Raw genomic sequence first — 72089 nt, forward strand, 5'->3', positions numbered from 1 at the left:
AGGAAAAGGATGGGTCCTTGGGCGCCGCTGTTGGCTGGAAGCCCACCGCTCCTGGTCTGCGGCAGAGGAAAAATGGACCAAGATGGGTCAAATGTGAACTAATTTCACAAGAAGTGAGCATATGTAGTGTGTGCATGTAGTGTGTGATAAAGTACACTTTCTTTCTTTCTTTCTTTCTTTCTTTCTTTCTTTCTTTCTTTCTTTCTTTCTTTCTTTCTTTCTTTCTTTCTTTCTTTCATGAATGAAACTATGATTAAAGCACAAACAATTAATGATGGAATGAGGACTACGGCAGTGAATGCTAGTAAGATGCACTGTATTAATTTGTGGAGACCAGTGAAGTTACCTTAATGCACTACTTAGTAGCTCAGAGGTTCCTGGGAAACAAGGGTGAAGCACTTTGAGCATGCCATATTGTTACCAACTTGATGACAGATCCTGCTAATGACCTAACACTCCTTAATTACGATCTATAATCTAGAACATCAACCCCAATATGACAAGAAAAGTAAAGTTTCACCTGGTGGTTCAGATGGGCAAGGAAGAAGCTGCTTTGGAAGGGGGGGAAGATCAGTGCTTTTTGTCATGTGGGCTACCCCTGGCCATTTCTGGGTGGGTTTGGTCCCACGTAGCAACTCGGCTTGAGTTGGTAGGTCTCCTCCTCTCAGGTTGAGTTCCATGGCATTTTCTGGCATCATCGATCAAAGGGCTTGTGTTGGGTGTGCTGGAGACGTTTGCCAGGGTTTGTCACAGTTCTGAATGCCCTTTTCTCAGAAATGTCAAGTGTCAAGCAGACTGGGTAGGTTTCACAGCCCCTAAACAGGCACAGCTTATGCATCTGTGTGTGTGTGCTTCAGTTGAGTTGGCATTTCAATGTTACGTTTTCTTTTATCACAAGCTATGATCATTTTTCTTATGAGACGTGCACATTAACAATTTTCACATCATCATCCACTTAATGGTTACAAAGCAGTTTAGAATTTAGCCAGATTCAGCATGCATCTATTAGGCAACACTGTGCATGTTTGATTTAGGTTACTTACTGTGCTCACCAGGTGGTACATAAAGCCAGTCATACATGAAGGTAGATGAGACCTATTTTTATACATGTACAATAATGCTAACCTATTTTTGTGCTCACTGCTAACCAAGTAGGAAAAATGGAAATGGTGGAGACAAAATGGAGAAAGCTGTTATACAAGGAGGGAACAAGTGAGAGCTGTCTGCTTTTATTGTGAATGCTATAAACCTGAACAGTTTTATGTGGCTTCATAAGTTCCCAGTTAATGGTACATTATTTAACACAGATGATTTGTTCAACTGTTAGCACAGCCCTGGGTTTGGCCACAACCCCATAGCCACTGACACTTGGCCAGTGATTGTACATATTCAAAAATGTATGTTTTTGGTGTCAGCTTACTGCAGAGGGTTTCCTCTCTGGACATGCACCAGACACACCAGTAACTTCAGGCAGAACAAACCAGAAAGAAAGGAATTCTTTCTGGCTACTTTCTTCTGGTTCATTCTCACACAGTTTAACGGGACTTTTCTACGTGACTTTCATTTATACTCTTTAATGGATGCATCTTGAAATGTAGCAAGCTCTGATAGACTTGTTCATTTTAATTGGTTATGACCAAAATGTGTTGTATTCTTGTTTTCAGTCTGCTTCAGTAATATAGTTGAGATCTAGATGAAGTTCTGAACATGAGCAGAGACAGGAGTGTATAAACTAATTCAAATGAATTCTTTTATCACTGACCTGAATAGCACCACATGCACAGTTTAAGGTTACTTCTCGAAACAAATGACACAGAAACAGAACAGAAGAGTAAATTATGTCTATGTGTGTTGACTCAGTACAGATAACATAAAATAAGGAGTTGATCTACAGGAGAATAAATATTTTTAAGCAATACAGAGAGCCTTACTGCATTATACTATACTCCATTATATTTTGAATTGTAATGTGGCACCTGTGTTTTCCTTTACATAAACAAGGACATTTCCATCGCAAATTGATGCAAAATGGCACAAATTTGTGCATAAAACACTCAATATGGTTTGCATTATACTATACTCCATTATATTTTGAATTGTAATGTGGGAACATTACTAAGCTTGTGGCCAACATCTTAGCACCACTGGTTGGCAAAACGCCACACCACATCCAGAACTCAATGGACTTTGTAAATAAGGTCCGGGACTTAAAACTAGACCCATCAGAAACAATGGTTTCCTTCAATGTCACATCGTTGTTCACATGCATTCCATATCAGGATGCAGTGGAAACAGTGAGGCGGCAGTTGTCACAAGACAACACTTTGCAGAACAGAACTACCCTTAACCCGGAGCAAATATGCCATTTACTGGAACTCTGCTTAAAAAACACCTATTTTCAATTTAGGGGGAGGTTTTACAGGCAAAAACATGGGTGTGCGATGGGTTCACTGGTCTCCCCCATTGTGGCTAATCTGTACATGGAGAACATGGAAAGAACGGCCCTGAACTCTTTCAAAGGAACAACACCAAGTCATTGGTACAGATATGTGGATGACACATGGGTAAAAATCCAAAGCCAAGAAGTGCAAGCCTTCACCGAGCACATTAACTCAGTGGACAAGAACATCAAATTCACTCGAGAGGATGTCAAGGACATGAGTTTGCCTTTTTTGGACTGTGATGTCCACATTGGAGAGAACAGGAGCCTCCATATTGGGGTTTACAGAAAACCTACTCACACAGACCAGTACCTCCTTTTTGACTCACATCACCCACTGGAATACAAATTAGGTGTTATCAGAACTCTCCAGCACAGAGCTGATAATGTTCCAACCAGCCAACAGGCCAGAGACAAGGAACACAAACACCTGAGGGATGCTCTCAAAACTTGTGGTTATCCCAGCTGGTCTTTTGTGAAAAGTTCAGTCGCTTCCAGAAAGAACAGGGTGACAGAGGAAGAAAAGAGAGACAGACGGCATAACATTGTCATTCCACATGTGTCTGGTCTATCAGAGAAACTCAGGCGAATCTTTAACAAACACAACATCCCGGTACATTTCAAACCTGGGAACACTCTCAGACAAAGGCTGGTGCACCCCAAAGACTGGACACTTCATACTCAGAAGAACAATCTGGTGTATGCAGTCCAGTGCAGTGAGGAATGCACAGACTTATATATTGGGGAAACAGCCACTGAGCAGACGCATGGCACAACACAGAAGGGCTAACTCTTCAGGTCCAGACTCAGCTGTTTACCTGCACCTCAAGAAGGAAGCACACTCCTTTGAGGATAAAAATGTGCATATTCTGGACAGAGAAGACAGACAGTTTGAAAGAGGAGTGAGAGAGGCCATCCATGTCAAGGTTGAAAAACCATCTCTGAACAGAGGGGGAGGTCTGAGACACCACCTATCTCCCACATGCAATGCTGTCCTTTCATCTCTTCCAAAGAGATTCAAAAACTTAGCCTCTGAAAATAAACAACAAAGCCATTCACACATTGCTCAAGGAGCCTCCCAATGACAAGAATGGGACACTAACGAGGCAGACAACTGTCGTTGACACCCAAGGTTCGCACCCTACCCCGCCTTAATGGGGGATCGTTTGCCTCACAATAGAGTTTTACCATCCTTGGTTTTGGGGGTTGGCCTCACTCAGAGGATAAATACTTGAATCTAACACCATTTCATTGGACTAGAGCTGTCCTATCTAGTCTGGTGCGCATGAACTGATGAAGCCTGCTCGGATGAGAGGCGAAACGTCATTCACAATTTTGTCCACAGTGACTGCTGTTCTGTTATGTGAAGTTTTGAAAAAGCTTACTCTGTATTGAAAAATGTGTGTAGCCAATTCTAGGAAAGGTGACCTCACCTGACTATAAGTCACAGGACCAGCCAAACTATGAAAAAAGTGTGACTTACAGTCCAGAAAATAGAGTAAATATTCAGTTCAGTGATTCACAGGAAAGCTAAATCTTCAACCATTTTTCAATTTATACAGTAAATGTTTGAGTTTGTAAAGAAAAATGCAGACACCGCTATTATTTTGAAAAGCTTAATATTCCTTCTTCTTCACTTTCTGTAAAGTAATAACAAATTTGACAAATCTTTCTTCATGTTTTGATTTGGAATAGAATGTGCAGAGTTCCCAATGCATTTGTGTGTATGTAAATAAAAGCTATTATAAGGATTTTGAGCTTTACTCACTTTTTTGACCACACTGCGATTATTTTGACCACAACTGTATTTTGGTAAATTCACTGTTATCACAACTAACAACTGGTGGTTTATGGTTTACCTTACAGAATAAAATTGTTCCGTGAGCAGAATTACACATTCCAGCCAAAATTCAGGCCTGTACCTCCTTGAGAAGAACCACTCAGATAGCATGTAGAGGGAAAAACTGATCTGAATACACAGCCAAAAGAACAAAAGCGTTTAAGCAATATATTATGTATACTTTCAGGAGTCTCAGAAATACATTTCTAAATGTTTTGTTTGAAGAGTGGAGTTTTATTTTTTGAGATACTGTCATCTTTCATGCTCCATAATATTCTTACTAGAATATAATGCAGCAAGTTGTAATATTTACAGACATGGACTGGATTGATATTGGTAATCTAAGATAACTTACATTTTACAACATTTATATTACAACCATGACTGCCATCAGCACCAGGAGTTATGTAAGTCGCATGTAATGTTAGTGTGAAGACCAGGAGCCACAGCAGGGCCTGTGGCACTCCACACACTTTTCATCTGACGATGCCACAACCACAGTGAACAAAAAAATGATTTACAGACCCTAAAAACCACAGATTCATTTACTTTACCAGTCAGTGTGTGTCTTTTTTAATTTTCCCTGTTCTGAAATCATTGCCAGTGACATATTTTCATTTCTAAAACAGTGACAGCTAGTGTTAATGGAGCAAATAACAGAAGAAATTAATTAATTAAGCAAATTAAGGAATCTCATATCATTCCCTTACACCACCTCAGTCCTCTATCTTCTCCTTCATCTCTGTGTAAATAGGATGTTATAAAGCTATTTTACAAAAACAGGCTTAATCAGTCCAGGTGAGTATGTTTTCCACATTGACCATTCCTGCATAGATGTATTCCACTGACGCTGGTGAAGTGATCAGTCTCCTCTTGTGATTCCAAGCAGGTACTTGCATGTGGGAGCGGGCAGAGTAAAATATAGTTGTGACAAATCCGTTGTGCAGAGTCAAATCACTTGGCAGCTTGCCAGATGATGATGCCAAGTATGACAAGCACGATGGAACAAACCATTGCAAGGATACACATCTTCTTGCGGGACTTTTGCTATGATAGAGACAGCAGAGAGGGGAGGGTTATAGAAAGACATTTCATTGAAAGGAAGCACACAAAGAGGCTGTTGCAGACTCACCTGGTAGTAGGCAGCTCTTTGGAGCTGCTCTGTTCCTTGTTCTACATGAACTTCAGCATTCTCCACGTTTGCCTCGATACTATCTACAAGGAAGAGCAGCACTGTGAACTTATGAAGCCACATGAAACTGTTCAGGTTTATAGCATACACAATAAAAACAGACAGCTCATCTCTCAATTGTTCCCTCCTTGCATAACAGCAACATTTTGTCTCCACCTTTTCCATTTTTCCTACCTTGGTTATCAGTGAGCATAAAAAAGGAGACCATCGAGAAAAAAACAGGATTGGGCACTTTTTAAACACTAAGGGGGGCCCTTTTGGGACCTCACTATGTGGATGAACAAAGATAAGCCTGCATGCAAAACCAAAAACCGGAAGAAAAACACATACGTAAAATGCTGTGGTCGGATAAGGAACTCAGTAGGGATCGACTAATTATTGGCCTGGCCGATAATATTGGCCAATATTCTGCATTTTTTCGATAATCGGAATTGGCCGTTTTTTCCACACAGCCCTCACTGATTGGCTACATGGCACAAGTGAGTAAGTGACAGCCAATCAACACAGAAGCCCCAAATTTAGATGCTCATGTTTCGGATTGGTTGAACTCAGCTCAGTCACTTATCCTGGATGTCTTAATCCTAGTTATGTGCAACGGGCCCCAGGCGTGTAACTCTAAATTTTGACATCAAAATTTTCATTTTTGCTGCAAATGAATATCGGTTCTAAATATTGACTATTGGTTTCGCTTGATTATTAATAATCGGTACCTGCCTTGAAAAATCCATATCAGTCAATCTCTAGAACTCAGGACAAAGAACAAAGGAAAAATGTTAAAATCCCATCTGGCCTTGCAAATCACACCTGAGTATTAGATTTAGTTTGAATCCAAATCCTGTTTCCCATTAGACGAGACCCACCATAAATCAGAAGAATCCTGGTGATATTGCCACGACGTCATCAAGGATATAAGAATCAACACTCCCTGGTCTACCACCATTCCACTGTGAAGTGAAGTTGCTATACAAGGTGTAACATTCCAGGTCAGACATTTGTACTTCAATCAGCCTAGGCAAAGGTCCTGTAACTGGCTGGATGACCAAAAGACTGTTTGCGCTGACCAAAAACGTCTGAACGTTCAAAACGATCAGCTATTTGAATAGCCAGTAATCTCACTGTGCCTGTAGAGGCAAGTTTCAGATTTTTAGGACCAGCCTGTCGTCACCGTCTGAGCTTGAGAAATGCCAGACATACTGGATGGACTGAAACACACATTAATTGTTCCAGAAGTGATCTCAGAGGTTTTTGTCTGGGCAGAGACAGGTTAATGATAACAGCAAGTTACAGTAAGCTCCATTGTTGTAGGGTTAGCTATATTGTACTACTGTACAGTATAGCGTATTGTACTTGCTTGTTGCACTCAGCACGTTATATTGTGTGTCCCACATCACCAGGCCAGGGCTCGAGACTACGACCAAAATGGTCGCAAATGCGACCTTTTTTTCCAGAGATTGCGAGTAAGAATTTCATCTGGTCGTGTTCGTGCGAGCGCATCAGTTTTATTGCCTCCACCTGCACTCTCTCCTGTTGAGACAGTGCCGTCGCTTGCACATGAGCTGTCGCGTACACGCGCAGCGCACAGAACTTCAAGACACCAGGACTAGCGTTTCGCTATTCTCAAAAATGAAGCGGTCTATTGCTGATTTTTTCTAAAGACTAAATAAGAGAGGAGGAGACTGGTGGTGAGGTAGAGCCAGCAAAAAGTGCAGAATCAGACAGTAGGCCTACTGTTGATGAGGAGGACAGGGAGAGACTGGCTGAGCAGCAGGTGAAAAAAAAAAAGTACTGCTTTCAACCACAATGGTGGAAATGGTCATTAAGTTTAACACTGCCTATAACATAGCGAAAGAGGAACTCCCGTTCACACAATTCAAATCCCAGATTGCACTGATGAAAAAAACGGGCTGAATGTGAACCCAGCCTATGCCAATGACAAGGCATGTACCCAGTTCCTAGGAGTGATAGCTGACAACCTTCGCGGAAAGACCGGGAATAAAATTGCCTCCGCCCCCTACCTATCATGTCTGATAGATGGAGACACCAACGTCTCCACCAGAGAGTGTGAGATTGTCTATGCCCGAACTATTGACAATGGAAGACCGTCCAGTATCCTGATTGGCCACCTTGAGATTGAACACGCCCATGAAAAATTCTCTAAAAATAATAGTTGCCTTATATTTAGAATTTGATCTATACATTTTAATGAATAAATCAATAAGTAATATTAATCAATAAATACATATGTGCCTGTTTCATTTAAGGCATTTATGCTGCAATGAAGAAAGCCTTTGCTAACCTTGGTCAAAATGTGAGAACTGGCTGGAGAAAACCGTAGCCATGGGGGCAGATGGTGTTAATCTGGGCCACAAAGGTGTCATGATATCTCTCCTCCAAGCTGATGCTGGGTCCTTTGTTGTCCCATTCCACTGCATGCCACACAGGTATGTTGTAATGTAACCTACATACATTTTACATACATTTAAACTCTCCAAATTGAATCATTTTATATTATAATTTTATATCCCGTTCTGTCTAAAGATTGGAGCTGGGGTTGTTGAGTGTACAAAAGGACATATGTATGATTGGGCAAGTATATGACCTGCTCCACCTCATCTGGAAAACGTACCACTTCAGCCCCAAATCAATGAGGGAGCTAAAGGCTTTGGGAGCTGAAATCGGAGTCACAGTCAATGCACCCAGTGGGGTAAAAGGCACAAGGTGGCTGCCCCATGTGTCCAGGAGTTTGAGCACATTCCTAAAACCAGGGAAGGATGGCAACCTCCAGAGCTCTGGACAGTTTACAGCAGGGTATATGCACATGGACCACCTGGCAGGTGCCTCAGCCAATGCAGACATAGCTGGCAGAGCAAAGAAGATTGGTGTTATCTGTTTTGAGTTGGACAGTATTTCATTATTGAAATCATTTTTAATTTTGGTGTTGTATGGGAGTTGAGAATGAGAACTACACTGATATATTTGCAGATTAAAGCCACCATGGAGGATGGGACATTTGTGGCATTTTGCCACTTCCTGTCAGACCTTTTCTCTTCCATCAGCCGATTCAGCCTGCTGCTCCAGAGAAACGACATTAAAAAACATTAAACATTAAAATATTTTGCAAATAAAATAAATCGAGTCACTGTCAATCTTTACTTCATACGAAACTAGGGTATGCCAACTGTTCATCAGCATGCACGGTCATCATGCTGTACCCCCACCCAAAAAAGGGTGCGACCAGGCTTTATTTTGTTTTGTATTAGTGTTCTGCCACTGGGATAAGGCCATCAAGCTGCACTTTTTGTTTGCACGCAGGGTTTCTGTGTGATCGAGAGAGAGTCATTGTGTCTTTCAATGGCACTTAGGACCCCCTCTGATTCACTTTGAGTACCTTTCCCTCTCTCTCTTTTATTAACCCACAGGTGTATACATTCACACACATTACAGGCATTCACACACATACCTTAAAGGCACAAATAACAGTGGTATAACTCAGCTGTGCTTGCCACTCTCTTATTGTCAGAGACATGTTAACACGTCCTCCATTGTGCTTCTCCCTGACCCTACGTAACCTCAACTTAACTGGCTCCCTTTATGAGACAGCATCCTCAGTTTGTTATTGGTCCCTGATCTCAGGATGGTGCCCCATTACGATTAATTCATATTAATAATCTTATTGATATTAATGCAGTTATTGGTATCAATACGTAACCTTAATGTTGGCTGATAACCAACCCAGCTCCTACCAGATCCAAACAGACCTCTGTTTAGATTTTCTTCTTTCGTCGTCTTCTTTCTTCTTTCATTTTTACAAGTTCTTCTGTTTGTATGAATAATGATGGTATTCTGAAGCAAATAATCGATGTACAGAGTGTCTGACTTCACAACAGAGTCCACTCATTGCAATCAACTCTGACTAACAGTCACTGTTGGTTTCTTTGAACAATGTCCATAATCATTCTCTGAGCTTCAACAAGTAGTTTCAGTATCTTAAACTTACTAAACCTTAACCATAGTGGAAGCAGATCAGCTAAAGGAGCTGGAGTGGAAACTCCAGCAGAACAACTTGAGAGAGGTCTGGAGTGATATAAGGACCATCACTGGCTTCAGGACAAACAGCAGAGGAGTTGAAGGCAGCATTGACAGGGCCAATGAACTGAATCTGTTTTTTTAATAGATCTGACACTTCAGGTGTGACTCATCCCCCCTCTGACTCCTCTGCTGTCTGTCCTGGACGACCATCATCAACCACACCCCACTCCCCGCCTCCTTCTCCTTCTCCTCCTTCTCACACCCCCCCATCCTCCTGTGTGGGCCCTCTTCACACCTCCTCAGACAGCCAGACTTTACTCCCCAACCTGAGGACTACACCACCCCTCCCCCACCTGTCACCTCCACAGTGTGCTTCACTGCTGACCAAGTGAGAAGACAGCTGATGAGACTCCATTCAAACAAGGCTCCAGGCCCTGATGGTGTCAGCCCCAGGGTGCTCAAAGCCTGTACCCCCCAGCTGTGTGGAGTTGTTCAACACGTCTTCAACATGAGCCTAAGTCTCCAGAGGGTCCCCATGCTGTGGAAGACGTCGTGCCTCGTTCCTGTGCCAAAGACATCACGGCCCAGGGCCTCAAAAGACTGCAGACCTGTGGCACTGACCTCCCACATTATGAAGACCCTGGAGAGACTCGTCCTGGAGCAGCTCCGGCCCATGGTCAAGCCACTCTTGGACCCCCTCCAGTTCACTATCAGCCCCGACTTGGTGTTGAGGACGCCATCATCTACCTGCTCAACCGTGTCTACGCCCACCTGGACAAGCCGGCAAGCACTGTGAGGTTAATGTTTTTTGACTTCTCCAGTGCATTCAACACCATTCGTCCCGCTCTACTGGGTGACAAACTGACAAGTATGCAGGTGGACGCCCCCCTAGTGTCCTGGATTGTGGACTACCTGACTGGCAGACCACAGTATGTGCACCTGCAACAATGTGTGTCAGACAGAGTGGTCAGCAACACTGGGGCCCCACAGGGGACTGTTCTCTCTCCCTTCCTCTTCACCCTCTACACCACGGACTTCAACTATTGCACAGAGACCTGCCACCTTCAGAAGTTTTCTGATGACTCTGCGATAGTTGGACGTATCAGTAAGGGCGATGGGGACAAGTTTGTCACATGGTGTGAGCAGAACCATCTGCAACTAAATGTGGCAAAGACCAAGGAACTGGTAGTGGACCTGAGGAGAACCAAGGCACCGGTGACCCCTGTTTCCATCCAGGGGGTCAGTGTGGACATTGTGGAGGATTACAATTACCTGGGGGTACATACTGACAATAAACTGGACTGGGCAAAGAACACTGACGCTCTCTACAGGAAGGGCCAGAGTCGTCTCTATTTTCTGAGACGACTGAGGTCCTTCAACATCTGCCGGACTATGCTCAGGATTTTCTATGAGTCTGTGGTGGCAAGTGCTATTCAGTCCAGCAACCATCCCCCATGACACCTCCCAACAGCTCCAGCTCCAGTCCCCCTCATCAAGAAAGCACAGCAGAGGATGTACTTCCTACGGCAACTGAAGAAATTCAGTCTGCCAAAGACAATGATGGTGCACTTCTACACAGCCATCATTGAGTCCATCCTCAGCTCCTCCATCACCATCTGGTACGCTGCTGCCACTGCCAGGGACAAGGGCAGACTGCAGCGTGTCATTTGGTCTGCAGAGAAGGTGATTGGCTGCAATCTCCCGTCTCTCCAGGACCTGTACACCTCCAGAACCCTGAGGCGTGCAGGAGAGATTGTGGCTGATCCCTCCCACCCCGGACATAAACTCTTTGAGACACTCCCCTCTGGCAGGAGGCTGCGGTCCATCAGGACCATAACCTCACGCCACAAGAACAGTTTTTTCCCGTCTGCTGTCAGCCTTATTAACAAGGCCTAGAACCCCCCCTGACACTTCACACTTCACCTCTGACTCTACTTGGCAGTGACATTGCCACAACCATATGCGTTACATTAACGCTCTACTTGGACTCCCTTGAAAAAACAGTCTGTGCCTCTGTTAAAAAAAAAAAAAGACTTGTGTACATATATTTATATTGTGAGATTTTTTTATTTTACTACTGTTACAGTTCTTCTATTGACGTATTTTTTACTTATTTTCTTATTTTTATATTATTTACTTACTGTCATATTTTTTAACTTTTTAATTGCTTCTTCTTGATAGATGTGTCATGCACCAACCTCACCAAAGCAAATTCCTCGTATGTGTAAAATCGTACTTGGCAATAAAGCTTTTTCTGATTCTGATTCTGATTCTACACTCCTGATCAAAAGTTTAAGACCAGTTGAAAAATTGCAAGAATTGCATTTTGCACTGTTGGATCTTAAGAAGGATCTAAGTAGAGCTTCAAAATGCAAAAAGAAGAAATGGGAGTGAAAAAAAAAATTGAGGTAGCAATCTATTGCAATTTTGAGTAAGCAATTTATTGCAAACAGAAATAGGCCGTTCATCAGCTGATCAAAAGTTTAAGATTCAGTGTCATTTTCTGTCCCACTAGCCTCCTGGAAACACTAACATCAAGCATGCCGAAACGAATTTTTGAGGTCATTAACAACAATGGCGCAGCTACTCATTACTGTGCCCTTTTTTGAAAATGTATTTCTTTTTTAGTTTAGTTTTTTTTTTTTTTTTGAGATATGGTCTCAAAATTTTGATCAGCTGATCAACAGCCTATTTCAGTTTAATACTTGTTTGCAATAGATTGCTTCCTCAAATTTTTTTTGTCTCACTCCCATTTCTTCTTTTGGCATTTTGAAGCTCTGCTTAGAACCTTCTTAAGATCCAACAGTGCAAAATGTAAATTCTTGCAATTTTTCAACTGGTCTTAAAATTTTGATCAGGAGTGTATATTCCTTTCTCTTTTCTTTCTTTTCTAATTTCATTTCAATTCTATAATTCTATCTTGTATGGAGCACTGCTACAAAAACAATTTCCCCTCAGGGATCAATAAAGGAATCCTGAATCCTGAATCTGAATTTTGGAAACAAGTGAGAAAAACCTAATTTAAGCTTGAATTTCAAGGTCTAAATATGCTCAAAACTACTTTCATGTCGTTGTTGTCATTTAAGTTGGAGGATCCCTTCACTGCAGAGGCCTTTCTTTTTCTCTAACAAACATTCAATCTGTGTAATTCTTTATCATTACACATATAAGAGTCCTGACAATAACAACCCCAGTGCTACTCACCAATCATCTCTCCCTGGTCGTGGATCATTACTGCCAGGTCCTTGAAGATCTGGTTTACATCCATGATGTCAGACTGAAACAGGCAAAAAGCTAGTATCAGCAGTGTGTGTGGTACCAGGACATGACAGTAGATTTTAGCAGAGGCCCATAGCCATGGCTGGGCGAACTTCTTCCACTAGCCGTGTTCCCATTGATGAAATTTATTCTTATGCGCATTTTGAAGTATCACGTTGGAAAAGGTTGATGGAAACTGCAAGATGCAAAAAAAAGCCCTCAAATTGGCTCAATTTGCTCTTGCTTTCGGAGGTTTTGTCTTTTTTTTCCGAAAATAAGTACTGATGTAACAAACATTTAACTCCCATTACTAATCAGCTGATTGTGCTCCAAGAGGAGAAGCTGTTTCTACTGTCAAAAAACTCTATATTTATCTGATAGTTGGCAAAGGTGACTGGTTTGGTTTCTTCTTTGAGATTTAATGGCAGTTGGTAAACAACTGGTTTTGTTTCTGGTTCACCACCTGTACTTCTACACTGTTACACCCATAACGTAATGTAGCCTATACCGCCAATTTCTTACGAAACTACACTGTGCACAGCCTAGTTTATACACCATCAACCAGTTAAATTAATATTAGAAATAATAAGTAAAGGCTAACCTCCAGCTGTCTGATGTTGGTTTCTCTCTCCTTGATGAGCTCCAGGTCCTCCTCTGTAATGGCCACCTCCTCTGTCTGGGTGGTTATGTGACCCCAGTCCTCTTGGCTTGACAGAAACAGGACAACATTTAAAAAACATATTAAGAGTTGGAGCAATATGTGTCAACATTGACTTAAAGCTGTTATAATTACTGAAGGCAGCTCGAAAATATTACATTAACTAAATGTGATGTTCCTAATGTGTTATTCATGTTATTTTTAGTGCTGTCAGGCGATTAAAAAAATTAATCTAATTAATTGCATTTTAATCTCATATCTGCTAAAGGTCCCCAAATAAAGAATTTGAATTCTAGGACATTACAATTCACTGACATTCACATTACAGCTGGTGAATTCTTTTCATCACTGTAGTTCGCGACGGTAGCTGGAAATTAGAGTCAGATGACGCTATCTGAAACATCTCTTTTAGGCCCTCGTCTTCCTCGATTGAAATCGGCCTGCAATCAGCAGCAACCCACTTTGCAATTGAGTTTGTCAGTTTTTCTGTCATGGCTTTGCTCATTCGTTTTCCTAACTCAGCAAGTGTGGGTTGGCGGAGTGAGCTCACGGTAGCACTAGCGGCACTAGCAGCAACTACATGTTTAGCGTTTAAATGATAATTCAGGCTGGAGCTGCTACGGTGATAGGAAAATTCTTTTTTACACAAGGTACAAATCACTGCGTTCTTGTTAATAGTCCCGTCTTTGTTCTTTATATAAATAAACTTGCCGTTCAAAGGTCCAAGTAGGCTTGCCTCGCTCTCTGGTGTCGCATCCATGCCTGTTGTCACCCTGCTTTTGACTAGTGGTGCAGGTAGGATGCGACCTGCCACTGCAGCCTACGGGTCACTCAAAGGGCCAAATTTAAAATGCTTGCGCATTGACTTGCCACTCATGATTAATTGCGTTAATTTTTATAGCGCATTAATTTGCAGCGTAAATAATTAATCCAATTAATGCGTTAAACTGACAGCCCTAGTTATTTTCAGTATTTTCTCATTCTTCTGCAGTTTATAAGCTTTTAAATAAATTGAATTTATGAAGCAACTTCTACAAAATGTATAACTGCAAAGTTATATTTTGCAAATGTCACAAATTATTCTTCTAACACTTTCACACATACAATCTGTGACATTGCTGAGTTAATGTACTTGTAAAGTGAAGGCTGTATGGAAGATTTAAAATGACTAAATAACAGCAAATCAAACAAAGAAATACAGTGAAATCCAATATCAGTGTACTTAGTGCATTTACTGCCATTACTTAATGAAAAATATTGGTGTAATTGACAACAATTTTGCCTTGTGTCAATAACTGAATGAATTATTTTCCATTACATAAATTTTCCATGTCACATTAAAATCAAATCAAAACACAGAGGCAAAGTATAAAAGTGCATTGCATTTCAGTGTTGTCCAGCAGAGAGAAGCATAGATAAGACAATGCTAAATGCAAAACTCTATCATTAGTTTACATGAAGATGTGCAAGTGAACTTGTTTTGATGAAATAAATAACTAATAAATAAAGAAAAATTCCAATCACAGCTTGGGTTGATTTGTTTTCACATTTTAAATTTTCCATAGATTTGGCAGTTAAGCACATGCTGTTGAGAACTTCATGTTGACTGTGTACTTAAGTTTTAGATCTAAAAGGACTACCAATAATGGGATTTGTGAGGGAAATGTCCACTGAACTAGAAAATAACAGTGGGGTTATTTTCTGTTACCAAAAGCATTTGATGCTTTTTACCACACTACTGACAAAATCATAAAGATACAGCATTAGAGGTTGTTTATGGTTATACTACTGTCTGTAATTCTTCATAATTATATTATGATGCCACTTACTGATCAAAAGAAACAAGCTTTTCATCCCGAGAACTGTCTTCAGTCTGAAGGAGAGGGAAAAACTCACTATTGCCAAAGTCAAGTCAGCAAAGGAAAGATTATCAAGATATCAACATATAATTACATGAATCTGAAGTTTCTGTCATTGTTGTGCTCTTGCATTAATGTGGTCAGGTGAATTCTTTATCTGCCATCCAGTGGTGTAAAACTAGCACTGACACCTACTTACTGATAAGCGGGATCCAGCTCTTGCTCTGGCTACTGACTCCTTCTCCTTCTCTGCTGCACGCCGTTGGATTGCTTGGAAGTTTTTGAGAGCAGCTGAGAAATCATTCATCAGCCGGTCCCTCTGGATCTTCTGCTGCCTCTGGACACCACCAAGCATTGGGAGACAGATGGTATGAGTTAGAGACACGCAGAGGAATTAAATCTGCAAGTAAAATACGTTAGTAAGTAAAGCTTTATCTATATAGCACTTTTTAAAATATACACAAAGGGCTTTATACAGAGAGATAAAAATGAATAAACAAATAAGGTAGAAATACAATATACAACAGTACAATTAGAGACAGCCCAAAAATTCAGCAAATCAGATGAGGGAAGATGAAACCAGAGGGTTGGGGCTGAAACAACAAAGGCACAATCGCCTTTTGGTTTTCAGTTGGAGGGCTGGATGGATAAAAGGCTGATATTAAAGGAGTGGTTGAGAGGTGAAATGAAGGATCAAGAGATCAGAAATATAACTGGGGGCAAGGTCAAGATCTTGCAGTTTATTCAGAATTTTACAGGAAGCCAACTAAGGGAAGCAAGAACAGGGGTAATATGCGACTGTTGGCCCATTCTAGTTAGAGCTTGGCAGCTGCATTCTAAATTAACTAAATTGTTTAGAGCAGCTTGACGGAAACACAATAATGAAGGCCATTAGCAAATTATTCAAGTTGAAAATCTTAACTGATGTACATTGAATGATTTGTTGAAAACAAAACAATGGAACAATGGTCAGTGGAAATCAAAATCATCAGGGCAGGATTCAAAATCATACCAAAAATCAATTCATAATGTGACTCAGTAGTGTGTATGGCCCCCATGTGCCTGTATGCCCTCATCATCCAGGAACTGACTACACACGCTGGCCACATGAGGCCAGGTCACTGCATGAAAAGTAGCATTTCCGTCAATTATCGTCACTGTAAATTGCCGTGGAAGTTCTCTCAGCCCCTGTGACCGTGAGGTGTTAAAATGCAAATGTAAATGCTGCAAACTATACAAATGCAAACTGGGATTGTGTGCGTTGTGACAGTTTTCTTAGGGCATGTGAGGGAGAGAGGGTTTTTTTTCTTTTAGGGCGCCAGCCAGGTCTCTCTCCTGACATATAAGATGTTTGATTCAGTCAGTCAGTTAAGTTCTTACCTATCATTATTTTTCATATAACACGACACATTTCTTTTTCCCCAACATACACAAAGGCAATACATTTGACCATGCACACCTTCACTCATGAAAATAACCTGAGCAACACCAAATCACAACAGCACAAAATATTGTAGTTAACATAAACACTGTATTTGTGGATCCCAGAGTCACAGCGTGGCAGTTAAGACAGTTCATTCCAATCAAGAAGAAAAAAATATATAAAGTCTTTTCCCAAACACAAAAACGATGAAACCCTTCAGAACAAAGCAAAAAAATTCATAAAGAACAAAAAGCGCCTCAGTCCGAGTGATAGGAAAAAAAACAAAAAACAAAAAAAAAGTGTGTTTAAATAATATTATAGGTTACATGCAGGATAAGAGTCCTGACTCTCAAAAGCCTTTCATTTTCCACTTAAATTGCTAAATCAAATTGTGAAAATTAAAGCATCTACAGTTCTTGGACACGTCACAATTTTTCGCATTTTGCCACCACAACACCAGATGAACAATGGTTGCTTGATTAGCTTGCAAAATTCCAGCAGGGTAAGTCCACTGATGATTCTTTAAGTAGGAATAAAAAGGGAACACACCAAAGTAACTTCCATCCATCCATTCTCTATGCCGCTTATCCCTTTCGGGGTCACGGGGGGCCGGAGCCTATCTCGGCTGTCAACGGGCGGGAGGCGGGGTACACCCTGGACTGGTCGCCAGCCGATCACAGGGCACATACACACACCATTCACACTCACACTCACACCTAGGGGCAATTTAGAGTCACCAATCAGCCTAATGAGCATGTTTTTGGTCTGTGGGAGGAAGCCGGAGAGTGCCCGGAGAGAACCCACGCATGCACGGGAAGAACATGCAAACTTCACACAGAAAGGCCCGACCCGGGAATCAAACCTGTGACCTTCTTGTTGTGAGGCACGCGCACTACCTGCTGCGCCACCGTGCAGCCACCAAAGTAACTTATTTTTTATTTTCGATGATGTCAGTTTAAAGAAGTTTACATGTTTTATAAAATATTCAGGTACAAAAATAGAAAATCAAAGTACCTAGCAAAATCACAGCATGTTTTTCTTTCTACACAACAAAAATTGTCTCGTGAGAAATTCCGAGAGCGCGACCTTGCATATGATTGGACGCATCCTCTGACGCAATGACGTCGGCAGAAAACGACCTCGGCGCGTCTGTGAACACAAATCGAGTTTGAATCAGAACAGTTACATTTCGGGTCCTGCTAAACTTTAACTCTGTTTATACAATGGCCGGACGTAGTCTTCAGTTCATCCCAGAAGGCACTCCTCTGCGACGAGTGGATGGCCTGGCTGCGAGCGACCATATCCAGAAAGTCCAAACAATTTAGAGAAGAAACTGCTGAGCGCCTTCAGTGGATTGTCTCTGCTGCTAATGCAGCTGATCGCGCAATTGGCGAGGAGAATGGAGCGTGATAAAAGCCAGACTGCTTGCTCTGGAGGAGCAGCCCCGACCGAACTGCAGCTGTGGAGACGAAGAGACGGGTGCATAAGTTGCAGTAAGTAACGTTAGCATTTAATACTACATTGTGCAGTTTTTAGGCCGCCAAACCTTTATTACTCTTATTGCACTACGTTCCGAACGTTTGGTAACCGTTCATGTTACATTTAACATTACAATGTATTTTGTATTTTGAAGGAAAAGGTGCGACATCTGCACAATAGTGACGGAAAAGACAAGCGATATGAACCTGAGCAGGGGTAAGTTAAAATACAAAGAAATACACAGGAAATATTCTGCAGAATGTAAGTAAATATAAACGTTGCATGACGTGTTTGTACTTTTTGTGTTTTACAGACTTAACTCGTCCCATAATGAAGCGGTGACGTCATATTTGATGGACACTTTAACTGGGAGTCCAGACATGGATGGTGTGGACAGGAGTCTTTTTATGTAAGTGGGGTTTTGTTTTTTTTTTTTTTTACCCCTTTCTGTTGTTTCTTGTTGTTTTTACTGAAGCCTGTCTTAATTATTTCAAATAAAAATATATTTTCTTCCAGCAGCCTTTAAGACATATTGCAAGACGGTGCGGAGGAGCTTCACGTATGCCCAGGCAGCTCTTTCAGTTCAGGCAGCAGCTGTGAAGATTTCAGCTCACAGCAGACAGAGAAGGAAGCAGGTAAGAGTTACATGAATGCAGCTTTATTTTCACAACAATGTAAAAATGGGCTGAATTTTATTTATTACCTGCATTGTTTTTGACAAACATAGTCACATATGTTATGTGTTATTGTTTCCAAGCAGTACTAATATTAATACCTGTATTTACAGCTGCTGGAAGCAAGAAGAGTGTCCTAGCTCTCCCAACTCTGCCAGACACTGCAAGGAGAGTGACCCAAAGTATGTGGCGACACACCGCAAGAGGCTTTGCATCGAGTCCCCTTCAAAGTGACAGGCGCCAACTCAGTATGACCCAAAGGCAGCAAAGAAGCATTTCCAGAGGCCTTAGACCTTAGGCCTTTCATGCACCATGGACCAGTGGCATGGCCCAACCCAGAGACTCTTATCAGTGAACCCCTCTGCACATTTCCTTGCTTTTTTTCCCCAGTAGTCACTGATTTTATTTGGTTGATCCTTGTTGATGTGTGTTTGCCACAATTTCATTAAAGACTTTCTCAAAATGTTTCTGTCAACTGTGCTCTTTGTGTTCTACTGTGTGGTAATGGGTAGTGTAGTTTTCAGAAGGTGGATAGTCAAATAAATGAATCATTAAAATAAAATATTATATATATACACACACACACACACACACACACACACATACATATACATATGTAATGATTAGAATTTTTGTTATATATATATATATATTTGTTTTGTTTTTTTTTGTGGTGCACAGATAACAGCAGAGATGCCATCCAATCACATGAGGATTTCCTTTTAAAATGCCTGTGGAATCATCCAATGGTTGTTTGTGAAGCCAGCAGGCCAGCCTGAGTAGATCAACGTTGGTAGCATTCATGTGCTAATTAGAGCTATTCTCACCTTCGTGGAGGCACGAATAACCACGCCCCCCGCCAACGGAGGGTCCGTTTCCGACGATATTCAGAGCGAGCGAACTTCCCCGTAAACTGGCCGTGAATTGCCAATAATCAACAAACTTCGCAGGCGTTTACTGGTCGGAAATGTAGTTTTTCATGCAGTGGGTATTGTCCTGCACCAGGAGGAACCAGCATAAGCTCTGACAATCGCGGATGAATCCTGGTTCAGCAGTCAGGGTACCATTGACTATGACATGGAGGTCTGTGCGACCCTCAAAGGATATGCCTCCCAGACCATCACTGACCCACTGCCAAACTGGTCGTGCTGGATGATGTTACAGGCAGCATAATGTTCACCACAGCGTCTCCAGACTCTTTGACGCCTGTCACATGTGCTCAGTGTGAACCTTCTTTCATCTGTGAAGAGAACAGGGCGCCACCTCATGCTACCGGTAGTGACAAGGTAACTAACAGAACTCAAAATGAGAGAAGAATCAGTCAGGAAGAATTAGGAGAGAGCAATTGCCTGTGGCCACCACATGCAAAGCCATTCCCTTTGGTGGGGTTGTATTGCTTTTGCCTCTCCATTGCACCTGTTGTCACTTTCATTTGCACCAAAGCAGGTGTAACTGAGTCCCGATCACTGATCATTGTTTCCTAAATGGACAGATTAATATCCCTGAAGTTTAAATGACTTGGTGTTATACTGTAATGATCAAGTGTTCCCTTTGAGCAGTGTGGATACATGTATGATCAGCATAACAGTGATATGAAACTTCTTGAAAGCGGCTAAACAAATGACCGACAGGAAGCATGTTCAGTGAAAAAGGACTGGTCGAAAGGCGAAAGTGCTGAAACCTCTCATTAAGTGGCCAAGCAAGAGAGCTGTTTTAAGAAGAATGCCCAAAAGTTTCAGAAGAAACTTCAAAAGATGTAGGTGCATTATTGACTGTACAGAGATTTTTATTGAGAGACCAAGTAACTTGACTGGCCGGGCCCAGACATGGTCTACATTCAAACACTACAATACTATGAAGTATTTAGCTGGCATTACACCCACTGGAGCTATCTCCTTTCTATCTTGGTTGGGGTGGCCAGTTGTCAGACAAGGAGATTACCAAGAAATCAGGATTTTTAGATCTTTTAGAACCAAAAGATGAGATTTTGGCAGACAGGTGTTTTTAAATTCGAGAAGAGCTTGTGATGTACGGTGCTACCCTGAAAATTCCTCACTTCATCAAAAGGAAAAAAGCAACTACCTGCTAATGAGGTTAATGCATCAAGGCAGCTATCACATGTAAGAATTCAGATCGAAAGAGTTATCGGCCAGTGGAAAAAGAATCTTAGAATCTTACGAACAGTCATTTCATTCTCACAACTTGACCTACTTGATGAGGTAGTGATTTTGTTTGGTGCCCTAACTAACCTTTGCAAGTCCGAAGTTCTCGGACGATACAGTGTAGCTGCCACTTTTTAGGGCAACCACAAGGGCAGGGAGCCAAACACAACAGATTAGGGATAAAAGTTGAAGGTGAGCATATTTAATAAAAGTATATCTCTCTTATCGCTCTTATTTATTCACATAGAATGACATCATTTACATAGAATGACATAGAACATAGATATAGAACATAGAACATTCACAGAATATTAAACAGAAATTATTCACATACAATGCACGTGGAACAGGTGCTGTTCAAGGACAGGGCATCGGCATACTTATTGTTGTCCAGGGAATGGTAGGGCAAAGGCGTGGCATAATGGCTTCAGTCTGCGACCAGTCTGTGACCAAGTGGTACACTGTTTTAAATGTCATTCCTACTACAAGCATTATTGATCTATTTGTTATTGTATGAATTATTAATGTTAATTTGACAAAGGAACTTGAATGCATTGTTAAAATACCTGCATTTGAGTGTAATATTATTGAATTTAAATGTAATCCTTAAATGTGACCCGCCACGAGAAAACCAGCAACAAGCTGGCCTGGCGCAAGTTGAGTAAACAACGAAAAATCGATATATTTTTTTTAAATTTGTGATTTTCCTTTTTTTTTGCAGAATATGTAAGTTGAAATCATGAAGAAGCCACTCCATGTTTCAAATAACAGTATTGGGGGCCTTAAAACTGTGAACTTTATATTTGAATTTGGGTTGTTTTTGCAGAAACTCACGGTCCTAGTTGGGGGTGTGGTAATTCAACAGTAAATTAGCATACTGGCTTTCTTTGGCTATTCACATGCTTCTGTTCTTTTTTCGGCCAATCAGCTGCACGTGAAAAGGGAACCACGTGGCTACTTATGCAACTTCTGATTATGCCGACAACGATCTCACTTCTGCTTCTGAACCCGAACTAGAACATGAAACTGAAGAAATCAACGAGAGCGACTGCATTACACTGAAGAACATCCCTAATCTACAGTTGACCTTAGCTGAAGATGAAGACGATGAATTATGATTATGAAGAGTAGTAGTAGTGATGGCGGCGCGTGCGGACGCAGCGGCTCCTCTCTGTCCCAGTAATGTGGTGTCTACATGTTTGTCTTTGTCAGTGTGTTCGAGTGATTTTATGTTTTCGTCGGGCTTGTTTGTCCCAATGTGCACATACAGCCGTGGGACTCTTTTTGACATCGGCAACACAGCAATCTGCAAATTAAACCCAGCACACGCCGGCGGCCCGTTTCGACACTTACCCCCACTACTGCAGCGCACCCACAGAGGAAGCACCGCAGGCAGTGTGAGAGGAGGCGCAAGCGGGGAAAGCGTGGGGGTATCCGGGCTAGGCTAGCGGCAAATCCACACAAGCCAGCTATACCATCTATCGTACTCGCGAATGTAGGCTCCTTGGACAACAAACTGGACTATATACACCTTCTGAGATCGACCCAGCAGACTGTGAGAGAGTGCTGTGTTTTTGTTTTTATGGAAAAATGGCTCAGCACCCACTGCACCACAGAGTGACAGAATTTATTTTATTTAATATTAGAAATAAATATCTACATTTGCTCCTTCCAACTCTTAAGTATATTACCTTTCTTGTTTTTCATTTTTGATAACCGTTGTTCAAACTACTACAATAGTGAAGTTTATTGTGTTAGCCTGTATGTTTGTGTATTTGATATGGCCAGGTGTGGAGCTTTGTACAAGCCCAAACAGGCTTCACTCCCAGCCTGCACAGATTTGTATATGATTTGTGCTAAACAAATAAACTAAACTAAAATAAACTATACTGAAAAGTGGGACTGTGGTAAATTAAATTTATTTTGCATTTGTTCAAAGCTTCAAAGGAAATGCAGGTTCCACAGTGGCTGAATCTGGATTGTGGATTGCAGCTGCGTCTGATGCCTTGGCCCTGCCTGACATCCACTGCAACTGCTACTGCTATTATTACATCCACTGTCACTGTTACTGTGATTGCATGTCTGTCTCTCTGTCTCTGTCTCTGTCTCTCTCTGACTGCATTTCTGTCTGTCTGTCTGTCTGTCTGTCTGTCTGTCTGTCTGTCTGTCTGTCTGTCTCACTCTCCCTCTCTTGCTCTCCCTCTCTCACCCAACCGGTCGAGGCAGATGGCCGCCCACCCAGAGTCTGGTTCTGCCCGAGGTTTCTGCCTGTTAAAAGGAAGTTTTTCCTCACCACTGTCGCCAAGTGCTTGCTCATGGGGGAATTGTTGGTTTTCTGTAGATAAAAGAGCTTGGTCTGTACCAGCTCTATATGGAAAGTGTCCTGAGACAACTTCTGTTGTGATTTGGCACTATACAAATAAAATTGAAAATTGAATTGAAATATTTGTATTTATAAAAAGGGCCTTTCTGTTGCCAATGCTATCCTGATTTTGAAAAACCCCACCAGTTATCAATGATGGATGGGGAGAAGAGGTGGCTGGGGCAAACAGGGGCAAGCAGAAAGCTATTCTGCCATCCATAGTTTTTCCTAATAGTAGACCATATTTTCATTGAGTGTACTACAATGGGATTGTTCTTAACATAGTGCAATGAGCAAGAAGAAATAAAAGCAGGGTAAAGGGCCAGCAATGCCAGCAAGCAAGTACTATTTCCACTTCCTCTGAAAAATCCTTTCACCCCAGCACCCCTCATATGCTCTTTCTACTAAGGCACCATTGAAAGTATCCTGACCAGCTGCATCACTGTGTGGTATAGGAGCTGCAATTCCTCCAATCGCAAGACTCTGCAGCACATAAATGGTACATGGATTCTATTTATATAGGGATAGGATGCTGAACTCTCTCCCACCTATCCCCTCTGCCCCAAAAGAGTCTGGACTGTAATCACATCACAACCCCCCCCCCCCCCAATATCCAGCAACGACCACTTGATATAAAGAAACTATAAAACAAAATCTGCTGCGATCTGTACTTGCACTATGGACTCACAGTATTTGCATCACATTGCTATTGATCCTGAACTTGTTTTCTCTTTACTGTTGTCTTTTTGTCTTTATATTTTTGAACATATTGTAGAAACAATATTTCAATCCCTTCATGTCCTATTCATATGGAAAAGTTAAAGAAGTTGACTTTGACATGATCTAAACAGGTTGGTCAGTACAGAAGCAAGAGGGGGCTGATTCAGCAGCTTGACCGAAGCTATAACATTATTACCATGACCAAATTTTTCAAAAACAGCAAAAAGGAAGTCGGTAAAAGGCCAAGCTGTTGTTCCCAATGTCCTCACATGTGAACTTCATCTTACAGTCCACTTGATGTGTTGTGTGAAGGCCATGTGACAGTCATGTTTTTGGCTGTCACATCATAGGACACCATAGTTTCATCTGGGTCCAGTTTCAATCACAAAGTCCATCAAGTTTTGAATATGGTGAGATGTGTTGCCAGCCAAAGGGGCTGTGATGGTAGATATATATTTGGTAATAGTAGCAGTAGTAGATTACTGGTAGGCTGATACTGGATTCCACATAGAGACTTGTTTAAAAAGATTTAAATTCATTGATAATTTCCTTCCTGGTCAGTCAGAATTTCACCAGTGGCCACGTCACTTTCTGCTGTAAGTCTTGATGTGGCTGCTTGAGAAATCTGATGAGCCAGTAGGTGGTCAGCCTTCTCACCCTGCTCTCTGTCTGATCTGCTGTAGTAAGCTTAACTGATTCACCACTAGAAAGGAGATCAAAATCTAATTGGAGATCCTCTTTTTGTGTAGACTTGGCGAGGGAGAGAAATTTCAAATATTTATTCTAAATAAATATTACTAATATTTATCTAAAAATCTCTGAAAGGGGTTTAAGATGGGAGCAGTGGGCAGATTTAGTATAAGAAATTACTTGCCAGCTTTAAGAACTTCCTAAAGTTGTGATTCTTTCCCAGTATTATTAATAGAAACAAAGTGGTCTGTATAATAATTAAACAAATGCAACATATGCACCAAATATCTTCTGGCTCTCAACGAAGGCGGACGCTTTTTCTCTCGCTCTCTCCCTGCTCTTATCTGCCCTGCTGCTGCTCTTTGTCTTGTGCCGTCTGTGTCTGATCTATTGGAGTCTCTCTCTGCATTCTCTCCGAAAACCTAAAATTGTGGATTTAATCAGCTGGTCTCTCAATGCAATTGGTCAAATTTTCTCAACAAAGAGACTGCGTCAAGGTGAGCCCTCCTGCCTTGACAGAACATTTGCAGCCGGATACACGATGGACTCCTGGGAGAGGTGGAGGATCGTGTGCCTGTCGATCCTCTCTGTTGAGGATGTTGAATATGTCTACACATTTGGATTTATGTGACTTTCTGCTGTCTGAAGTTAGCAGCTTCCTGATTCATCGCAAAGTTCGGAAGATGATGGCAGGACACTTGGCTATCGAGAGGCTGCCCATCATGGTTGAGGGAATATGCAGGGCTGGCAACACTTAGACTCAAGCAACAAATGAGATCGGTCGCAAACTGGATGTGATTCTTGATCAGAATCGCAGGCTGGATGCGATTTCTGAACTCCTTCGCAGGGTGGATGCCAACTTGGAGAAGTTGTCAGCTTGGCTCGGATCAAATTGACCACCAAATTTGGATATATTTGAATTACAGCCACCGGGAGACTCAGAAAGACTCAAGGCAGACGAAAATTGCAGTGTCGGTCTAACCCAAACAATTGTTATCTTCATTGGCTCCCCGAGATAACCGGCCTTCCCAAGGTCGGTATCTCTCCACTCTCCTGGATGTTATGCAGACAAGACGCTCTGGTCCTATTTCCTCCCCCAAACACCCTCTACTCCCGTGAACTTTGTTTCTAGATCAGAACTCTCCAAGGTCGTCTCCATGTGTCTTCGTCATCAGTCAACAGACGGAAGAGACAATGCGTTGCGACTGAGCAGAGATGATGTACACGGGCTTACACATACGCACACACGAAGACACATATAACATGCACACCCCCCTCAAACTCAACGCCTTTGTGGCTCCCTCCCCCCTCCTTCCTTTGTCGCAACGTAGCATGGAGGGTTGCTGCGAGTCCCCCAAAATGTGGCTGCGTGCATGCCCCCCCAGTGTCTGTGCTGCGACACCCCCCCCCCCCCCAACACCCTCACCCGCTGAGGAGTCTAGTTTGGGATTTGCTTTTTTTGCCTCTTCCTCCCGCTTGTTCTCCTTTTCTCATCTAAGTAAACGGGGAGCTGATCGCTAGATTGTGCAGACCCACAGTTCTCCCGTTCCTTTGTATGTTTCTTGGACGGGATGTAACTGAAATGAAATTTCTCCTCTGGTGGACTAATAAAGGCATTCTGATTCTGATCTGTCAGCAACAAATTATTAAATCACCAGGGAGAGGACATTAATTTGTGCTGAAAGGCTAACCGTAATAAATGTGGGCAATGGTCAGAAATAACAATTGCTTCATCGTAACAGTGCTTGACACATAGCAGAAGTATTCTGTCTGAAATAAAAAAATCGATCTGTGAATATGATTGGTGGACAGGGGAGAAGTACATGATGCAAAAACTAGACAGATTTTTAAACCGTCAAGGATCAGTATCCCTTATTCTTAATTATATTATCCTTTCGGACTTGGAAAGTCGGAAAAATGGTTTTAGAGGATCTTTCCAGTTTTGAGTTTAAGACAGCTGACCAGATCACAATGAGTGGGACATTGTGTAGCTCCACAACTACAGACAAAAAAAACAGACAGAGAGATGAACTAAAATGACAGATGAACTAAAATATTCACCTTTGGTGAATAAACAACCATCAACCATCAGGTATGTGAGAGGATGGTTAGAGGCGGCCAGTATGGCCGTGAGGGACTGATTTGACCCCACTGACTGGGATGTGCTGTGCAGTGCACCTGGGGAGAACACTGACATTTTAACAAACTGCTTTACGGACTATTTAACTTCTGTGTGGAAAACACTGTGCCTACAAGGAAGGTACAGTGTTTCCCAAACAACAAACCCTGGGTGTTTGTTGTTTGGGACCCTTAGTCCCCTGACCCTTTAGATCAGGGGACACAGATGAGCTGAGGAGGGTGGAGAGGGAGGTGAAACAGGAGACAGCGAGAGGCAAGGACAGCTACAGGAGGAAGCTGGAGGAGCGCCTCCAGAAGAACAACACCAGAGAGGTTTGGAGGGGCATGAAAACCATCTCAGGTCACAGCAGCAACAGTGGAGGGAGCCCTGAATCTGGAAACCAGGAATGGGCAAATGAACTGAACCTGTTTTCAACAGCTTTCATTTCATTCCACCCCCGTTCCTTCCCTGACCCACTAGAGCTCAGACCAGACAATGTTACTTCTCCACACCCCCTCCATCCCCCTTGCAGCACCCCTTACACCAGCAGCACCCTCTTCCTTTAACCCCCCTCTGCTCCACTTCCACGAGGAAGGCTACAGGCCCGGATGGCATCAGCTCCAGACTACTCAGAGACTGTGCAGATCAGCTGTGCAGGGTCATACAGCACATCTTCAACGTGAGCCTCAGTCTGGAGAGAGTTTCAACCCTTCGGAAAACTTCCTGTGTGGTTCCAGTCCCAAAGACTGCACATCCCAGGGAGCCCAACCACTTCAGACCAGTCCCCTTAACCTCCCACCTGATGAAGACCTTGGAGAGGATTGTACTGAACCACCTCCGTCACCTGGTAGGCAGTGAGCTGGATGCCCTACAGTTTGCATATTGACCAGGCATTGGTGAGAAGGACACAGTCATCTACCTGCTTGATCGATTTCTTTCTCATGTAGAGCATACTGGAAGCATGGTGAGGGCCATGATTTTTGATTTCTCCTGTGCACTCATCACAATCCAACTATCACTGCACTGCACAGCCATCACTGGATGCATATAACAGGGGAACGAATTGGAATATAAAGAAAACTTTGTTGACTGGTGTGGGCTGAACCACCTGTACATAAAAGCCAGCAAGATGAAGGAGATGGTGACTGATTTCCAAAAGGAAGGTATCACAGACTACACCAGTGAACGTCCAGGGCTTGGACACTGAGATCATGGGGGATTGCAAAAACTTGGGTGTTCACCTCAAGAACAAACTAGACTGGACAAACAACACAGACACGCTGTACAGGAGGGGCAAAAGTCGTCTACACCTGCCAAAAAGACTGAGGTCCTTTGGAGTATGACGGACACTGCTCAAAAACTTTTATGACTCTGTAGTGGCATTTACAGCTTTCTATGCAAACTGGTAAGGAGAGCCGGCTCTGTCCTGGATTGCTCTCTGGACACCATTGAGGAGGTGGGTGAGAGGAGGAGCCAAGCTGACATTAATCATGGGCAATTCATCCCAACCCTTGCAAGAGACAGCAGAGGGTTTAAGCTGCTCCTTCAGTAGTAGTAGCTACATCCATTGTCGAAGAAAGATTGCTCTCTCTCTCTCTCTCTCTCTCTCTCTCTCTCTCTCTCTCTCTCTCTCTCTCTCTCTCTCCCCGTCGAGGCAGATGGCCAGGTTTCTGCCAGTTAAAAGGAAGTTTTTCCTTGCCACTGTCGCCAATTGTTGGGTCTTGGGGAGATGAAACAGTTTGGTCTGTACCAGCTCTATATGGAAAGTGTCCTGAGACAACTTATGTTGTGATTTGGCGCTATATACATAAAACTGAATTGAATTGAATATTGGCAATAGTACTTTTTATGGCAGGAGGATTTTTATGGCATTTAGTATTTTTAAAATTTGTATATCATGTACACATACATAGTTGTTTTTCTATTCTGTATCTTGTACACTTCTTTTATCTTTTAGGCCACTGTGTTTGCTTTTTGTAATACTTACTGGCTGTATCGATTGAATTTCCCCAGTGTGGGATCAATGAAGTCTAATCTTATACTCATCAGTGTATTCTAGTGAAGTATTAACAAATGTAGTCTGACACTTACTTGCTCTGAGGATGATGAGGGCAAAGGGACTGATCCCAGTTCTTTAAGGTGTTTGTTGGTTTCTTTTGCCAGTTGGTTGGTATAGTGTTGTATCTGCTGCCTGTGGAAAAATCAATAATTAACTGTAACAAAAGACTGCTTGTCCATCTGATGAGTGACGAGCTACAGAACCAAAGCTCCAGACTACCCAACAAAACTCAATATCCTGTATAATATAGTAACATATATAATAAATATATAATATGTGACACATTTCTGATGCATGTGACAGTACAGTGTTGTAGTTCATACCTTGTGTAATTTAAGTAACAACCTAAAACTGTGTAGAGATACTGTCTGGATGACAATGCTGTTTGCTTTAAAGATACCATTCCTGATGCTAGAGGCTAAGTCGTCATAGAAGCACATTTCAAATTGGACAGTTTAAGAGAGATTTTGATGTAGAGAGCTCGGGGACAGAGAACAAGATGACTAGCCAAATGTGACAAAATGTTTGGCAGAGAGAAGAAAAAACATGGGTGGTTACTGAAGGTAATGATACATACAGACGATCCTGGAGTTCACTGGTGTCCTGTCTGGTCCCCAGTTGGTTGACCATGCTCTTGATCTGAGCAGCTGTCATGAGAACAAGACACAGTCAGGGTAAATGGACTACATTTATACTGCATTTTCTACTCTACTTTTCTAGCTTACTTGGACAACTCAATGTGCTTGCCAATACATGCAAAATTCACCCATTCACATACGCGCACTCATACAGCATCAGGAGAAAGGTGAGGTTCAGTATCTTGGCCAAGGAGGCTTCAACATGCAGAGGAGCCAGGAATTGAACCACCACCCCAAAACAAGTGATAAGTCTCAGTCTTGCAAAAGAACTCATCTACGTATTCAATAAGGGTGCAAAAAAAAAAAAAAAAAATCATAGTGTGATGTGTACCTCAGTTTTAGGGTCATGGATCTGTATGTTTTCAGTACAGCAGGGATAACATGTGGCATGCAGTAAAATAACATTTTTGTCATTTATTTTGAAAACATGTTAACATTCAACAGTGGCTCTTTGTCCTTGTTCAGTATTAATCTCAATAAGTTTCAACACACATACAACTATGAGCATGTGAGTCTGAGATCAGATGAGCAGTCACATGATACTTTTTTATAATTTAAATATGAAACACACTGATACTTAGCTCGAGACTACCTGTCTCTTCTCATCACTTGATGCACTATAGACACAGAGCAGCTTACAGAAAGAGGAGATATTACACAGAGAAATATTAGCATTTTCTGAGGGAATAAATCCTCCATAAATTTTCATTGCTATGCAGATATTTAGGCAATAGTGTGACATTGCTTTTATAGAAAAGTTCTACAAGCGCATTTTATTAGTTAACAGTGATAAGCAACAGGGGACTATGATTTGTTTATTTAAACATTTATTTGGCTCTGCCAAAACACATAGTTCCGCAACTGGAAGGGAGACAAGGCTGTTGCCAAGCAACACATAAACATTTCCTACACACAAGCTTGCTACTCTGTGTCCGCATATTACCACTACTTTGTATCATTTACATTTATCTGAATGTTTCCATTTATTGTGCAACCACTGAAATAAGAATCTGTTGACAGATGCTTAGGTGGCATGATGTGTTTGTCTGATGAGTTAACAGCTCGATCAGAAAGCAGGTTGCTCCTTCGTTTCCGGCTCTCCATAGATGGTCTCGAGTAACTTTTTAGCAAGCTTTCAGACCCGTGAAACAAGTTTTTGTTTAGATATGTATTTTGTGTTCTGCGACACATTATCTATGAATCAAAATTGACATCATAGTTTGTGTCAGTTTATATAAAGCATTTCACCTATGCCCACTCAATGCCATGATCTCCCTCACCTTGAGTCCCACATCAGACAGTTTCTGTATGGCAGTGGCTCTCAGGCTGTGGTTGGTGTAAGGCATGTGTGTCCCTGCCTCCTTGCACATCCTGGGTAACATCTGTGACAGCTGGTTTACTCCCAGAGGAACGGCAGTATACCAGAAGCTGTCTGTTGTCACTGTTACCCTCCTCGGCTGCAGTAGGGCCTTTGCATCGGGTGGAATTTTCTTTAGGTATTTTTCAAGCGACGCTGCCGGGCAGAGCGCATTTCCTTGCTCCTCATACATAGCACCCCTCCGGTTTTCTCTCTCCAGTGAGTCTTAATGATTTTTTGTTTCTTCATTGAATGTCATGGTGAAATATTTTTGGTCCATTATCGTCACATTTAAGGATGAATGAGTCAGGTTTGAGATCCCGATTCCCCTCTTTGCCCCTGCGTCCAAAGTGCAACTGAATATCATACCAGACCTTGTTCAGCAAGCCTTTAGGATTGTCTGGACTCAGTGCTGCTGAATATTTAAGATGCGCTGGTCTTCACGTGAGATCGAGGAGTGGTGTGTTGTTTGGTCCTTCCCTGCCCTTCTTATCTCTTTGACGACTCCTTTGAAAACATTGTTAACTGGTATAAACTCTGGGTCCTGCATTAAGTTCCATGAACAGCTTACTGGAGGTTGAAGTCCAAGGTAGCTGCTGATGCTACAGAGCTCCCCTTTAGTTGTCCGCATAGATCCATAAAACTGCCTCAACACTGTGTTCAGCTCGGTCTTCTTGACTAACTGAAAGTTGACCTGGATATTTTTTAGATTCAGCCAAGTCTGAAGGCAGTTCAGGGCCCAGGTTGTCTGCCTTACGGTGTTAGCTTCATTTTTGCTCTTCTCTAATTTGTCGAGGTCGGCATTTCAGCACACCTGGTTTGTGCTGATGTATCCAAGCCTCTTTCCTTCCCTTCGTCCTCCTCTGAGTCCGATGACCATTCATAATTTAGATCAAATGTTATTTGTGGAAATATGTCCATCTTTTAAACAATTTCCCCTCTGGGATCAATAAAGTATTTCTGATTCTGATGTTTGCAGTGCAAAGTTTGCCACAATCTAAGATAGTTAACAACTGATATAACGTTAATTAATGAAGAACAGAGAACAGAACGCCTGTACAGTGGAGTGATAATGTCAGTAAAAAGTCCCAGTGCTGTTGTACTCTATATCAGCACTCACGGAATGTCTCTTGTCCAATCAAATTACTTGGTCAGAGCTAACTGTTGTATAATTATCACTGAAGCCAGAAGAAACCAATCAGTTGACAAGACTACAAGCGTGTCTTCTGGACATTCATTTTTGTTACTAAATTCTTAGTTACAGTACAGTACTTGGCCCTGAACACCTTAGAAGCTCACTGATATCTGATGATATTGCAATTAAGGATGGCTTTGTGCTGGCCTCCAGCACAACTATAAAGAATCTGGGAGTTATCTTTAGGTCTGTTAAATCCCACGTAAAACAAATTTCAAGGAATGCCTTTTTTCACCAACTTAACATTGGAAAAATCAGGCACGTCTCAAAACTACGCTAAACTAAAAAAAAAAATAACATGAAAAACTAGTCCATGCATTTGTTACTTCCAGGCTGGCTTATTGCAATTCCTTTCTATCAGGCTGCCAAATTCATTGCCAAATATTCTCCAGCTCATCCAGAAATGTGCAGCATGTGTCCTGACAAAAACAAGGAAAACAGATCATGTTTCTCTGATATTAGCCACTCTGAACTGGCTCTCTAGCCATAAGTGGTCAGACACCATGTTATCTTATAGAGCTTATTGTACCTGATTACCCAACAAGAACACTGCACTCCCAGAATGCAGGTTTATTTATGATTCCTTAAGTCTCCAAAAGTAGAATGGTAGGCAGACTCTGAAACTATCAAGCTCCTCTCCTGTGGAAACATCTTCCAATCTTTGTCCAGGAGGCAGACAATGTCCTTACATTTAAGAGTAGGCTTATACGTTTGCTTATTTTAAAACAATCCAATCCAGTTAGGGCTGGATGAGGCTTGTCTTGGACCAGCCCCTAGTTATGCTCCTATAGGATTAGACTGGAAGGGGACTTCCAATGATACACCAAGTTCCAATGTTCTTCTCTCCGTCTCCATCTGTATGCTTTCATGTCCTACCAAGGCACATTTCTAACTTAGCTTCTTTCCTGGTGTCTGAATTCTTTCTCATCTCGTAGGGTCCCATGATACTGGAGGCCATTGCTCATGAGGAATGGACTAAGATTCCTCAGGAACGCTGTCAGAAGCTGGTGTCTGGTTATACATCAGATTTGCAGCAGTTCATAACAGCAAAAGGGTGTTCTATTAAGTACTGAAGATCAAATCAAATCAAACTTTATTTATATGGCACTTTTCATACTTAAAAGCAACACAAAGTGCCTCACATAGGCTAAAAACAGCAAAAAAGAAAACACAGCCCTCCCGCCCCCGTAAACACACAGAGACATATAGAGACTCACAGACACGAACGTACGCACACACACACACACCCGCGCACCCATGTGGACAAGGCAAGGAATAAGCCACCTTAAGGGGCCATCCACACTGAGAGGGCCCCCGGCCGATGAGTAGGGAGTGCCACCCGAGACCACCCTGACCCAGGCAGACAGGAGGCCCCACATCGAGGTGCAGAGGCCTCCAGCCATCCAAGCCAGAGCTGTCTCCTCGGCTGCACCCCCATCAGTAGCCCAAGAGCAGCTCCCAGTGTGGGGGGCCCCCATGAGGAAATGCTGCGGCTAAAAACCAGGGGCCCCAATTAGGAAACACTCGGGTTAAAAACCAAGGGACTAAGACATAAACATTGAATGAAATAAAATGAGTAAATGAAATAAAGAGTAAATAAAAATGTTGTTAAAACATGCAACTAAAATATGATACAAATAAAGATTAAATATGATAAGAAGCCTGATTAAAGGAATGAGATAAATCAATTGAAAGCCTGATTAAAAACATCAACAGTCCCTCCGGCCCTGAGGTTCTCCGGCAGGCTGTTCCGCAATCGGGGGCCATAATAACTAAAAGCCGCACCCCCTGTGTTTTAGATCTTACTTTAGGAGTTGTTGTCGATGTGTAGATTAAAATCACCAGTTATTAAAATCCTGTTGTAGGTGGTATGAATGATTGATAAGAATTCAGAGAATTCGCTGATAAAAGAGGATGAATACTGAGGTGGTCTGTAGGCCATGATACAACAAATAGGAGGGCTGCTAAGAACAAAGGCATAGTGCTCAAATGATGTAAAACTGTCAAAAGGAACTGCATTTGCAGACATTGTAGTTCTTGTGATAGATGCAGTTCCGCCTCCTTTTTTGCCCCCCCAGTAAGGAATAAAAAGTTAAAATTTGGTGGGGAAGCCTCAGTGAGAACAGCTTAATCTTGGCAGTACTTCTGATGCTACCAGGAAATAAATCAATTCCAGTGAAAGACTTATGAACATGAGAGTAGAAAGAACAATCTTTACCAGTAGGATGCTGCTACCACAAAATACCAACCGTGTTCTTTGTTTACATTCAAGGTCCCATATTATGAAGCTTATTCAATAAGTTTCATAGGACTATGATTTCCATAAAACATGTTTTTGAAGCCGAAAATAGCTTTTAGGAAAAGATTCTCGCATCCCTCTATTTCAATCCCTTTCAGAATGCACTGTTTTTGGTGTGTGTAGCTTTAAATGCAAATGACCTGTTGCTGCCCCACCCCATGTTACCATGGTAACGAGGAGAGCTTAGACTCTAACATAGCACAACCCATGCGAAAGTAGTGGACATGGCGGCAATGAACAAACCAGAATGACGGGGTAAAACTAAACTAAAAGTCTCTACCTACCATTGCTACCCAAACGAAACATAATTCATACCCCAAGAAATTATATGCACATGTAACGAAAACACGAAAATGGCGTATGTCCACTTAGGTGTGTCTGCTGATTGTCACAGAAACCACACAAGCATGATACTACATGAAAGCAGAGTCTGAAGGTCCTCGTTGGTTACATAAAGAGGAGGGGGGAGTGCTCTTCATGCGATATACTGTCTCAAATACAACATTTACAGGGCTGACTACAGTCATTTACAACTACAAGGGATAGAATAGTGAGTTTCATCTATAATAACCTACTTAACTTCACTGTTCACACACCACAACAAACTAAATCTAGTCAGCCAATGCCACAAATTCAGATCATATTTTGTCTAGAACATATAGCCAAGTTTTTCCTAAGTAAATACCATATATTGCACATTTACACACATGAAATACTTTACATATATATAATAAAAATGTTCTCCTCCTTGAACCGACACCTTACCGTGGTGGAGGAGTTAGAGTACCCGAATGATCCTAGAGGCTATGTTGTCCGGTGCTTAATGCCCCTGGTAGAGTCTCCCAAGGCAAACAGGTTCTAGGTGACGGGTCAGACTAAGAGCGGTTTGTAAGCCCCTATGACAGAGAAACAAACAAGGAAGCGTCGTCTGGATTGACGTCACTGGGGCCCCACCCTGGAGCCAGGCCTGGGGTTGGGGCTCGCAGGCAAGCGCCTGGTGGCCGGATCTTTGCCCACAGGACCCAGCCGGGCACACCCCGAAGGAGCGGCGTGGGCCCGCCTTCCCGTAGTCCCACCACCCGCAGGAAGGATCAGAAGGGGCTGGTGCATTGTGTTCTGGGTGGCAGTCGTGGGCAGGGGCCCGACGACTCAAACCCTGGACGACAACTCTGGCTATGGGGACATGGAATGTCACCTCGCTGGGCAGGAAAGAGCCTGAGCTAGTGCGGGAGGTTGAGCGGTACTGGCTAGAGACAGTCGGGTTCACCTCCACGCACAGTCTGGGTTCTAGAACCCAACTCCTCGAGAGGCTGGACTCTCTTCTACTTTGGCGTTGCCTGCGGTGAGAGGCGGCAAGCTGGTGTGGGCTTGCTTACAGCCCCCATCTCAGCCGCCATTTGTTAGAGTTCTCCCTGCTGAGCGAGAGCGTCACTTCCCTGTGCCTATGGGCCAAACAGGAGTGTAGAGTACCTGGCCTTCTTGGATTCCCTGGGAGGGGTACTGGAAAGTGCTCCAACCGGGGACTGCATTGTTCTGCTGGGAGACTTCAATGCTCACGAGGGTAGTGACAGTGATACCTGGAGGGGTGTGATTGGGAGGAACGGCCTCCCTGATAAACCAGAGCGGTGTTCTGTTACTGGATTTGCTAGTGCTAGTCACAGTTTGTCCATGACGAACACCATGTTCAAGCATAAGGGTGTCCATCAGTGCACGTGGTACCAGGACACCCTAGGCCGGAGGTCAATGATCGACTTTGTAGTTGTATCATTTGACCTTCAGCGGTATGTCTTGGACACTCAGGTAAAGAGAGGGGCTGAGCTGTAGACTGATCACCACCTGTTGGTGAGTTGGATTCGCTGGCAGGGGAGGAAGCAGGACAGACTTGGCAGACCCAAATGTACCATGAGGGTCTGTTGGGAACGTCTGGCGGAATCCACTGTCAGGGAGGTCTTCAACTCCCACCTAGGGGAGAGCTTCGACCAGATACCGAAGGTTAGAGACATCGAGTCCGAATGGACCATGCTCTCCACTTCCATTGTGGATGCAGCCGTCCGTAGCTGTGGCCGTAAAGTCACCGGCGCCTGTTGTGGCGGCAACCCCCGAACCCAGTGGACACCAGAAGTAAGGGATGCCGTCAAGCTGAAGAAGGAGTCCTATCGGGCCTGGTTGGCTCATGGGACTCCTGAGGCAACTGACAGATACCGGCAGGCCAAGCATGTGGTTGTAGAAGCAGAAACTCGGGTCTGGGAGGAGTTCGGGGAGACCATGAAGGAGGACTACCGGTCGGCCACGAAGAAGTTCTGGCAAACGGTTCGGCGCCTCAGGAAGGGGAGGCAACTTTCTGTCAACACTGTTTACAGTGGAGGTGGGGAGCTGTTGACCTCAACTGGGGATATTGTCAGGAAGGAATACTTTGAGGATCTCCTCAATCCCACTGTCATGTCTTCCGTAGAGGAAGCAGAGACTGGGGACTCTGAGGCCGATTCATCCATCACCAGGGCAGAAGTCACTGAGGTAGTTTGCAAGCTCCTCGGTGGCAAAGCACCGGGGGTGGATGAGATCCGCCCTGAGTTCCTCAAGTCTCTGGATGTTTTAGGGCTGTCTTGGTTGACACGCCTTTGCAACATCACGTGGCAATCGGGGACGGTGCCTCTGGACTGGCAGACTGGGGTGGTGGTCCCTCTTTTTAAAAAGGGGGACCGGAGGATGTGTTCCAACTATCGGGGGATCACACTCCTTAGCTTCCCTGTCTATTGCAGGGTAATGGAGAGGAGAATCTGGCCGATAGTCGAACCTCAGATTCAGGAGGAACAATGCGGATTTAGTCCTGGCCGTGGAACACTGGACCAGCTCTACACCCTCCGCAGGGTGCTTGAGGGTTCATGGGAGTTTGCCCAACCAGTCCATATGTGTTTTGTGGACTTGGAGAAGGCATTCGAACGTGTCTCTCGCGTCATTCTGTGGGAAGTGCTCCAGGAGTATGGGGTTGGAGGCCCTCTATTGAGGGCTGTAGAGTCCCTGTACAACTGGAGCAGGAGCTTGGTCCGCATTGCCAGAATTAAGTCTGACCTGTTCCCGGTGCATGTTGGACTCCGGCAGGGCTGCCCTTTGTCACCAGTTCTGGTTATCATTTTTATGGACAGAATTTCTTGGCGCAGCCAGGGGCCGGAGTGGGTTCGGTTCGGGAGCCGGCAGATTTTGTCTCTGCTTTTTGCAGATGATGTTGTCTTGTTGGCTCCCTCGAGCCAGGAGCTTCAGCATGCACTGGGGCGGTTCACAGCCGAGTGTGAAGCAGCTGGGATGAGAGTCAGCACCTCCAAGTCCAAGGCCATTGTTCTTCACCGGAAAAAGGTGGCTTGCTTCCTCCAGGTTTGGGGGAGAGTTCCTGCCTCAAGTGGAGGAGTTTAAGTATCTTGGGATCCTGTTCGTGAGTGACAGAAGGATGGAGCGTGAGATTGACAGGCAGATCGGTGTAGCAGCAACAGTAATGCAGTTGCTGTATCGGTCTGTTGTGGTGAAGAAGGAGCTGAGCCGAAAGGCGAAACTCTCGATTTACCGGTCAATCTACATTCCTACCCTCACCTATGGTCATGAACTTTGGGTCATGACCGAAAGAACGAGGTCCCAGATACAAGCAGCTGAAATGAGTTTCCTCCGCAGGGTGGCAAGGTGCTCCCTTAGAGATACAGTGAGGAGCTCTGTCACCCGGGAGGAGCTCAGAGTAGAGTCGCTGCTCCTCCACATCAAAAGGAGTCAGCTGAGGTGGCTCAGGCATCTTAATCGGATGCCCCCTGGACGCCTTCCAGGCATGCCCCACCGGGAGGAGGCCCCGGGGAAGAGACAGGACACGCTGGAGTGACTATGTCGCTCGGCTGGCCTGGGAACGCCTCGGGATCCCCCCGGAAGAGCTAGAGTGTCCGGGGAGAGGGAAGTTTGGGCTTCCCTGCTCAGACTGCTGCCCCTGCGACCCAGCCCCAGATGAAGCGGGAGAAGATAGATACATGGATGGATGGATGGATGGATGGATGGATGGATGGATGGATGGATGGATGGATAATAAAAATTTATTAACCAGTCATGAATATTTGTACTTGGAAATACAGCGCAAGAGAAGGATTCACTGAATCCATTTTATAAAAAGTTGAATACAGAAGTTGACATTATAGAACATGTAAGAAATTCCCGAAGCTTAGACCCAGTGGAGTACCTGTGTATGTATTGCTTGACCGACTGGGTCGTGGGTTTGTATATGGAGACCATGCTGATTCCTAACTAGAAGCCAGCGATTAGCATTAGCTTGTGGTATATGGCAAGATACTACTTTATTAGTCTGTGTAAAACTGCAAAATAAGCAGTTGTGGCTCCCTGACAAATTTCTCAGGGGGGGGCAACTGTTGCAATGATGGCTAAGATGACCCGTTCATTGAGTAAAATTATAATAAATAAAAGTCAGATAGCTAACTTTACAGTGTTACATTGTATTGTTTAATTTGGTTTTCCTGTTCAACCACCAAATGACAACACCAGACATGAATTGTACATACTGTACAGTATTTTTGTATAGCTATATCAAGTTTAATGTCTCAAACACAATACATTAGGTTCCACAATAAAACACTTCGACCGTGGCATCAACAGATACATTGTCATCTACTAGAAATCACTGTTAGCACAGTCTACAATTTATAGGCACCATGGATGCCATAGCAATAATCAAATCATACTATCATCAAAACTGTAATTAATCAAATCTTAACAGAACAAGTTTAGTATATATAGTATTTGGCTGGCAATATGCAATCAATACAGCTATTTGCAATTCAACATTTGGAGAGCACAACATAACACAACTCACCATTTAATAACACACTCACTCAACAACTGAACGGTAATTGCCTTAATGAAATGATGGAGTTACAGTTGCTAGCCATGTCAATCTTGCAGTGTCCCGAGTCCCGACAATGCGCATGCTGTGAGTATCTTTTTTTTTTCATGCGCTGTGCGTATAGTCCAAGCATCAGTGCGTATGAGTAGTCTGCTGCGAAATGTTTAAATCCGGACAGTCAGGTCCCAAATTCTTCACCCTTTACTTGTCCATATCCGAACGACGAAAAAATGGAGTTTTCCTTCACCACAGTCGCCATCCTTCCTTCACAGTCTCCACTAGCCATCTTTTCTCTTCTCTGGACGTGATCGATTCGACGAATTGTCCAATCACACTAAGATTAAAAAATTGGAAAACAATGCCATTGGTCTGTGCGCACAGAGGTGTGAACTGGAAGCGAATTTTCATGCGCCAATGGAAAGCTGTCTCTGCTCGTAAACAACAAAAAAAGTTTGCTAGCTCTCATAGAGTCCAGTATGACCGGCGCCCTTGAGGAGGAGGGCTTTCTATCGAATGGCAAATCGCAAGTCTAGCCTAAAGTCGGACGCATTTAATGGTTGCTGGCAGTATGGCAGATACCACTACACCTTTGCACAAATCAAAATGCGATGTATTTTTGTTTATTTATTTCGTATTTGTTAGGTTTGACTGATTCATGGTTAATCTTGGTTGATATATAAAAGAGTCAATATCTCACAGGAGGGGCGGCGCCCTAGCGCCCTCTATTGACCAGCCGCCACTGAAAATAAGCATAGCTAAATGTTGGTAAATGCTGACATCTCCCTCAAACATGCATTAAATCATTAACAAGATCAGAAACATATTAAACAAAATGTTTGGATTCTACTGCATCTTGTGGAGTGATGTGCCAAAATCTACAGTAGCAGCTAGCTAACTTTTGATGGTTGAAGTCGTAATTTCAAAGCTAGCGATTAGCCTTAAATCGTTCTCAAAGCAAAACACACGTTACAACATGCAAGAGTTCACACTAATCTACAAAAGAAACACTCACAGCTAATTATTTGTATACTTACATGTCCCTCATCTGCAGGTATTCAACACAAAGTTGGAAGTGACCCCTCATTTAAAAATAAGTTACGTTTGCGCTGAGGCTATGGCAGGAGGTGGTTTTATTGCAAGTCTGTCTAAAATCAGATGCAAGTAACAGTTAAAGTCACCTCCAATGAAAACATTGGAACTGGAAACTGGTATCATATCAAAAGCGTTAAGAAAGAAATCATGATTGGCAATATTTGGGCCATAAATATTTTGCATTGTTACTGGAAGGGAATTTCAATGACCTGATATCATTAGATACCTACCATATGGGTCTGCCTTCATATTTTTATGAAACAGTACAGCAACACCTCCGGTCTTGCAAGTAAAAGGCGCTTGGAAAACCTGAGAAATCCAATTTGCTGTTTGTCAGCACTGTTCATTTACACTGATGTGCATTCCCTGAAGAAAAATTAAGTCTGGCTTCAATGACTGAAAATGCAAGAAAATGCGACCCCTTTTGATAACATGACCAAGCCCCTTTGACCCTGAAAATTAAGACAATTTGGCATCACAAAACACGGTAAAACACAACAAATAAGAACCATAAACTGTAGTAAATAATACAGCTGAAGAAACACATGAACATATTCTCTACTAGGGCTGTCAAAATTGTTCTAATGTTTGAATATTAACATAATCACATAGGTTCAAACCATTGGAGTATCTACTTATGCACATAACATCCATAAAAGGGAAAACAATACAACCTAAGACATGCTAGTTATATATTATTTGAACATAAATGTCACATAAAACCTCTACATACTTGTACATTACAAAATAAACATTTTGTTTAACCAGAAACAACTTGGTTGGTATATTGGTATATTACTCTAGCCAAAGCCACCAGACTCTGTTTAGAGAAAGAGTGACTTTATCATTGTAAAACACACTTCATTCATTCATTAAAAAAAAAAAACCCACACCAAAATTCTCTTGGTTCATCTTTCCACTGTTTGGTAGAAATAGGGGAGTGAGAGAGAAGATGGATCATCAGAAAAGCAGTGGAGAAAACAATAATTACTAGAGAACAGAAACTAGTGTTGTGACTGTCATGGTTTTGTGTCTGTCATACGGTGCTGTCAGTGCTGGTACCCACAGTGGTGTTTTCTCAGTCACATTCAAATATTATTTTTCACAATCAAATGTATGGATTTTTAAAAAATTTGAATATAAATTTGAATTTCGAATATTCACTGACAGCCCTATCCCCTACCAGCCCACAAAATGCTTTGCAAAATCAAGCAAAGATGTCCCTCTGAGCCTTGAATGGCAAAAAAGCCAATTCAAAACAAAAAAATTAACCTTCCATACAAACACACACAGTTGCATCCAGATAGTTAGCATATGCTCTTTAAGTGTTCAGAAATCACAATGCCTCACCAGGGGCCTGTTGCACAAAACTAGGATAAGGGATTAAGCCGGGATATGTTGGTTATCCTGGCTCAACTTATCCGTGATCCAGTTGCACAAAAGCAGGATAGCGGAAAGTGGGATATGTTATGGGATAAGTTACCATGGAGATTTATTCTGTGGAGCTAGCCTGCTCCAGACCAGGCTAAGTTCCAGGATCTATTTAATCTCATCCCTTATCTCAGTCAGAAGTCATCAGAAATGGAAACCAATAGTTATTCCACTGTCCACTACACATTGTTATCACATTCAACTAGATCCATCCATCCACTATTTAAACATTAACACAAAACATAAGCATCATTCATTTCAATTTTAATTAATTTCATTAATTTCAATCATTGTAGATAAATGATGATTTTAGATGATGTTGCAATCATCAGATAGACAGTTTCCCATAGACTACATATAAAATACACATCCAATATAAATATAAATACATATCAAAGAGTAACATGATGTTCCTTTATTGGATAAGGATAAATCAAAGCATCAGTTCCTTTCCAAACTCAAGTCACACAGTGACTAGATAGAAAGCACAGAATCAAAGCATATTATACGTATAGAAGCAACCGCTTTGCGTCGGAGGTTCACCTCTTCGTCGTCCATTCATTTCTGATAATGGACACCTCAAAGGGCATTAGCCCGCTTATACCATGGTCACTTAAGAAAGAAATAAATATTAAATCAATTATTAATCAATAATGTTGTTTTTTACCGTTAAAATCGTAAGTTTTTCCACAAGAAGCGGCTGAGTGGACTATTTAACATCTCTTGTTGTGACGCGTTGCCAAAGGAACCGGCTCTGGCCACAGAACCTGCAGCTCGGTCGGCCGCAGCTGTTATATTAGGCCTAATCAGTGGAGGGAAGTGAGACGATTGCTTAACGTTATGTTACGTGATACAAAGTATCATTTCAGAGGGCAAGTGCACCTCTTACCGCTTGTGTGTGTCCAGAGGATGATGCAAAATTTTGTTTCAAAGAATCAAAGTCCACTAAATTGTTTTTATTGCAAGAAATATTATCCACTTTTCAGTCTGATCATTAAATGTGTATCAAGCAAGTAAGTCTATCTTAAATCGTTTTTAGAAATATTATCCACCATTCACTCTGTATCAAGCAAGTAAAGTAAGCAAGACAGAAAGACAGGTGACAAACTATTCAAAATTAAATGCAACATTGCCGTTGATCAGGAATGTCTTGCCGTTGTGATAAACTAATTTAGAACAATCAGGCAGTCTGCAATACTTTGCCATGCTTTCTGTCGTTGTTTTATAACTGTGGCGGTGTTGCCTTTCTTTTTAATTTGGTCCTTCACCTCCTAGTAAGCCTCCATGAGGACTTTTGCCTCCGACAGGGAAAAGTATGCCACTCTAGTTGCCATGGTGAATCTGTGAATCTGTGATCGATGGCAGGGTCTATTTGAGGAAGCCGCGTGCACATACTTATCCAGGATAGGTTTCACCTGGCTTGTTGAATCTGTGTCTGCTCATCCTGGCTTGATCTTTGTGCAACCGATTAAGTCTGGACGCTCATGTTTTGGATTGGTTGAACTCAGCTCAGTCACTTATCCTGGATGTCTTAATGCTACTTTTGTGCAACGGGCCCCAGGTGTATTGTAAAACCTTTAATTCTCCCTCGTGTTTGATAACAAAGCCTTGCTTGGAAGAGCAGACTATGCTTCACCTTGAGCTCCCACAGTGGGCTGAAGACCTCAATGAAGTCTTGTTGCTACCGCATAACTTCTTGCACAAAGGGCTTGGTTCCCTCCGGCTCTCGCGGTCGCAGGGTCCGATGTGCCCACTTTACAATGATCAAAGAATGGAATGTCTTCTTTGAGACCTTTTGGGATCACGGCCTTGACAGCATTTACACCATTTTTGTTATTCAGGTATGCTGACAATCTTAATGTTACAGCAGTATGACCAGCCTTCAAAGTCATCTCCTCGGGCACATAAAATTTCATTCTTCAGGCTGGTGAGTGCCTTTTCCAAACACCTGTTTTCAATATTTTCCACTTTCTTAAGCAATTCCTTTTGGAGAATTTGTCGTTCCTGGTGAGTCTGTTCCAACTTGTCAAACCTGCCATTTTGGCAGCTACTCCATGTTGTCTCCTGTGGCATGGCTGGGAGAATCAATGCTAACATCATTAGCATAAGCTGAAGCTGGTTGAGTGACTCAATGCCTTTGGACTTGTTCTTTAACTAAAGTGGTAACACTGTCACCTCACAGCTAGAAGGTCCCCGGTTCGAATCCCGCTGTGGCGCTGGTGGCGTGTCCTCCACCATGCCTCTGGTGCTGCTGCTTGAGGAAAAAAAGGGGGCCTTTCTGTGTGGAGTTTGCATGTTCTCCCCGTGTTCACCCGGGGTTTCCTCGGTAATAACCCCCACTAAAAACATGCAAGACCACCTGACCAATGGTGACGAAAAAAGATGGGTCCCCAGGCGCGGGCACCGGCATCGGCTAGCAGCTGGCAGCCCACCGCTCCTAGTCTGCTGCGGAGGATCGACAGTCCAAGGATGGGTCAAATGCGGAAATATAATTTCACGAGAAGCATGGCGTGTAGTGTGCAACTAACTCACTGTGTGATGTGATCAATAAAGTACGTTTCTTTCTTTCTTTCTTCTTTCTTTCTTGTTGTCAGTGACATGGAGTTAAGGTGAGCACTGATCTTTGACCTTTCAGTTTTGGGGCCAAATACAATCACAAAAATCACAAAATTCCGGCACATCCACTCATTGATTTGATGAATACACTCACTCAGTGAAAGGGACTGTAGTCATGTGATGACACAGAAATATGAAGTTGTGTATCATCGTTTTTATTACTGCAGTTTTCAAGGCCTGGGGAAACTGACCAGACTGAAGAGAATTATTTATTATCTGCAACACATCTGGAGCTATGCAATTAAAAACATTTTTTTTAAAAGTTTGTTGGCAGAGTATCAAGGCAGCATGTTGTAGATTTTAACTGTGATACAGTTTCTGTCAGCCTTGTATGATCTAGAAGGTTAAAATGTGTTAGATTAACTGGAGAACAAGAAGGCACAGATGGACTTATCATTTTGCCTGAGCTGGAGCTGCACACCGTTTGTCTTTTCCTTGAAATTTTATCTGTAAAAAAGGCTGCAAAATCATTGCATGACTTGTTGGATAGCAGCTCAGGAGGGACTGATGCTGTGGGGTTTGTCAGTCCATCCACAACAGAAAACAAAGTCCGGGCGTTATTACAGTTTCTGTTGATAATCTCTGATAAGAATGCTTGCCTTGCTTTCTTTCGTTCATGGTTATAGGTGTGGAGACTGTTTTTGTAAATCTCATAATGAAGCTGGAGTTTGGTTTTTCGCTACCTGCGGTCTGCCTGCCTGCAGACTCTTTTCTGGACTTTGACCAGTGTGGTGTTTCTGCAAGGTGCCTTTATCCTTCCTGACAAAACTTTGGTCTTAATTGGGGCAATGGAATCAATAATAGTCTAACTTTGGAACTGAAACTATTTACAAGGCCATCGGTTGAAGCTGAGGGCAGTGTTGGTGATGGTGTAAAAGACTGATTGAAGACTGCACAGGTGTTATCATTAATATAACGCTTTTTGATTACCTCTGATCCACTTTTGTTAAGAATAGCAGGTGTGGCCATTTTAAATGACACACAGTAATAATCAGAAAGAGCAACATCCGTCACCACAACCTCAGAGATATTAAGCCCTTTGGAGATAACCAAATCTAATATATGCCCTTTGTTATGTGTTGAATGTGTTACGTGCTGAGATTGGCCAAAATGATCCGGGATGTTTAAAAGTTCTTTAGCACATCCATCTTTGAGATTATCAACATGAATGTTGAAGTCACCCGCTTACACAACACAGTCAAGATCAATACAAACAACAGACAGTAGATTGGCAAACTCATCAGAAAACTTTGCATTGTATTTTGGGGGCTTATAGATGGTTCCAAAGACTGATCGACAGGGAGACTATGATTGAATGGCAACATATTCAAAAGATTCAAAGTGACCATAAGAGACTCCATTGAATTGATGCTATCATTAAATAAAATGGCGAGTCCACCTCCTCTCTTAAGCATTCTTACTTCACTTATGAAACTGAAATTCAGAGGGGCTGACTCATTGAGAACTGCTGCGCGGTTATCTTGTCCTAACCAAGTTTCAGTTAAAAACATAAAATCAAGCTTGTGCTTGATGATAAAGTCATTGATTCAGAATGATTCGCCTGCCAAAGACCTAACATTTAAAAGAGCTAACTTAATTGTGCTAAAAAGTCCAACATCCCCATGTTTTAGAACATACTGTGGCTGACATGAAATACATGTTAAATTCGATGATGTGATGTTTCTGGAGAGATGGACCGATCTTCTCCTCCTCCTACCTATTGAGACATGAATCAATGAAGCTTCCAGCACAATGGGCCCTGGCTTTTCCTTGGAAAATGGGGGGACAATGGAATTTGGGGGGACAGGATCCCAGATGAGCGAGGAGTAAGCCTGATACCAGCTCTGACAAGTTTGTTCATTTGGTCAGTAAACTCCAGCATATCCAGTGAAGATGATTAGCTAGATGGAGTTTGGGCAGTTGGAGATGGTGAAGGTGAAGTTTTAGTGGTTGGAGATGGTGACCTAGGTGGAGTTTTGGTGGTTAGAGTCAGTGAATCCTCATGAGCAGTGGCCTCTGGTGGAGGACATGAGGCATCCCCTTTTTTGCTCTGACATCCCTCATGGTTAGAGCATACAGGGGGGGGAGAGTTGGTTCTCCTTCATGTTTTGGTGTTTGCTGCTTTTGTTTGGATTCCTCTTGTCTCTTGTCCTTGGGAGTAGGAACAGTGTGACGCAGAGAGAAAGATAGGTTGGAGGCAAAAAGTTTTACTTCTGACTTGTTTAGGGAAAGTCCGTCTCCTTTGAAAAAGGAGAAAGGTCCCAGAAAAAGTTGAAATTGTCAATAAAATGCACTGAGTGGACATCACATGCAGTTGAAAGCCATCTGTTTACTGCCAACAATCTGCTGAATCTCTCTCCTCCTCCTCTGACTGGTGGTAAAGGCCCACTGAAGAAGACTTCAGCATTCAGAGAGCTCATCTCGTTTGAGCACTTCAGATTGTCATTTCACAATATCATTTGCCCCTGTGTGCAGTACAAGGTATTTCAAAGTTGGAATTTCTGCAACAATACTGAGGATTTCGTCAGTCATGTTGGAGACTGTATCATCAGGAAAGCACAACACTTTTGTGTTTCTGCTGGACATTCTTCCCACATCTTTAATTGCAGAATCACCAACAACAAGAATCTCAGGACCAGTCAGTAGCTTGTAGCTTTCTAGCTTCTGACTTCCTGTCAGGCCTTACCCTTCTCTGTGAGTCCGAGAAGTTATCCAGGTTTTCAGCTGGAGATCCAGGGTGGACTGCACACTAGCTGGTTTGTAACTGCACACTAGCTGGTTTGGGAGCTTTGTTGCTCATCTTCCCTTTGGCTTTTATCCACGGCTGTGTCTTACTCTGCACAGGTGTTGAGTAGGATGATAACGCAGGCCAGCCTGTCGCATCACAGATCTCTGGGCGCTGGGTTCTACCTGTTGGACGTCTCCCCATATCAGCTGATTTAATCTTGGGCTTTGCCCCGAGAGCATTCCAGGGAGAACTAATACTGGCAGATTTATTACCCGGTACACAGCCCTTTAGTTTCGAGGGAGCTGCTAATTAGCTGGATGTTAGCATTCTCCAGTCTGCTGTTTTGAGTCAGTGGCATAGTGCTGTCATTTCCACAAAGTCCATTCACTTCTGCGTTTATTTCCAGACGCTGAACTTTAATTTCCAACACTGCAACCTGCTGCAGAAGTTTGTAGAGGTCATCTCTGGAGAAAGGACGCATCTTGGTGCTAGTTAGCTTTAGCTGCCAGCAGGCTTTTCTGTTGGTAGGCTGAAGCAGGCTTTTTCTGTCAGTAGGCCAGAGCAGAGTGTATCCGTGAAATATCAGAGGTCGCAAGGGTCAAATATTTGTCCGTAAATTATGTCTTTAGATGTCCAATTCAGCCAAAAATTAAAACTTTCAAGTTTAAGGAAAATTAAAATAAATACAGAAAACAAGATGGGAAATTCAATTCAATTCAATTCAATTTTATTTGTATAGCGCCAAATCACAACAGAAGTTGTCTCAGGACACTTTCCATATAGAGCTGGTACAGACCAAGCTCTTTTATCTACAGAGAACCAACAATTCCCCCATGAGCAAGCACTTGGCCACAGTGGCGAGCTCAGACAGAAACCAGCTACCAGAGGAGGAGGAGGAGCTCATTAATGCTGCTCTCATCAACGCAGTGTTGGCTGGCAGTGCAGGCTGGGGCAGGGCAAGTGATGATGTTCGTGCGGTCGGTGTTGGGAAAGTTCACTTTTTCTACATGAAGTAGTTCAAAGTTCAGTTCACAAATTTTAAAATGAACTACTTCAGTTCAAAGTTCATAATTCAAAATATTGAACTAAGTTCACCATTCCAAAACTTAACAAGTTCTTAGGTCTTTTTTTCCCATTTGTTGCCGCGAGCTATTATTTTTCTTAATTATTGCCACAGCCCATATAGAACCACAGACAGCAATTATTTTAGTAGTTTTAACACTGTAACTAAGGATTTTTCCCAACCTCACCAACCTCTATAGAAATCTGGCACCCTATTGAACGAAGTTAAACTGAGAGAGCGTGCCATTCACAGACACCAGAATGAATGAGTTCACAGTAACGTTCATCAGGCAGTAATACAGTACATTTGGTTCATGTTCGCCCAAAATATGAACGAGTTCATGAACTATCATTCAATGAACGTGTTCAGGCACAACACTGCGTGCGGTCTGGTCTGGAGGTTCTGGTCAAGCCTGTCTAATAGGAGCAGCCTGGAGTGGCCTTGGATGGCAATGAGCCCAGTGCATTCCAGGTGCTGTAGGTTATACCTTTTGAGCTAAAAGCAACACCACATTCCTGTTTTTATTTTATTGTATGTTTTTATTTTGGAATTTGTTAGCAACCCTGAAGTTTCCATCTGTATATCAAAAACTTGTTAATGGTTCTTGGATGTGTGAGATAACACAGGTTAATCTAAACAAAATGCACTATAACTTTCTTTATAAATGGCCATGGTACCTAATGAGAACTGATTCAACAGCGAAAGATTGTATGTCATCCTGGAAGAAATACAATGGATTTTAGGATATAAAGATCATAATATTATGTGGAACTAATTAATAACTATTACACTGTTTGATTATTATTTTGTTATTTTTTTTAATTGCTGTATTATCACCATTATTTCAATCAATTCAGATCAGTTTTACTAACCTGTAATGGTACCTTTATTAATTTATTTATCTATTTATTGTAATTGTGGCACCATTAGGGGTACTGATTGAAAGTGTGATTGCTGTAATGGAGGAATACATTTCAATTATATTACATAGGAATATCTCCTCAAATATCGCATAAACATATACAGGTGTATATAGCACCAGCACATGTAGAGTATTCTACTATATACATATACACAAGTATATGTATATTCTAGTTCTAGTGTTGCCAGTTTGATGACAAAATTGTAAAAAAAAAAAAATTGGTAAAAATCTGCACCTCATATGGAGAGCACACTTTTGGATTTGGACAGCCTTTGGCACTAACTTACTTTCTGAGTGTGCACCCACTTGCAAGTCTACAAGTGTTGGGAAGTCCAAATGTTCAGATTGAAAGTAAACAAATGACCAAAGAAGTGAGCCTAGAAAACAGTAAAACCAATATGACATGACTAATTTTGAAATTTTAACAAAATGACCAAAATGTATTATAAATATTTCCTCTATTGCCCAGCTCTGCATGGTATCACACTGACAGTGATACGATCAAGTTATTTTCAACATTTTGAAGTGAATGAGTTATGGTCCACTACAGCTATCATAATAAAAGCAGCAAAGTATTCATAATCAACAAAAATAAATACTTTGGAGACATCATAGAATCCTACACTAAGGACTAAAATTCCTCTCTGACCAAAACAGGTTCAACACAGTGAGGCAGACTTCAGGCTGACAAGGCATTCTTGGCAAACATGGTCCCCGAATCAGTGAGTGAGTGAGTGAGTGAGTGAGTAACCATTTTTGGCTATAGCCACAATCTTGCTTTCACTGTCGCAAAAACAGCTACTAATGCAACAGTGAAGCACTTACTGTTCTGTGTGATCTTCTGGATGTTGGAGCTGCATGTCTGTATGAGGGTGTTGAAGTCCCGTGGGACAGGATGGTAGGTCTCTGCTTTGCCGTATGACATGTCTGCCAGAGTGTGGTTGAAACTTAGGTGTTGAGCTTTGGCTGCAGATAAACAGAGGAATAAGAGTTAGAAAAAAATATGAAAATATTCAAAAGGTGTTTCTTAAGAACTGTCATATTTGATAAAAGATTTGAATAGGCAAGACAATGACAGTGAGGGCCCAGGACTGACCACTTGGACAAGGATTAATTAAACTATTTTTCAGTTTAGTTTTTAGGTTTACCAATCTATTTTTTTACATTATGGCAGACTAGTTTACTCATTCTTGCTACATGTCACATGGTCTACTTTCAGCTGCGCAATAATGAGATTTTATTGTTTTATTGACAGGAGAGATGAAGCATACAGACAACTTCAATTCCAAAGAAGTTTGGACTCTGTCTAAAACATAAATCAAACAGAATGTTGTTAAGCCTTTATGACATATACTCAACAGCACAAAGACAGCATATTTAATGTTTTACATCATCAACATCATTAATTTTTTGTAAATATATGCTTATTCTGAAATTGATGCCAGCAACATGTGTCAAGCATTTTGGGACAGGGGCAAAAAAAACACAGGGAAAGTGGAGGTATGCTCAAAAAAACACCCGTTGGGAATATTCCACCAGTAAAAAGGTAATTGGTATTAAGTGGCAAAATCATCATTGGGTACTAAAGGAAATCTGAAGACTCAGTCGTTCAAAAGCAATGATGAACCGAGGTCCACCACTTTGTGAAACACGATTGTATGAAGCAGCTACATGGGCTCCGGAGCATGTCGTAAATCGGTCTACAGTTTGTTTGCAAATAACAGCATTTTGTTCTTATTTTCGTTTTACACTGCGTCCCAACTTTTTGGGAATCAAGGTTATAACTTGGTCGGAAAAACAACTGTTAGCCTGTAAATGTCGAATCATTCGGTGCTGATCGAAATTAAAGACCATGCGAGTCAAGTGATATTAGTTAAACAAAAATGGGAATATATTGCTATCGTGATTTGTATACACATCTGCCGTCTACACATTAGGCTACTTAGCTCAAGTAACGTTACCGAAAGTTACAAGAGGCTGTACAGAATAATGCTCAGCTGTTAGCTTTCTAGCTAACTGACGCTAACTTGTTAGCTTTCAGTTGTTTAAAACTGGCTACCTTGAAACAGCTAAGCATGTCATTCACCAATAAAGACTTAGAGACAACATGTCTGTTTTCAACAAGAGTAAAGCCTTGAATAAAAACAACAACACATACTTGCGTATTTGGCTGTTTAAAAATGAAGTGAAACGCGTTATGTGTCTACCGTCAAGATACTGCCCTTCCTGATCCGTGACGTTATCGCGTAAAGTGACGCACGCGTTGAGAGGATACTGACTTTGTTGACAAAATGTAAACAGTTGTTTTACAAATTTAAAAGCGCATAATTTCCTGGAGTAGGTTAAGCACAAATGTTCACGCAGTGTTTCACTGTATTCAGACAAGACCTTAAAATTGTTAATGTGTTGCATATTGCTGGAGTTGCTATGTACGGTGGCCGACAAGGTCAAACGCGCTGCCACGGCCCGAAGCCCTTTCATTAGAAGAAATGCGCTGCAGCTTCAGAAACGATGCCAATTAACAAAAAAAAAAAAAAAAAAAAAAAAAAAAAAACATGCAGCAGAAAAGCGCTGCATATCCAGTCAACACAACTGTACTTATCCGGGCTGTAGGGGGAGCGCTAAGTGGAACAGTTTGGTTTCAACCCAAGAATATGAAAGACCCGACAAATGTCAACAACATAACGTAGCCTCTTTATTGCAGTGTGTCCTCTCTTTTGTTTTGGATTGGCATTGTCCCTGAAGCTGCAGCACTTTTTAGTTTTAAATACTTTGGGCTGTTGCAGCACATTTGCCCTTTGTCAGCCACCTCATTCCTCTCAATATGAAAAGCATTTAAATAAGAACAAGACTACTATATGATAATGAAGATAATTAATAAGCATGTCACCAAACAGCTACTCTATGTAATTTAACAAGGAATTTAAGCACATTTAACCAACTCTGTACTTATTGTTGATATTTTGAAGAAGGCTCACATAATTCTGGTGCAGTTTAAAGACACAAAACCAGTTCCAGATGCCCTTTCTCTGGTAAAGTACGTTTTACAGTAGATTTGATATTTTAACAGATATTCAGATACAGGCTTGCAGACTCAGTGACCACATCTTGTGTTAGCAGTTGCAATACAGCTATCAGCTGAATACCTACCTCACTTCTGACGTCACTCCATGATTGGGAATTGTCTGACTGTCAAGGTTTCCCTTTGTTTTTTAAAATAAATATTCAAACACATCACAGTTGATATCACCAGGGGCCCGTTTCACAAAGCAGGTTTTGTGAAAACTCTGAGTTTGTTAAGCCTGAAATGAAGGAAACTCGGAGTTTTCCGTTTCACAAAGGGAGGTAACTCAAACCAGAGGAGGAGGGGTAACTCTCGCCTGTTTCACAGAGAGAGGTAACTTAAACTCTCGGTCAGTTACCATGGTAACAGACTCTATGAACCTAACCTGGTCGGGACCAGGTTTTTCTCAATGAACCTCGAGTTTCTCTCTGTCTCCGCCCCCTGTCAGCCACACGTTTTTTGATTTCCTCATTCATTCAGGCAGCAGGCGAGTTTTGGTATAACATAGTTCTGCCGTCTGTTATTTAAAAAAAAAAAAAATCAGCCAGTCGGCGTATATGAGAAGTCCACTTTTCCACAACGATCCCGTGGATGAAGGTGCAGCATTACTGCGCAGGGAATTAAATATTCGTCGGGAGATGGTTATCAGACCACGCATAGATGTTCTGGCATTTCCAGACAATTATCTTTTTGAACGGTACCGTTTCACGTCGCAGTCCATCACCTACATCCACAACCTAATCCGTCCTTATATCTGCAACATTACCAGCCGTAGTCATGCTCTCACATCCCAGCAGATATTGTGTGTTGCGCTGCGTTTCTTTGCAAATGGGAGTTTTTTGTATAACATCGGAGATGCAGAGCACTTAAGCAAGGCAACTGTATGCAGGGCGGTCAGAAAAGTTTGCCTCGCCTTGAAACGGCTATTACCCATCTTCGTGGTTTTCCCTGGACATAAACCTGTCAGAGTCATCAAGGAGGAGTTCCACAGGATTGCAGGTGAATGATGCAGAGATCCAAATGAATTTTAAATTATATTCCATTAATGACATTGTGCTGCAATCTCAGAATGGGATTAGTAATTTTAATTTCTTTTAGGATTCCCCAGTGTGATTGGCTGCATAGATGGCACACACATCCCCATCACGGCTCCCTCGCATAATGAAGCAGATTATGTGAATAGGAAGTCCATCCACAGCATAAATGTGCAGGTACATGTAGATTGACTACTGTTTCAAATGTTAAAGACTGCATCATAATTCAACATCTGTCATTCTCTGCACTGTCAAGATCGTATGTGATGCTGCATACTTAATTTCCAATGTGGAGGCCAAGTGGCCTGGGTCTGTTCATGACTCAAGGATTTATCGCGAGTCTAACCTGAGCAACAGACTGCAACGTGGTAAGCAGCCTAAAGATTTGCACAATATAATTCACCTGTCTCCCTCCTTAAATATACTCTGATGTGTCCCCTACACATTACAGGAGAGTTTGATGGCCTTCTGCTGGGTGACAGAGGTTACCCATGCCAACCCAGGCTGCTGACTCCTTACCCTGACCCTGAACCAGGCCCCCAACAGAACTTCAACCGGGCTCACTGCAGGACAAGAGCCCGGGTGGAGATGACCATAGGCCTGCTGAAAGCCCGTTTCCAGTGCCTACGTCACCTCAGGGTGACCCCTGAGAGGGCCTGTGATATCGTTGTGGCATGTGTTGTTCTTCATAATATTGCCACTATTAGAGGAGAGCGACACCCTGCCCTACAAATTGAAGACCCTGATGATGACCCCATCCACCTGCCAGCTATGCAGGATGGCAGAGCAGTCAGAGACACCATATGCCATAGTCACTTCAGAGATTGAGTCACCACCACCACCACCACCACCACAGCAGTCAAATAAAGACACAATACACACTTCATTTGGTCTTCTTTATTTCCTACAAATAAAAGAGCTAGATTAGTTAATGTTCCAATAGTTAACATAATTAACATAATTCACCTGTGACCATGCACCCACCTCTAATTTGTGTTCCAGTATTTCAATTTCTAAATCTGCCTTCCTAATCTGGCGGTCCAAGTATTGCATTTCTTTGTTGGTTTTTTGGATTTTTTTCAGCAGGTGAATTTTATAAATCTCTTTTACTGGTAACTGGGAATACATAAGGAGGACATTAAATTATACAGTTGCACATGAATTCCACGGAATGAACCTCTGGTGTTTACTGAACATCCATCTCACTGTGTCAATCTGTGCTGTGGAAGTTGAGGGACTCTCCTGCTGCTGCCGAGCCATGCCCTGTTAAAGAGGATGAGAATGTGTTAATACTTCAGTGTAGGCTAAATGTCACACTCTATATTGTTGTTGAATGTTAAGAAATGTAAATGGGAAGAGAACTATCAGTAACATATCAAGATGTTACCTCTATAGGCCTTTCTGGATCGCCCTCTGTAAAGGCAGCAGACACAGTTTCTTCATGCTCTTCATCCTAGATGAGTGATATGTTTCAGTATACTTAAACTACCATTTGGCAAAATCTTTGGAGTATTGCCTACTTACAGTCACAAGGTCTGTTGTGGCATGAGGGGGCTCCACCAGGCAGATAGCACCATCAGAATCTGTTGGGACAAAAAAAAAAAAAAAAGACATGAGAGGGAAATAAATATTTTTATGAATAGGCTTAAAAGAGATATATAGGCCTAGGCATATTACATTTTATAAAGGCACTCGTGTCTTGGGGGGCGAGCTCTGAAGATGAGCTCCCTCCAGGAATTCCCTCAGCCACTGGCCTTCCTAAATTGTGGCTTAGGGCCAGCTCCTCTGCCTCCGTTAGAGGTGGCGGTGCTGGGCCACCACCCGTTTTGTGGGCATCTGCCTTCTTTCTGTTGGCTGAGCAGAGGTCTGTGTTAGTTTAAATAGGCTTAATTATTTAACAGAATATGATATAGATGAGAAGACGTTTATGTGTGTGAAAACAGCATTATGTTGGGGATAAAACAACAGCCACTTAATATTTACTTTACAATGTAAAACATGATCAAAATGAGGTACCCCTATTTAATTATGCCGGGGTCTTACCTGTTTGAACAATGTTTTTATATTTCATCTTAAGCTGCTGCCAAGTGCGCTTCTCCCCCGCAGGATTGCACCTGCATGAAATAAATTAATGAGCTACCATTCAAGCAGTTTTCCCCTGTAATATTATTGCGATTGCAAAGGACTGCATTTAAACTTACGCATTGACCCGAGCAGCAATGTTTTCCCACGCCGTCTCTCTCTCTTTTGCGGCTGCAGCGGTGTTGCACTTTTTTCTAAAAACGTGTTGAAACTCGCTGTATGAGCGCATTAAGATTTCTAGCTCCAAAGAGGTAAAAAACGCAGCCCTCCTCTTCCCCGTTGCCATGGTGACTCGTCGAATCGGGGCTCCATTGATGTTGGCTTTTTATAGTCGTGGTGCACGCGCTTAACTCTGAGTTGACTTACTCTGAGTTGATTGAACTAACCCAAATCACCTGTTCTGAAACTGGAAACTCTGAGTTTCCTATCTCAGGCTAGATCAACTCGAGGTTCAGGATTAGACTCGGAGTTTGTTGAACCTCCTTTGTGAAACGGGCCCCTGGTCACTCCAAACTGGGCCATGTGACATGGAAGCTAGGAAATAGTTACATTTATATTTCTAACAAAATATCATGTACAAAGTACTAATATTATCCAAAATAAACAGATGAGCCCTCTTCTGAACTTTTGTAGTGATTCTCCGGAAAAACTCTTGAAACTCTTGAAAAAAAATCATTAATCATGAATGTGTCATGGGATCTTTTATTATTATTATTATTATTATTATTATTATTATTATTATTATTTTTAATATATAAAATACAACAAGAACTAGTATCCCAGAGGTGTGCTATATGTGAAGTATGTAGGTAGACATTTGGACACTGATTTAGAGTGACAGTCATGTCATTTGCGAATATACCCAAATGGCAACCTTTATAGATTTCTTTTGTAGATGTGTTGTATTCACAATTATCTGGCAAGTCAGCATAAGGAAAATAAAATGTAAAATGTAATCTTGATCATTTATGGTTACTCTACTGGCACTTAATCAAGAAGGTAAGGGAGGTCTGAAATACCTTGACATCTAATACACGGGTGAACCAGCGGAGTCACAGACTTCCCCTAAACCCTCAGAACTCAACTGGCAGACATGTTCAGGTGCAGTAAGTTGAATTTTGCCCACTCATTTTTATTATGGAAAATAGATGGCTCAAGCTTGGTCAAATCAAATAGAGTTAGGGCCAAGGTTATAAGAGTTTTGGATTTTTCATTAGTTTTAGTTTTTATTTCGTTTTGATTTTTTGTTTTCAAATTCAGTTAGTTTTAATTAGTTTTTAGAGCATATTTGCTAGTTTTTATTCGTTTTTATTTTCTTGAAAATGCTTAGTTTTAGTTTAGTTTTTATTAGTTTTAGTGTTAGGTTTAGTTTTTTTCTAAATAGGGGTATTTGTCAGGTGCAAGATTCAAAATCGTCAGAATATGTATTGTATAATAAAAACTCAACAAAACAGAATTTTAAAACATGTATTCAGAGGATAGATAAACAGCCATCCACAAATCAAATACAACAGCCCACAAGATAGCAGCCTTTAGTACAAAATGAGTGCAATACTGCTTCTGAGATTAGATGCACATAATGTGCTGGGTAAAAATCCACATAGCCAACAGACTAAAGACACACATGACAAGAACATAACAACATGAACCCATTCATGAGACAAGTCACATTTCTTGGCAGCCAGGTGTCTTAGGGAGCTCAATCTAAGAAATCATGAACAACCTCAAAAACCCAACAAACTCTGGATTGAGGTTTGATTAATTTAGATGAACGAACTCAAAATTAACTACATAAAGAATTGCACTAGAGCTGCCTAAGCATTAATGCAAATCACTGCAGTTGATTAATAATACAGTACTTCGCATGTCATATTTGACATCATAAAGTGAATACAGTGAATGTTTTAGACACTGAAAGTGCACAAGTATCTGATAGAACACAGAGGCAGCCTGCTGTTCTATTTCAGCTGGATGCTGATGTGCTTTTTTTCTATGTTAAACTTACATAGCCTTCTGTCCAACATTGTAAACAAAAACAAATTTAAGTCTTAGCATTATGAATGAATGAACGCTTTCAAATTCAGGTTTTCAAGATTGTGTGTGTGTGTGTGTGTGTGTGTGTGTGTGTGTGTGTGTGTGTGTGTGTGTGTGTGTGTGTGTGTGTGTGTGTGTGTGTGAGAAAAAGCGAGAGATGTGTGTCACTTTAGTCAAGCAACAATTTCTTGTTGATCTTGAGTAAAACACGCTGCTCCAGAGATGTGGTTGTTCTGTGTCTAAGGCCAGATGACAACAGTCCACACACAGAGAAGATGCGCTCCACAAAGGCTTGTGAGGCAGGGGCACTAACAAGGTCCAATGCGACAGGGGCAAGTTTTGGATAGACAGCCTCTCTTGATCTCCAGAACTGCAGAGGTGTCTCATTAAACACACCCTGCTTGACATCATCAACATACTTCTTCATTTCAGTCAACAGACTATTGGTCGCATCAGGCTGATTTGTCATTGACACATTGACCTCCATACGAGATGCAAGGAAGCAGTATTTCTGCAGGACAGTAGGAGGGGAGCTTGTTGGAGTTTGACTGGCCCTTGCAGTGGCAACATCATCCTGAGAAGCTGGGTTATACTGAGCAGCCATGTTCTGCACAAAAGACTGTGCTGCCCTCCTCAGTGGCACTGTGTCTGGTGTTTGAAGAACCAGTGAAACACCTGGATCCATTAGGCAGGCTGCTGCTGGTGTAGCATCAAACTGTGGGGAATCAGGCTTAAGAATGGCAGCAAAACGCTCTCGCAAGGACTTCAGCAGTTTTGCCACAGTTTTGCCAGACCAGAGTTTTGCCGCACTTTGGATCATTGCTTCGTTTGCCACTGACGATTTCCTCACAGCATGTACCAGGTTTCTTGCTCTTGTTATGAGTGAATCAGCATGTGGGTGCTTCATGGCATCTTTCAGTGTGAGCTGAAGGGTGTGGGCAAGGCATGGCATTCTCTGGAACTTGTTGTTCTCCCCATCATCTGGCAGGTAAAGTTCTTTGCGAAGAAAAATTAAAAAACACAAATAATTAGATAATGCAAGCATCAAATGTAAAACACACAAAGTTTACAGTCTAATATGATTAATGAATTAGGACTTTAACTGTACTAACCCTTGGTTTTAGAGCAGGGATCATATAAACTTTCTTGTTCTATTACATTTAATCTATTACACTATGAGCTGTTTAATATTGTGTCTCCATAATTAGTTGGAATCCTGAATATCAAATCATAGGAAATGGTAATAATAATGATGTCAAAGTGCAGACAGTTAGTTTAAACTTCAAAGTTTTTAACCTGGGCTAGAGTACCCTCCTTACTTTTGAACAGGTATATGCTACTTGGCTTGAAATTTTTTTTAAGTTTGCGTAGACTTATATCAGTAGCCAAAAGTGTACTGATGTAGGCTAATCAACTACAAAAGCATTGATAATCTTTTTTCATGTCAATGACTAGTCTAAATATTATTGGCCATTTTAGGCTTCAGGGCATTCAATCGATCCCAACTGGACTTTGTCAGATTGTCTTGGAAAGACAATCTGAAGGAAAGAAAGAAAGTCCAGTTGCAATCGATTGAATGCCCTGAAGCTTACAATGACCTGGATGAATGAGAATATTCACAGGCATTGGCCATTTTAGTTTAACAAAATTAAAATAAATAAAGGGACCACATTAACAGGCATCTCCAAGTTTGGGGAGGGTTGCTTCATACACAGGACTAAAGGGTATCTGCAGTATGTATGAAATACATACAGTGGTATGAAAAAGTTTGGGCACCCCTGATCATTTTCAAGATTTTCCTTTATAAATCATTGGTTGTTCGAATCAGCAATTTCAGCTAAATATATCATATAGCAGAAAACCACAGTGATATTTGAGAAGTGAAATGACATTTATAGGATTTACAGAAAGTGTGCAATTATTACTTAAACAAAAGTAGGCAAGTGCATAAATTTGGGCACCCTTGTTGTTTTATTGATTTGAATACCTTTAGCACTAATTATTGGAACTCAAAATTTGTTTGGTAAGCTCATTGACCCTTGATCTACATACACAGGTGAAGCCAATCATGAGAAAGGGTATGTAAGGTGGCCAGTTGCAAGTTGTTCTCCTCTTTGCATCTTCTCTGAAGAGTGGCAACATGGGAGCCTCAAAACAACTGTCAAATGACCTGAAAACAAAGATTGTGCAACATCATGGTTTAGGGGAAGGATACAAAAAGCTGGCTCAGAGATTTCAGCTGTCAGTTTCCACTGTGAGGAACATAGTGAGAAAGTGGAAGACCACAGGCACAGTTCAAGTTAAGGCCCGGAGTGGCAGGCCAAGAAAAGTCTCCAGATAAGCAGAGGCGAAGGATGGTGAGAACAGTCAAACTCAACCCACAGATCAGCTCCAAAGACCTACAACATGATCTTGCTGCAGATGGTGTCACTGTGCATCGTTCAACTATTCAGCGCACTTTGCACAAGGAGATGCTGTATGGGAGAGTAATGCGGCAGAAGCCTTTTCTGCACACACGCCACAAACAGAGTTGTTTGAGGTATGCTAAAGCACATTTGGGCAAGCCAGCCTCATTTTGGAATAAGGTGCTGTGGACTGATGAAATTAAATTGAGTTATTTGGACATAACAAGGGGCGGTATGCATGGCAGAAGAAGAACACAGCATTCCAAGACAAACACTTGCTACCCACAGTAAAATTTGGTGGTGGTTCCATCATGCTGTGGGGCTGTGTGGCCAGTGCAGGAACTGGCAACCTTGTTAAAGTTGAAGGTCGCATGGATTCCAGTCAGTATCAGCAGATTCTTGCGAACAATGTTCAAGAATCAGTGACAAAGTTGAAGTTGCGCCGGGGCTGGATACTTCAACAAGACAACGACGAGGCATTCATGCAGAGGAACAAGTACAACGTTCTGGAATGGCCATCTCAGTCCCCAGACCTGAATATTATTGAAAATCTGTGGTGTGATTTAAAGCGGGCTGTCCATGCTCGGAAACCATCAAACCTGACTGAACTGGAGATGTTTTGTAAAGAAGAATGGTCAAAAATACCTTCAACAAGAATCCAGACCCTCATTGGAAGCTATAGGAAGAGTTTAGAGGCTGTTATTTCTGCAAAAGGAGGATCTACTAAATATTGATGTAAATTTTCTGTTGGGGTGCCCAAATTTATGCACCTGTCTACTTTTGTTTAAGTAATTATTGCACACTTTCCGTAAATCCTATAAACTTCATTTCACTTCTCAAATATCACTGTGTTTGTCTGCTATATGATATATTGAACTGAAATTGCTGATTCGAACAACCAATGATTTATAAAGGAAAATCTTGAAAATGATCAGGGGTGCCCAAACTTTTTCATACGACTGTAATTGCAGTAAATGAGAACAAGGAAACAAGGATTTTCCTCTCTCTTTTCCCTTGTTGAACTCTATGAGGAACTATCAAGAATGCTGTTTATATCATTGTGACATTTAACATCCAAAATTTAAAAAAATCACATAATATAAATATGTCAAAATAACCGAGGTCTCCACTCTCCTCATCCTCCATGTCTGACTCCTCTGACTGTGACTGGAGCCACAGTTCATCCAGGTCGTCTCCAGCACCTCTTGGCTGAGCCTGTGAACCATCAGCTGACTCCCCACTTTGCTCTCATCTTCTATCTGCAAGTAGCCGCACAGCCTTTACGATGTTGGAGCTGTTATCTGTCACGATGAGCAGCACCTTGTCTTCTCCAATACCCCATGCATCTAACGTCCGACCAATGCAGCGGGCAATGGCCTCCCCGGTGTGTGGGTGCTCCATTCGGTGTAGGTTCAGCAAAGCATGGTGGACGTGGCCTAACAGTTTCAGTTAGTTATCGTTTTTTTGTAAACTCTCGTTTTTATTTTTATTTCAGTTAACGAAAGGCGACCGCCTTACTGCAGCTGCTGCACCGATCCACCTGTCAATCTCATGCTCCATCCTTCCCTCACTCATGAACAGGATCCCAAGATACTTAAACTCCTCCACTTGAGGCAGGAACTCTCCCCCAACCTGAAGGGAGCAAGCCACCTTTTTCCGGTCGAGAACCATGGCCTCGGACTTGGAGGTGCTGACTCTCATCCCAGCTGCTTCACACTCGGCTGCAAACCGCCCCAGTGCATGCTGAAGGTCCTGGCTCGAGGGAGCCAACAAGACAACATCATCTGCAAAAAGCAGAGACGAAATCTGGCAGCTCCCGAACCGAATCCCCTCCGGCCCCTGGCTGCGCCTAGAAATTCTGTCCATAAAAATGATGAACAGAACTGGTGACAAAGGGCAGCCCTGCCGGAGTCCAACATGCACCGGAAACAGGTCCAACTTACTGCCGGCAATGCGGACCAAGCTCCTGCACCGGTTGTACAGGGACTGTACAGCCCTCAATAGCGGGCCTCCAACCCCATACTCCCGGAGCACCTCCCACAGAATGACGCGAGGGACACGGTCAAATGCCTTCTCCAAGTCCACAAAAAACATGTGGACTGGTTGGGCAAACTCCCATGAACCCTCAACCACCCTGTGGAGGGTATAGAGCTGGTCCAGTGTTCCACAGCCAGGACGAAAACCGCATTGTTCCTCCTGAATCCGAGGTTCGACTATCGGCCGGATTCTCCTCTCCAGTACCCTGGAATAGACTTTCCAGGGAGGCTGAGGAGTGTGATCCCCTGATAGTTGGAACACACCCTCCGGTCCCCCTTTTTAACAAGAGGGACCACCACCCCAGTCTGCCAGTCCAGAGGTACTGTCCCCATCTGCCACGCGATGTTGCAGAGGCGTGTCAACCAAGACAGTCCTACAACATCCAGAGACTTGAGGTACTCAGGGCAGATCTCATCCACCCCCGGTGCTTTGCCACCGAGGAGCTTGCGAACTACCTCAGTGACTTCAGCCCCCCGGTGATGGATGAATCGACCTCCAAGTCCCCAGTCTCTGCTTCCTCTACGGAAGACATGACAGTGGGATTGAGGAGATCCTTCCACCGCCCGACAATATCCCCAGTCGAGGTCAACAGCTCCCCATCTCCACTGTAAACAGTGTTGACAGAAAGCTGCTTCCCCTTCCTGAGGCGCCGAATGATTTGCCAGAATTTCCTCGAGGCCGACCGGTAGTCCTCCTCCATGGCCTCCCCGAACTCCTCCCGGACCCGAGTTTTTGCTTCTACAACCGCCCGAGCTGCTGCACGCTTAGCCAGCTGGTACCCATCAGCTGCCTCAGGAGTCCTATGAGCCAGCCAGGCCCGATAGGACTCCTTCTTCAGCTTGACGGCATCCCTTATTTCTGGTGTCCACCACCGGGTTCGGGGGTTGCCGCCACGACAAGCACTGCTGACTTTACGGCCACAGCTACGGACGGCTGCATCAACAATGGAAGTGGAGAACATGGTCCATTCGGACTCAATGTCTCCAACCTCCCTCGGAATCTGGTTGAAGCTCTCCTGGAGGTGGGAGTTGAAAACCTCCCTGACAGTGGGTTCTGCCAGACGTTCCCAACAGACCCTCACAGTACGTTTGGGTCTGCCAAGTCTGTCCCGCTTCCTCCCCTGCCAGCGAATCTAACTCACCACCAGGTGGTGATCAGTTGACAGCTCAGCCCCTCTCTTTACCTGAGTGTCCAAGACATACCGCTGAAGGTCAGATGATACGACTACAAAGTCGATCATTGACCTCCGGCGTAGGGTGTCCTGGTGCCACGTGCACTGATGGACACACTTATGCTTGAACATGGTGTTTGTCATGGACAAACTGTGACTAGCACAGAAATCCAATAACAGAACTAACTAAAAAAAGAAACCAAGAGTTAAATAATAATGAGTGCAATAGAGAATAAATAGATAAACAGAATGTAAACAACAGAATAAATAGTGCAAAACAGAATAACCAGTATATAAACAGTGTAAACAGTGTAGTGCAAAAACAGAATAATCCGTATATAAACTGTGTAAACAGAAACATTTGTAGCAGCTGGGGGGGTTATTGCACAAATAAGACATTATATTGCACGGAAATATTGTCCATATGAAAAAGTGCACTGAGAAATAGTTGTCCATCAGAAAGATATTCCGAAATTGTCCGTGGGGTGGGTGGGTGTGTGTGGATGTGTGGGCGGAGGGTTATTTGGCATTTAGCAGTCTGATGGCCAGGGAGAAGTAACTGTTTCTGAGTCTGGCTGCCAGATGCCAGGCGGGAGAACAGTCCATGCTGGGGGTGGGTGGGGTCAGAGAGGATCTGGTGGGCTCTGGATAGGCAGCAGCTATCTGCTATGTCCTGGATGGTGGGGAGCAGGGTCCCGATAATCTTCTCTGCTGTCCTCACCACTCTCTGCAGAGACTTCCAGTCTGAGGCCCTGCAGCTCCCAGACCAGACGGAGATTCAGCTGGTCAGCAGGCTCTCGATGGTCCCTCTGTAGAAGGTGGTTAGGATGGGAGGGGGGAGGGAGGCTCTTCTCATCCGCCGCAGGAAGTGCAGGCGCTGCTGTGCCTTCTTCGCTAGGGAGGAGGTGTGGAGTGACCGGCCGAGGTTGTCGGTGATATGCACCCCCAGGTACTTGGTTGTGCTCACGACTTCCACAGCAGTGTCGTTGATGCGGAGGGGTGTATGGCTGGGTCTGGATCTCCTGAAGTCCACTATGATCTCCTTAGGGTCGACATTCAGGGCCAGGTTGTTCACCTTACAACAGTCCACAAGATGTTGCACTTCCTCCCTGTAGGCCAGTTCGTTGTTGTCCTGAATGAGGCCCACAACTGTTGTGTCGTCTGCGTACTTCAGGATGTGGTTGCTGCTGTACCTGGGGCGACAGTCGTGGGTCATCAGGGTAAATAGCAGGGGGCTCAGAACACATCCCTGGGGGGAGCCAGTGTTCAGGGAGATGACACTGGATGTGTTGTTACCCACTTGGACAGACTGGGTTCTGTCAGTGAGGAAGTCCAGCAGCCAGTTGCACAGGGAGGTTTTGAGACCCAGGGGCTCAAATTTGCATACCAGGTCCTGGGGGATGATCGTATTGAATGCTGAGCTGAAGTCCAGGAACAGCATCCGTACGTGGGTGTTCTTCTCCTCTAGGTGCTCCAGGCTCAGGTGGAGGGCAGTGGAGATGGCATCCTCAGTGGAGCGGTTTGGCTGGTATGCGAACTGGAACGGGTCGAATGATGGGGGGAGTATGGAGATGATGTGATCCTTAACTACCCTCTCGAAACACTTCATGATGGTGGATGTGAGTGCAAAGAGGCGAAAGTCATTTAGGCATGTGATGGCTGGTTTCTTGGGCACTGGAATTATTGAGGCTGACTTGAAACCTGGGGGGATGACAGTCTGGTTCAGTGAGGTGTTGAAGATGTCTGTGAGCATGTGGGCCAGCTGGTCTGCACATTCCTTGATCAGCCATCCTGGAATGTTGTCAGGGCCTGCAGTTTTCTGTGCGTTGACCTCTCAGCACTGCAGTGGTTTCGAACCTGAGTGCCTGTTCGTCAGGGTGGGGGTAGCTTTCCTCGCAGGGTTGTTGTTCAGAGCTTCAAACCGTCTGAAGAAGTTATTTAGCTCATTGAGGAAGCCGACAGCTGCAGGAAGGAATTACCTTCAATACCGCTCCTTTACACACTTTGGATGTAGCATCCTATCACTGATGGAGCTTCTCAGTGCAATGAGTGTGTGTTGGGGGGGTGGGGGGGGGGGGGGGTGGCCCACACACCCCAAAAGACCTCAGCCTCCTGAGCAGATAGAGTCTGCTCTGTCCTTTTTTATAAAGTGCAGTGGTGTTATGAGTCCAGTCCAGTTTGTTGTTCAGATGAACAGCCAGGTACTTATAAGATGTCACCATCTCAATGTCCCTTCCCTGGATGTTCACTGGTGATGAGGGAGAGTGCGGGTGCCGACGGAAGTCCCCAACCAGCTCCTTGGTTTTATCCGCATTAATCAGGTGGTGGTTCTGCTGACACCAGTTCACAAAATCCTGGGTGAGTCCTATGTATGATCCATCGTCCCCATCTGTGGTGAGGCCGACAATAGCAGAGTCATCAGAGAACTTCTGCAGGTGGCAGGTGGGTGACAGGTGGGAAAAGTCAGCCGTATCGAGGGTGAAGAGGAACGGTGCCAGTACTTGGGTAGATTGCTGGCAGATCAAAGGAGGGCTGCTGCAGGGCTGATGTTGCTGGGGGAGGGGTAGATGCATCCTCAAACCTGCAGAAGTAGCTGTTCAGCTCATCTGCCCACTTTGAATCCCCAGCTTCCTGAGAGCAGTGTTGGGGCTAGTTACTCAAAAAAGTAATATATTACATATTACACATTACTCTCAAAAATAGTAATGCCTTACTTTACTTTATGACTCCCTGAAGAAAGTAACTAGTTATATTACTAGTTACATTTTTTTCTTACTCTATAATTATTCTCCCCCTCTATCGGTATTTTGCCGATTATCTTTCGAAAAGACAGTGATTCGACGGTAGAAAGAGGTAACATTTCTTCTACTACGTACGAGACAACAAGGTTATTTATCTCGGATTTTGATGTTGGTAGTTTTTTATGTTCAAATGAAAGTTTTTGCTGCTTGCGGGGCTGCCTGTCCATATCACTCCGTCGCTTCGCAACGAGCTTGATGTGTCTGTGCTGTCGCTCCCGGTGTTAGGGCTATACAGCCGCCGAGTATTAGGACCCAGAGATGCAGAACCAGAGGCAGGGATTGTGTAAAACCAAGTAAACAATTTATTAACAAAACGAAGAACAGAAAACACACTCAACGAGCGGAATGACGAACAAACAAAAGGCGCACTCAAACGGAGTGGAGGACGAAGAAAACAAAAGACGTACTCAAACGGAGTGGATGAACTAAGGGAGCACCGACGAAGCGGGTATGGCACGAGGCACGCGTGGAAGGGGCAGACAGGCACTGAAAAAGAAAAACACAGCACGTAAGAGGCTGGAAAAAACGAAGGACTAAATAAAGACTTTTGATAACCAGAGAGAAGGACAAAGAGACTCGTACTTACGGACCAACAACCAGAATTCGACATGGGGATGAGGAATAATCCGGCGACAAGGAGCAGGAAGTCCACGTCTTAAATACTCTCCCTGATGAGGGAGAGTGACTGCAGGTGAGTCGCAGTGGGAGGAGCTGGCAGCAGGTGAGGGGCTGCCCAGCCATGGATCCAGGGGTAGACAGACACACACACAGGGAAAAAGGAGAGGAGACACACAGGGAGAGACAGGAAGCTGGGATCGTAACACCCGGTGCTTCTTAAAGTTGGAGGTAGAGTTACAAGCGGTGGAGAGCAGCTTTCTCCCCGGGCAGAGTTTGCACTTCACCATCAAGTTATTTTCCTTCCATTGAACATATTCAAAATAATTACTGAATCTCCACCCGTCGAAACTAGCTTTTTGCTGCTGGGAACCTTCCTCTGAAAAAGAGTTTGCTGTTGTTGACGCTTCCATTTTTTCTGATCTGTCTTTGTGGGTGCCGCTCTGCTGCCGGCTGCCGGGTGTCAAACAATCATTGATGGTAAATGATACCTCGTGCCAAACCCAGACTAATCACTGTTCCATTCACGCCCCCCTCCACTTCCCTTCTGTTCTCTGTGTTGTGTGCGTTGTGTGTGATGTAGGTGCTACTGGCAAATGTAACGCAAGTAACTAGCTCGGGAAAACTGTAATAATATTACCATTTTCGGACGAGTTATGCCTTACACTATCAGTTACTGAAAAAAAGTAATGTTATTACAGTAACTTACTTTGTAACACATTACACCCAACACTGCCCGAGAGTTTGTCTTCTGGTGGCCTGAAATGGTTTTCAAGCCTCTCCAGACTCCCCTGGTGTTGTTCTCCTGCCACTGTTCCTCCATTCTCCTCCTGTATCTGTCCTTCCCCTCCCTGATTTTCTTTCTGAGCTCCCTCGGGACAGTTTTTAGCTCCTCTTTGTTTCCTGACTTAAAAGCCCTCTTCTTCTCCTTTAAAAGAGCCTTAATGTCAGGATTAATCCAGGGTTTGTTGTTTGAGTGACACTGTACAGTCTTGGTGGGGACAGTGTTCTCCACACAAAAGTTTATGCAGTTCGTGATGCTGTCTGTCAAGCTGTCGATGTCCTCCTCATGAGAGTCACAGAATATATCCCACATGGTTGTCTCGAAGCAGTCCTTCAGAGCCTCTTCAGCCTTGTCAGACTACCTCTTCACTCTGCGGGACACAGCTGGTTGCCTGTTAACAAGTGGCTTGTAGACAGGCAGGAGATGAACCAGGTTGTTATCAGCTCTTCCCAGAGGAGGGAGGGGTGATGATTTGTATGCCTCCTTGGTGTTGGCATAGAATAAGTCCAGTGTTTTATTGTCTAATATACACAGCCACCACTATGGCGTGTGAGAACTCCCGCGGCAGAAAATATGGCCTCAGACTAACAGCCAACAGCTCAATGTCCGGGCAGCAGTGCTGCTCTTTGATAGTGATGTGCCTGGAGTTACACCATCTATCGTTACAAACACTGCCAGCCCTCCTCCTCTCCTCTTACCGCTTCTCTCTGTCCGATCTGCCTGTACAAGTGAAAATCCATCCAGCGCTATCGTCACGTCTGTGTGCTACGTTCCCAACCACATTTCTGTAAACAGCAGCAAACTGCACCGCTGGTAATCCTGCTCATGTCAGGTCAACGCCGTCAGCTCATCCATCTTATTGGGGAGAGATCTTATGTTCCCCATGATGACGGACGGGAGAGTTGGTCTGTAAGCTCTCCTCTTGTCGCGACGTTTGATCCCAGCGCGGCACCCCCGGATCCTCCTCCTTAACTCGCTCCTCCGGCCACACAGCTGTGTTACGCAGGGCCAGCAGCTGATCCCTACTGTAAACAATGAGAGCCATTGTCTCTCACGGACCCACAGACACGGAGAAAGTTGCACGGGTTGTAAAAGTGGTCATGAAGTAGCGCCAGAGTTATCGTGTTTAGCGTCTCTGATGTGCCAGATATTTACAAACACGTAGAACTAAAAGAATAAGAAAGATGCACAGAAAAACAGAAAAATGTACTGTAACTGTACTACTGTAAAAGGCTGCCGCTCGTACAGCGCTGGAAGCAGAACACCACATGAAAACACTACATCAGTCAGATTTAGGTGAACAGAGTTTAAGAAGATGCCTCTGACATGGATCCAGATGTAATATATCAACCTTCGCCATCCCAAATGTAAAAAGACCAGATAAAAGATATGTGTGCTTTGATCATAGCAAAGTTACAAGTCTGTGGTGTCGCCAACAATGTTGTCTTAACTGTTATTGAAAGGATGGAGATGTATGTCAGTGAAGTTCATGCAAATCTCAGAGCAAGTGTTAAATGCATAATCAGGAGATAATCCCAGTAGAAGTGCAGTGGAAGTAGTAGAAGTATTTTAGTGAAAAATGGGCACGTGTTGAACCACTAGAAATTAATTTGAGAGTGAGATGTGACTCAAAGAGAAAGTATTTGCAGTATATGAACAGGTTCCAGTAAATTAAACTTTCATTTACATACCACTGTTAAAAACACTGAGTTTATTCTCAAGAATGAAGCAGTTTGTTGTCAAATTAATAAATCTGCTGTTGTCGTTAGTTTATAGCAGGATTTCTGTGATGGAAAATACTATCAAAATCACCCTGTCACATCTGTCACCTCCTTACCTGCTGCCACTTTCCCCCATCTGCTCACTTTCTCTGCAAGCACTCTTTACCTGTTCGCCACGCCCATGTAGGGGAATTAGGTCATTAAACCTTTGGGTTTAAAGGTGACATATTGTGATATGACTTTAATCTTTTTATTTATTATGTTTTATTGTGTTTATTTTACTGTACAGCACTTTGGAAACCTTTGTGTTTATTTAAAATTGTTTTAAGATTGAATTGGATTGGATTGGATGAAGCTTTTTCAATAAGTTACAAAGGTCTATGATTTCCATAAAACATCGACTCCCTCTATTTCCCTCTGTTTCAGTCCCTTTCAGAATGTGCCGTTTCTGGTGTCTTTAGCTTTAAATGCAAATGAGCTGCTGCTGTCCCACCCATGTTACCGTGGTAATGGGGAGAGCATAGACTCACGTAGCACTAGCAGACATGGTGGCAGTAAACGGGCCGAGTTCTTCAGTAGTTCAACCATACATGTTCGAACCTGAATCGGATCCTGAAGGAGGGGAGGCTCCTACTGAAGCTCAGAGAATCCAGCAGGACGCTTCTGAAAGGTTAGTCTAAAACATCTTTCTTTTTTCTTTTTTTCTTCAGTACAAGTGCCGCCTGTACAGGAGGCAGCGTAAGAGGCCCGCAGTTCAGACGGTCAATGCAACTTGTAGCATACCAGAATGACGAGGAGAAACTGTTAGAAGCCTCTAACAAGCATTGACACCCAAACAGAAACATAATTCATACCCCAAAAAATTATATGGGCATGTGACGAAAACACGGAAATAGCGTATGTCCACTTGAGCGTGTCTGCTGATTTCACCATGTCACACAAACCACACAAGCCTGGTATCATATGAAAGCAGAGAGTACGAAGGTCCTGGTTGTTTACATAAAGGGGAGGGGGTTTCTCGCAATCACTGGGTTGCTGAGACATTGACTGGTCTAACTGCGCTGTTAGTTTCAGCGCTCCATCTCATTTACACATGAATGGGCAGAGCATGCAGACAACACTGCTGACCAGCACGACTGAACATTCACCTCAGGCTGAGAAAAAGTAGCTAGCTAGAGCACACACATTCAAATGTAAAGGGGTGCTGTTATTGGTTGAAAATGCTGGGGTGCTGTTATTGGTTGAAAATGCTGGTATGCAATGTTTCTTATTTCTTTACCTTTATACATGCATGAATTGTCATTTTTTTAAGTATTTGTATCTGTATCAGTGCACATGTGGAAATTGTGCAACAATGCAGTCACAGCCTGAGAACATACGCGACCAGGAGGTGCCACAGGTCACAGTATCTTTACCTGCACTTACAGTATGATCGCAGTGTATGATTGCAGATAACATGCCACTGCAGATACTCGCCTTATGTTATGCATAACATGTTACAAGACGGCTGCAGCAGCTGGATGAAAGTTCTCCATGCATGATCGACCATCCAGGTTTAGAACCTGTTTGCCTAAATGTGCATACAACACTTACAAGGTTGACTATGGTCCTTTACAGCTATGGGGGACAGAGCAACGAGTTTCATCTATAATAACCAACTTCACTTTTCATACACCATAATAAACTAAATAAAGTCAGTCATATTTTTTCTTGAACATGCATTATTTTCTCAAATTCCCGAAGCTTAGACCCTGCGGAGTGTCTGTGTATGTATCGCTTGACCAACCGGTTCGCTGGGTTTGCATATGGAGACCATGCTGATTGCTAACTAGAATCTAGTGGTTAGCATTAGCTTGTGCTATGTGGAAAAACTCTTTTTGCTTAGTTCATGTAAAACTGCAAAATGAACACAGCTTAATATTTGTGAATGCTGGCATCTCCCTGGAACACGTATTAAATCATTTGCAAAATCAGAAACGTGATGTGATGTACCAAAACCTACGGTAGCAGTGAGCTAACGTTTGATGGCTGAAGTCGTGGTCTCGAAGCTAGCGGTTAGCCTTACATCATTCTCAATGGCAAAACACACACACTACAACACGCACACAAGAGACAAAAGAAACACACAGCTAATTATTTGTATACTTACATGTCCCTCCTCTGCATGTATTCCACGCAAAGCTGGTAGTGAGCCCTCCTTTAGAGAAAGTCTCCTGGCTAATCCTGCCTTGTACTGACTGAGGTTGGAGAAACAGTCAGCCTCAGAGTGGTTAGCACACACCAACAGGTTTTTGCCAACTGTAGTGGGGACGTCGCCTTCAAAAATTCAATTCACACCGCCTTTCTGTCTTCTGCGACTGGGAGCCGATGGAGCAATTTGTTCTCATATTTACAGCCAACAACAGAACACTGGGTGTGGCGGCTCGGCATGATGAATCCTAACAAGGTGCTTTCGATAGCGAAGTGGCGGATCTGTGAGAAGGTGGCGCTGTATCTGGTCGGTGGACATACACCGGGGAGGGGAGGAGGGGGTGGTGGCTGATGGGTGGGAGTATGTAAAGGTTCGGGCTTGTTGCGTAACAGTACTGCCTGAATTCAATCGGCGCGTTTGGAAGGGTGCTTCAAAAATCCATATCTCACTCAAAAAAGCACGGACGGTCTTATTTGACACTTTGTATGCGTGTGGTAGCACCAAAGACACAAAATAACACCCCAAATCCCAGAAAAAGTGGGTTTTTTGAGGACTTCCATTTCACCCTAATGGAGTGAGCAGCAGATAGAGGCAGCCCTGTTGAACCTCGATAAAAAAACACCTTCTGGACCAGTTGAATAATAATATTTTTGAGAAAACCACTCTATGAACCCCCAAAACACAGAAATCCGCCATGAATGAAGATCACCAGTTCAAGATATACGCGGAAAACCTTACAAACTCCACCGGCCTCTTCACTGGCTGAAATGAAAGGCAATTTGAGTTAGACAGTGTAATTATGAAGCAATAGTACAATAGTTCAATCATAGCCCGATTACCCTACAATTAACTTTTGGAAATAAGCAAATGCCAATATCCTGGTGATTCAATAATAATTTACTCTCTGACAAAAAAGCAACGGAGGAAATTAAAAACCAAATAGATTTATACTTGTCTATA

General features: G+C 42.9%; 1 protein-coding gene across 1 annotated transcript; it reads right to left on the bottom strand.

Moving 5' to 3' along the window:
- Positions 1–236: 236 nt before the first annotated feature.
- LOC139346285 (syntaxin-12-like) lies at positions 237–51446 on the bottom strand. The gene is made up of 10 exons (XM_070985293.1): positions 51349–51446; positions 50016–50156; positions 29542–29611; positions 28997–29096; positions 15476–15613; positions 15247–15290; positions 13361–13466; positions 12706–12778; positions 5413–5495; positions 237–5327 (listed from the first exon to the last, which is right to left on the bottom strand). Exons 2-10 carry the CDS (start codon positions 50113–50115, stop codon positions 5235–5237), a joined length of 807 nt encoding a protein of 268 aa, XP_070841394.1. The 5' UTR covers positions 50116–50156; positions 51349–51446; the 3' UTR covers positions 237–5234.
- Positions 51447–72089: the final 20643 nt, after the last annotated feature.

Source organism: Chaetodon trifascialis, chromosome 17 (assembly GCF_039877785.1).
Source record: "Chaetodon trifascialis isolate fChaTrf1 chromosome 17, fChaTrf1.hap1, whole genome shotgun sequence".
NCBI lineage: Eukaryota > Metazoa > Chordata > Actinopteri > Chaetodontiformes > Chaetodontidae > Chaetodon > Chaetodon trifascialis.

Excerpts from the sequence above, each read along its gene's own strand:
- LOC139346285 (XM_070985293.1), bottom strand. The coding sequence starts at position 50,115 with ATGTCATACGGCAAAGCAGAGACCTACCATCCTGTCCCACGGGACTTC. Across the intron at positions 29,612-50,015 it reads CCAGAAGATCACACAGAACA|CTGCTCAGATCAAGAGCATG; the intron begins GTAAGTGCTTCA and ends TTCTCATGACAG. Across the intron at positions 13,467-15,246 it reads AAGCTTGTTTCTTTTGATCA|CCAAGAGGACTGGGGTCACA; the intron begins GTAAGTGGCATC and ends GTTTCTGTCAAG.